General features: G+C 47.1%; 6 protein-coding genes across 6 annotated transcripts in view; 5 read left to right on the forward strand and 1 right to left on the reverse strand.

Annotated features, from left to right (window-relative positions):
- Positions 1–31083: 31083 nt before the first annotated feature.
- Positions 31084–38237, forward strand: LOC123409796 (nucleolar protein 10). The gene is made up of 16 exons (XM_045102668.1): positions 31084–31372; positions 31490–31588; positions 32171–32262; positions 32410–32510; positions 32855–32945; positions 33176–33234; positions 33322–33442; positions 33542–33610; positions 34138–34190; positions 34621–34729; positions 34834–35004; positions 35113–35271; positions 35537–35629; positions 35732–35914; positions 36911–37101; positions 37415–38237. The coding sequence occupies exons 1-16, from the start codon at positions 31225–31227 to the stop codon at positions 37971–37973; spliced, it is 2298 nt and encodes a 765-aa protein (XP_044958603.1). The 5' UTR covers positions 31084–31224; the 3' UTR covers positions 37974–38237.
- A 2766-nt stretch (positions 38238–41003) lies between these two features.
- Positions 41004–43427, forward strand: LOC123409797 (39S ribosomal protein L47, mitochondrial). Its single transcript, XM_045102669.1, has 3 exons — positions 41004–41291; positions 41677–41834; positions 43039–43427. The coding sequence occupies exons 1-3, from the start codon at positions 41126–41128 to the stop codon at positions 43144–43146; spliced, it is 432 nt and encodes a 143-aa protein (XP_044958604.1). The 5' UTR covers positions 41004–41125; the 3' UTR covers positions 43147–43427.
- Positions 43428–49099: 5672 nt separating this feature from the next.
- LOC123409798 (probable E3 ubiquitin-protein ligase XBOS36) lies at positions 49100–55780 on the forward strand. Its single transcript, XM_045102670.1, has 5 exons — positions 49100–49615; positions 52739–52798; positions 54214–54285; positions 54393–55026; positions 55142–55780. Exons 1-5 carry the CDS (start codon positions 49436–49438, stop codon positions 55513–55515), a joined length of 1320 nt encoding a protein of 439 aa, XP_044958605.1. The 5' UTR covers positions 49100–49435; the 3' UTR covers positions 55516–55780.
- A 5198-nt stretch (positions 55781–60978) lies between these two features.
- On the reverse strand, positions 60979–62702 carry LOC123409799. The gene has a single exon (XM_045102671.1). It carries the CDS (start codon positions 62115–62117, stop codon positions 61482–61484), a length of 636 nt encoding a protein of 211 aa, XP_044958606.1. The 5' UTR covers positions 62118–62702; the 3' UTR covers positions 60979–61481.
- Positions 62703–66193: 3491 nt separating this feature from the next.
- On the forward strand, positions 66194–69150 carry LOC123409800 (V-type proton ATPase subunit e1-like). The gene is made up of 3 exons (XM_045102672.1): positions 66194–66384; positions 67141–67188; positions 68867–69150. The coding sequence occupies exons 1-3, from the start codon at positions 66287–66289 to the stop codon at positions 68928–68930; spliced, it is 210 nt and encodes a 69-aa protein (XP_044958607.1). The 5' UTR covers positions 66194–66286; the 3' UTR covers positions 68931–69150.
- A 490-nt stretch (positions 69151–69640) lies between these two features.
- Positions 69641–70314, forward strand: part of LOC123407702 — a 1580-nt gene continuing 906 nt past the window's right edge. The window contains exon 1 of the mRNA XM_045100891.1: positions 69641–70314. This exon is cut by the window's right edge and continues 906 nt beyond it. Coding sequence (XP_044956826.1) covers positions 69684–70314 — 631 coding nt within the window. The 5' untranslated portion in view covers positions 69641–69683.

Consider the following 70314-nt stretch of genomic DNA (forward strand, 5'->3'; position numbering starts at 1 on the left):
CGGGACTGATGCCTGCCGAGGCCCGGCCAACGTCCTGGCCTCACGAACCGGGACTAATGCACCCATTAGTTTTGGTTCATGACACGAGCGGGACTAATGCATCCATTATTCACACCCATTTTGCTGGGTCTGCTCGATCGTTGCTCACGTCGGCTCGCAAAAGCGTTTTTCTGCAAATTGCAAATGATTTTTGCGGTTCGCTTTTGTACGGAATGTGCTAGAGATCTGGATTATGGATAACCGTCGATCGTGTTGCTGGCGGTAGGAGCGAGCTGCCGCCCATGTGAATTTTCTTCCCCACTAATCTCCCATCCGTCACACAAGAGCAGGTATTTATTTTGGTGACAGACAACAGGGAGCAGTTAAGCAGAGCACTATATTATTTGTTTCCTCTTAGGAGGAGGAGGAAGATGGAATGTGCAATGCTCCTTGTCCGTTTCAGAGGACAGCGGCGGGCATAAAAAAGATGCAAGTGCAATGGTGGCAGATAGAGATAGGATCGGACCGGGCAGCTACGGCTCCTTCCACAAGACAAAACACGGTCATGAAAACTTGTCGCCTCTGTGTCTGTTACCGAAACAAAACACGGTCGTCTCTGCTTTTCCATTCCTGATGATTTGCCTCCTGAGAATTACAGGGCATATCCAACTACGTACCATGCCCTGCACGTGTTCCAACCCTTCCAGAAGCTAGCTGCCTGAATGTGGATTTCAGGAAGCCAGAGAGCTTCCGAACGGGCACGCCAAGGGTGTATTTGGTTGGAGGGATAGTTTAGGGTAGTTGTGGAAGAAGAAGAAGAAGAAGACCCAACCAGGTGGCTGGGGCCTCGGGATAGCTTTTTTTTGTTTGATTGAGAGGGTGGGGTTATCTCATTTTTTGTTTGGTTGAGAGGGTGGGATCCAGCCGCGCCGGCCTGGAATCCAGCCCTGCGCCGCGCCGGCCCGGCCTCCTGCTACCGCGCCGACCTCCCTAGCCTCCTGCCGCCGCGGCAGCATCCACGAGATACCGAGCCAGCCACCAACCAACCATGTGCATCAAATATCCATCCTTGTTTTCATTTTTTCCACTAGTATATATCATAAGCAGTTCTTCAAGTGGTCGAAACATTTAAATGCGACAATAGTTCAAATATAAATATTTCAAACGTTAAGTTTTCAAATGAAATATGACAACATTTTAAAAGAAAAAAGTTCAAACTTGAATTCAAGTTATATGGTACATCTATGTTATGAGCATCTTTAAGCTACCTTTCTCTGTTTGTGATGACCTAACTAAAATGATGCGACAGTACTGGTGGGGAATGGAGAATGGGAAGAAGAAAATGGCTTGGGTTGCTTGGGAGCGCATGACACTTCCTAAAGCCCAAGGAGGTATTGGTTTCCGAGATATGCATGCCTATAACCAGGCATTGCTAGCAAAGCAGGCTTGGAGACTTTTAACATCACCAGATTCGCTGTGCGCTCGACTCCTCCGAGCAAAGTATTTTCCTAATGGCAGTCTTATGGATACAGTTTTCCCGGGTAACAGCTCAGCAGTTTGGAAGGGCATTGAGCACGGGCTGCAATTAGTTAAACGTGGAATGATTTGGCGGGTTGGCAATGGGGCAAGTATTCGAGTTTGGAGGGATCCTTGGATCCCTAGGGGTCTTCCATTTACTCCTATTCTACCTAAACGGAATTGCCGTCTTAACAGGGTCCAGAACTTCCTTGATGAGCGGGGGAATTGGCAGCTAAACCTGCTCCACCAACACTTTTGCCAACCAGACATCGAAGCTATCCTGAAGATACGCACCTCCTCTAACCAGCAGGACGACTTTATCTCCTGGCCTTGGGATAAATCTGGGAATGTTACTGTCCGTAGTGCCTACCACTTTGCTATGTCATCAGTAAGGGACCAGGTTAATCCCGGTTCTGCAAGCGATGCACCCACGGGCGATCGCCCGATCTGGAAGTTGGTGTGGAGTGCTGATGCTCCCCCCAAGATGAGGCATTTTGCATGGCAGGTTATCTCAGGCTCTCAACCCACAAATGCAGAAAAGTTCAAACGTCACATTGGGAATTCCGGCCACTGCAGTATCTGTGATAGAGAGGAGGAATCGTCATTTCATGCTTTGTTGGTCTGCCCTAATGCCACTCTAATGTGGGACGCAATGCAGCTCTCGTGGCCACTACCTAATCGGGTGGATATTCCTTGCACTAGATCAGAATGGCTACTGCATTTGCTTGCTGACTCACATGAAGACATAAGAAGCAGGATTATTATGGTACTTTGGCGAATATGGCATCTTCGGAATGAGCTGGTGCATGGCAAAACCATCCCCCGGTGGATACATCCCGGTCCTTTCTCTCTAACTATTATAATACGTACAAACATATCTCGTTAAGTGTCGACGAGATCCTAAAAGGAAAGACTCTAGTGTTCGATATGGGGCATCAGCCAGTTCACCAAGATGTTCCTAAGTGCAAACTGGTTTGGCCACACCCAGCAGAACATGAGGTAGCACTGTCAGTTGATGGATCATTCCAGGCTGTGGATGGATCGGCTGGTTCGGGCATTGTCGTGGTTTTGTCACGGCAGATGTCCTCGTGAAAGGACTTAGTACTGGAGCCATCGCACCTTGGTGGCGACTGAAAGGGGTTAAGCGGGAGAGACACGGCGATTTACCCAGGTTCGGCCCCTCGAGAAAAGGTAATAGCCTACGTCCTGCTTTGTGCGTATTGATGTGGATTCGATTACAAGGAAGGCGTAACTCGCCCTAACCTAGCACTCGATGATTTCTAACCTGTCTCTCCCCCTCCAGACTCGCCTTTATATATAGGTCGAAGCCTTAGGGTTTACAAGAATCCCTTCCTTTTTACAAATCGTGACCACCGCGGTCTCTAAGTCGCCGTCTTGTCGAACCCAGAGTCCTTCCATAAATCATAACCATCCTGCGACTTTGAACCGCCCGGACAGAGGTCCAACTAGCCTTAAAGGATGAATCGCCTTAACAGTAAACCGGCCCATATTTGGCGGGTCACAACTGCACGCAATATCCCCAACATTAGGCCCCAAATTGACTGGAATCTTCATGCCAATGCCTCCATCTTAGTCGAAGGCGATTCACTCTTCTGTGTTCCTCCTTGCACCAGAAATCTTAACTCGCCAATTGGTGCCGGAAAAAGTCTCTGAGCCGCCAACGCATTTCCCATCAGTACTCTCCTTAGCCCTCGATTTTCGGGAACTCCAACACAATCTCAACGGATCTTTTGGGCGCATCATTATCCCAAAATTTTCGGAGGTCATCATGGCGAATCTTTTCTTTCTCAACGGTTCCCGCTCACGGCGCCTCGATCCCCGCGCCCATCCTGATAAATAGGCGGAAGGGACAGGGCTGACACCGTCCACCTACCAGTCCCGTCGATTTCTCCACCATCATCACAGCGAGAAAAGACGCTCCGCATCCCTAAGGCTCCGCCGCCGGCCGCAATCTCTGCCTCCATCCGAAGAACTCCGGTGCTGCCCGCAGGCTGTTGCCGTCCGAGAAGCTCCGGCGCCGCCCGCAAACCGTCGCCGTTCGAGGAGCTCCGGCGCCACCCGCAAGCCGCTGCCGTTCGAAGAGCTCCGGCGCCGCCTGCAAGCCGCTGCCGTTCGAAGAGCTCCGGCGCCGTTCGAGGGACTCCAGCGCCGCCCGCACGTCGTCGCCGTCGCCAGGCTCCATCGTCACCAACCTTCTTTGACCCAGATCTTCAGGTTAGGCCACTGCTTCCTTCTTTAAGGGTAGATTTAGTTCTTGTTCTTGCCGCCGCCATTGCCATAGCTTCGAAGCTCTATGTTCGCCACCATCTTAACTGTTGAACTGATTAGTCCGAGCGCCATTAGGGCACCTAGTGTTTCGGACAATGCTATCCATCTGTGCCCTTGCGAATTTTCGCAACAGACTAGTCTTTTTGAACATGAGGCACCATCCTGATCACACACCGCTCATGTTTTAGCCACGTCCGTAAGCTTTTATAGCTGTTGGATAGATCCATTCCTCTTTCACTGTTTGCAAAAAACTGTTTGGAAACCTCGTTCTTCCCTTAGTGTTTCGGAAAGAATAAATGTTACCACCCATAGTAGCATCGCTTCTGAAAATAGCCCTGCTCCGATAGGTCGCCACATCAGTCCAACCCGGCCTCCCAATCCGGCGGGTTAAGCAGAAGCTAGTCCCGACTCATATAATAAATGCTCGAGACACGTAATACCATTTTCTTGCCTATTTGTAGCATGGGTGCCGTTTTCAAGAGCGATTGGCTCCCCACCAAAGTTGACGACGCTGTTTTGGCGAATTACATGAAAGCGGGCTGCTTGGATCCTCAAGACGTCATTGGATGGCGCACCGGGTTAGGAGAAGACCTACCCAACCCTAAGGAAGGAGAGATAGTAGTTTTTGTGGAACACTTAGAACGGGGTTTTAAACCGCCCGGATCTAAATTCCTTAGAGACGCCCTGAATTTTATGAACGTCCGACTCCAGGATCTGGGACCCAATTCCATAAGCAACCTGAGTCAATTCCAAGTCCTTTGCGAAGCTTATTTACGGATCGAGCCTTCCGTCCCTCTGTTTTGGTACTTCTTCCACTTGAATCGCCAGACGGAATTCCACAATGGCCCTAGTTTGGAACTCGGCGGGGTCAACGTCCAGCGTCGCAGGGACAGTCCGTTCCCTGCACTCACTATGCCTAGCCATCCCAAAGGCTGGGGTGAATCTTGGTTCTACTGCAAGGAAACATCCCCTGCCGGCGAAAACAAACTTCAGGGTTACAGGCCAAGCCGCCTCCCAGTCAACTTCAAGCTCCGTGACAAGCTCACCGAGGAAGAAGAGTCGGAATTCGTCCCAATTCTGTCCGAACTGAGATCCTTGACGAACAACGGGCTCACCGGGGTTGACTTGATTCGCTGCTGGGTCGAATGGCAGATCCTTCCTCTGAGCCGCCGAGACGGCCTGATGTGCGATTTCGACGGTACTCTGGATCATCCCCAATGCTACTTCCACACAGCATTAACGGAAAAAGACATAGTCACCATCATCAGGAAGCTGACCGGCGAACCTGCAGCGAAATGCGGCCAAATCGGCCTTAAGCCCTTCTGCAAGATTAACCCGGCACCCAAGGTAACCAAAGCTAACTCGCCAACAACTTTTATTTCATCTGGTTTACTGTCATCATGACTTCATGCCATATCCCTTTCCAGAAAGGCGACAAGTTCTGGTCTAGGAGACCTAAGAAACAAGCCATGAAAAGTGCTAAGCCGCCTTCCAAGAAAAACAAAGGCAAAGGCAAATCGGCTGCGGCCGAGCCATCTGAAGTCGACGAATCTCAAGCTGGCGACGCACTCTCAGAGGTACCAATCCGTCCTCATTTTCACTCGCCACTCATCACCTTTTTAACTTTACTTATCTCTTGCTCCTTTTATAACAGAATGAAGATAACGAGAGCCAGGAAGACTCTGTCGAGGTAATATCCGTCTCTTCCGATTCATCTCCTTCTCCACCTAAGCCGGCCCGGCGAATATGTGGGAAAGTACCTCTCTCACATCCAAATGCCCATTTGGACCCAAATTTCTTACTGAAGAAAACGCAGCACGCTTGTAAACGGAAAACACGAAGTCATTCTAGCGACCTGACACCTGGCTTGCCAACAAGGAACAAAAGAAAACCAAGCGAGGTACCTCCTTTTCTTATTTGAGCAACCATTGTTCGTGCTGCTTTGGATCAGAGTCCTAACCCGCCAGTATTATCGATGTGTCAATTCTGCAGGATTCTCCCCCCACTTCTGGCGACTCAGTGATGTCGACCCTTCCACCAATGATCTGAGTCCCGGGGTAAGTTCCGTGTCCTGATCCTTGAGAATAATACTCTTTTTAATATATATATATTTTAATACGCCTGTCTCTGATTTATTAGGGCGCAAGCCAAAAAGAGGAAGACCAGTGGATCAAACCCTGACGCCACTCCTGAACCTCCCAGGAAAGCTACTCCGACTCAAGAGGATCCGAGTCAAAACGAGCCGATAACTCAAGCAAACCCTCCTGAGTCGCCCAAAGGATCAACGGATGTCCCTAGATCACCAGTCGTAATGGCGACAACTGATGACCCAGATGCTGTGGTCATTACTGGTTTTGGTTTCTCCAAGCCGGCAGATACAATCCTTTCCAAGCATACAGCATCCCCTTCTCCATCAATTCTCGAGTCTGGGCCTTCCAAGGCGAAACTTTCTGACTATGCAGGTCTAGAGTTTAAAGAACTCTGTTCTGGCTTCGCAAGTCGCCTGGAAGCGAGTTACGAGATGGAAAAGAATCTACTGAAGATGTTAAATAACAAACATGAGGTAAAATTTCATACTCTATATTATTCTCAGCAGCCCCCAAGGGCCGGGTCATCAGTAAAATGATGAGCCGGGTCTTTTAAAAGCTTTGCGACCAGTAACCCCCAAGGGCCGGGTCATCAGTAAAATGATGAGCCGGGTCTTGATTTCTGTATAATTTCCCTTAAGAAATTATACATTAGCCCCCAAGTGTCAGGGGTATTGCCTTGCAATAATTCTGAGACTTGTCTCTGTTTTTAAATTTTGAACAGGAAAGCCTTACCCAGACCGAACTGGTCCTGGGCGACTTAAGGAAAAACTTGGCTGACCAACAAGATGCCCGAGCTCAGTCGGAAGACAAATATAAGCTGGCTCTGGCTGAACTAGAAAAGCTCAAAGTCGAGTTAGGAAGAACTCAGGCTGACCACAGCGCGGTTTTGACGAGAGCCGAAAAAGCAGAAGCAAAGTTGGCAACTGTGCAGCAGGAGCTATCCGGCTTAAAGCGCCATATTTCCAACATGACACAAGCCATCTTTGGTAAACTTTACCTAACTCGCCAATCCTATCCTCTTCCTTGGAGGAATTCCTTAATGTTTAACTTACTGGTCATTTGATCACAGGCTCGAGAGTCGCCAATCTGCAAGACGACAGCGTGTTGATGCTGAAGGCGATCTATACACTGACGGAACAACTGTACACAGGCAGTGTGCTGACCGTCAAAGCTGTGATCGGTGCAAAGGAGCCCATAACTTCTATCAAAAAGGTGCTTGGATATCTATCCACACTGCCTCCCCAGATCGGCGAGTTAACCCGATCAGCCGCCCGGAAGGGTGTCCTGACGGCTCTGAGTCGCTGCCTAGCGTATGCTCCAGAAATTAATTTGGAAGAAGTAGCTGCCGGCTTCCCTCAGCTTAAAGATGACGGCTCGGAGTTCGTGGAAGAAGACTACCAGAAGGTTGTCAAGGATTCTCGACTGGCCGCGACTCAACTCGCCGCCAGCCTCGACTTGACAAAATATCAGGCGGCTTACGATGAAAAGAACAAGAAAATCAACCCGCCAACCTTCGTGGTGACCAACCTTATCCCTCGGCGACCCAAGAATCCCTTTGACTGGGAAACAGACCTGGCATCAATCTTGACCGATGAAGACGATTTCGCCTCTTTGTCCACATGCAATTGGGTCTTGGGCGATTTACAAATCGAAGCTGGTCAGAGCTCACGCCAGAACTTAGCGGAATAGGTTTTCCTTGAATTTGGCCCAAGAGCCATGTAATAGTCAGTACTATCTTTTGATGACATCTTCTGCAAAAAAAACCTTATGCCGTTTTTGAGGCGGTTTAAAATATTTGGTTAACCTTTATCAGAATCGCCTAAAATGCTCAACCCGCCAAGGATGAAAACCTTGAGCACATTATCTGTGAAAATAAAAGAATCACAAACAGTTTCAACGAGTAAGCAGTGAGGAAAAAATTGCCAAAGTCAAATCATAACACGAGCAATTTTGTAGGCTCATATGATCGCGACAGGGAGGGGGGCGAGTCAAAAAGCTCGCGCACCCACCCTTAATGCAGGTTTCGTCGGCTCATAAGGTTGCGACAGGGGGAGGCGAGTCACAAAGCTCGTGCACCCACCCTTAATGCAGGTTTCGTCGGCTCATAAGGTCGCGACAGGGGGAGGCGAGTCAGAAAGCTCGTGCACCCACCCTTAATGCAGGTTTCGTCGGCTCATAAGGTCGCGACAGGGGGAGGCGAGTCAGAAAGCTCGTGCACCCACCCTTAATGCAGGTTTCGTCGGCTCATAAGGTCGCGACAGGGGGAGGCGAGTCAGAAAGCTCGTGCACCCACCCTTAATGCAGGTTTCGTCGGCTCATAAGGTCGCGACAGGGGGAGGCGAGTCAGAAAGCTCGTGCACCCACCCTTAATGCAGGTTTCGTCGGCTCATAAGGTCGCGACAGGGGGAGGCGAGTCAGAAAGCTCGTGCACCCACCCTTAATGCAGGTTTCGTCGGCTCATAAGGTCGCGACAGGGGGAGGCGAGTCAAAAAGCTCGTGCAGCCACCCTTAATGCAGGTTTCGTCGGCTCATAAGGTCGCGACAGGGGGAGGCGAGTCAGAAAGCTCGTGCACCCACCCTTAATGCAGGTTTCGTCGGCTCATAAGGTCGCGACAGGGGGAGGCGAGTCAGAAATCTCGTGCACCCACCCTTAATGCAGGTTTCGTCGGCTCATAAGGTCGCAACAGGATGTCATGAAATTGCTCTTTCTTTTTCTTAAAGAAGAAGCCCCCCGAATCGGGGAAACATTATATTATTTCATAATAAAAACTGAAAAACTTACAAAGCATGGAGTTTTAAGAACTCAAGTGTAATAAGGCCGCAAATGGGCAATATTCCAAGGGCGAGTTGACTCAGCCCCCGTAATCGGTCGATCAGACCGAAGATCCATCAAGTAGTAAGAACCATTGCGGAGGTTCTTGCTGACAACGAAAGGTCCCTCCCAAGGGGGCGAAAGCTTGTGCATGCCTGCCCGATCTTGTATCAGTCGAAGCACCAAATCGCCTTCCTGGAAGGTCCGACTCTTCACCCGGCGACTATGATAACGCCGCAGATCTTGCTGATAGATCGCCGAACGAGCCGCTGCTAAGTCACGTGCCTCTTCCAAGGCGTCCAAAGAGTCCTGACGCGCCAGCTCGTTGTCCTGCTCCACATATGCGGTGACTCTAACAGAGTCATGCCTTATGTCAGTAGGGAGGACGGCCTCTGCACCATAGACCAAGAAGAAAGGGGTGAACCCCGTGGAGCGATTCGGGGTGGTTCGGATGCTCCATAATACCGAAGGTAACTCCTCCACCCAACATCCTGGAGTTCTTTCCAGCGGAATTATGAGCCGAGGTTTGATCCCTCGCAAAACTTCCTGATTCGCCCGCTCGGCCTGTCCGTTTGACTGCGGGTGAGAAACCGCAGAGATATCAAGCCGGATATGTTCACGGCGACAGAAATCCAGCATCGCTCCTTGGGACAAGTTAGTACCATTGTCTGTGATGATACTGTGCGGATATCCAAAACGGAAAATCAGCTTCTTCAGAAATTTTACCGCAGTTTCCGCGTCGCAAGCCCCAACTGGCTCCGCCTCAATCCACTTAGTGAATTTATCAACCGCCACCAATAAGTGAGTTTTCTTGTTGGAGGACATCTTAAAGGGGCCGACCATGTCCAGCCCCCAGACCGCGAAAGGCCAAGTAATGGGGATCATCCTCAATTCTTGAGCCGGCACATGAGCCTGTCTCCCGTATCGTTGGCACCCCTCGCATCGCCGTACTATATCTTCTACATCTGCGTGAGCCGTCAACCAGAAGAAACCGTGTCGAAAGGCTTTTGATACCAAAGAACGTGACCCGGCGTGATGTCCGCAGTCTCCAGAATGGATGTCATTAAGGATCGTGCATCCTTCCTTGGAGGAGACGCACCGCTGAAAGACCCCTGAAGCACTTCGTTTATATAGCTCGCCATTAATGATGACCATGGACTTGCTACGCCGAACAATCTGGCGAGCCAAAACTTCGTCAGTGGGTAACTCGCCACGGGCAAGGTAAGCTATATAAGGAAGAGCCCAATCCGGAGCGATATGGAGAGCCGCCACAAGCTGAGACTCGGGATCTGGTATCGCCAATTCCTCCTCCGTGGGTATAGTCACGGACGGTTTGTGCAAGATATCCAAGAAGACATTAGGGGGGACAGGTTTTCTCTATGAGCCGAGTCGCGAGAGGGCATCAGCTGCTTCGTTGAGTCGCTGATCAACGTGATCAACATGGTATCCATGAAAATAGCCCGCCACGTCGGATACGGCTCGCCTATAAGCCGCCATCATAGGATCTCGAGAGTCCCAGGTGCCCGAAACCTGTTGCGCCACCAGATCTGAGTCCCCAAAACATCTGACTCGGGTTAGGTGTTGGAATTATGCCCTAGAGGCAATAATAAATGTATAGTTATTATTATAATTCCTGTATCAAGATAATAGTTTATTATCCATGCTATAATTGTATTGAATGAAGACTCATTTACATGTGTGGATGCATAGACAAAACACCGTCCCTAGTATGCCTCTAGTTGGCTAGCCAGTTGATCGATGATAGTCAGTGTCTTCTGATTATGAACAAGGTGTTGTTGCTTGATAACTGGATCACGTCATTGGGAGAATCACGTGATGGACTAGACCCAAACTAATAGACGTAGCATGTTGATCGTGTCATTTTGTTGCTACTGTTTTCTGCGTGTCAAGTATTTATTCCTATGACCATGAGATCATATAACTCACTGACACCGGAGGAATGCTTTGTGTGTATCAAACGTCGCAACGTAACTGGGTGACTATAAAGATGCTCTACAGGTATCTCCGAAGGTGTTAGTTGAGTTAGTATGGATCAAGACTGGGATTTGTCACTCCGTGTGACGGAGAGGTATCTCGGGGCCCACTCGGTAATACAACATCACACACAAGCCTTGCAAGCAATGTAACTTAGTGTAAGTTGCGGGATCTTGTATTACGGAACGAGTAAAGAGACTTGCCGGTAAACGAGATTGAAATAGGTATGCGGATACTGACGATCGAATCTCGGGCAAGTAACATACCGAAGGACAAAGGGAATGACATACGGGATTATACGAATCCTTGGCACTGAGGTTCAAACGATAAGATCTTCATAGAATATGTAGGATCCAATATGGGCATCCAGGTCCCGCTATTGGATATTGACCGAGGAGTCTCTCGGGTCATGTCTACATAGTTCTCGAACCCGCAGGGTCTGCACACTTAAGGTTCGACGTTGTTTTATGCGTATTTGAGTTATATGGTTGGTTACCGAATGTTGTTCGGAGTCCCGGATGAGATCACAGACGTCACGAGGGTTTCCGGAATGGTCCGGAAACGAAGATTGATATATAGGATGACCTCATTTGATTACCAGAAGGTTTTCGGAGTTACCGGGAATGTACCGGGAATGACGAATGGGTTCCGGGAGTTCACCGGGGGGGGGGGGCAACCCACCCCGGGGAAGCCCATAGGCTTTGGGGAGACACACCAGCCCTTAGTGGGCTGGTGGGACAGCCCCAAGGAGGCCTATGCGCCAAGAAAAGAAAATCAAAGGAAAAGAAAAAAAAAGAGGGAAGAAGTGGGAAGGGAGGGGGACTCCTCCCACCAAACCAAGTCCAACTCGGTTTGGGGGGGGGAGTCCTCCCCCCCTTGGCTCGGCCGACCCCTTGGGAGTCCCTTGGACCCCAAGGCAAGGTCCCCCTCCCTCCTCCTATATATATGGGGCTTTTAGGGCAGATTTGAGACGACTTTCTCACGGCTGCCCGACCACATACCTCCATAGTTTTTCCTCTAGATCGTGTTTCTGCGGAGCTCGGGCGGAGCCCTGCTGAGACAAGATCATCACCAACCTCCGGAGCGCCGTCACGCTGCCGGAGAACTCTTCTACCTCTCCGTCTCTCTTGCTGGATCAAGAAGGCCGAGATCATCGTCGAGCTGTACGTGTGCTGAACGCGGAGGTGCCGTCCGTTCGGTACTAGATCGTGGGACTGATCGCGGGATTGTTCGCGGGGCGGATCGAGGGACGTGAGGACGTTCCACTACATCAACCGCGTTCTCTAACGCTTCTGTTGTACGATCTACAAGGGTACGTAGATCGCTCATCCCCTCTCGTATATGGACATCACCATGATAGGTCTTCGTGCGCGTAGGAAAATTTTTGTTTCCCATGCGATGTTCCCCAACAGTGGCATCATGAGCTAGGTTCATGCGTAGATGTCTTCTTGAGTAGAACACAAAAGGTTTTGTGGGCGGTGATGTGTGTTTTGCTGCCCTCCTTAGTCTTTTCTTGATTCCGCGGTATTGTTGGATTGAAGCGGCTTGGACCGACATTACTCGTACGCTTACGAGAGACTGGTTTCATCGTTACGAGTAACCCCCTTTGCTCAAAGATGACTGGCAAGTGACGGTTTCTCCAACTTTAGTTGAATCGGATTTGACCGAGGAGGTCCTTGGATGAGGTTAAATAGCAACTCATATATCTCCGTTGTGGTGTTTGCGTAAGTAAGATGCGATCCTACTAGATACCCTTGGTCACCACGTAAAACATGCAACAACAAAATTAGAGGACGTCTAACTTGTTTTTGCAGGGTATGATTGTGATGTGATATGGCCGACGATGTGATGTGATATATTGGATGTATGAGATGATCATGTTGTAATAGAAATATCGACTTGCACGTCGATGGTACGGCAACCGGCAGGAGCCATAGGGTTGTCTTTATACTAACATATGTGCTTGCAGATGCGTTTACTAATTTGCTAGGATGTAGCTCTAGTAGTAATAGCATAAGTAGCACGACAACCCCGATGGCAACACGTTGATGGATGATCATGGTGTGGCGCCGGTGACAAGAAGATCATGCCGGTGCTTTGGTGATGGAGATCAAGAAGCACGCGATGATGGCCATATCATGTCACTTATGAATTGCATGTGATGTTAATCCTTTTATGCACCTTATTTTGCTTAGAACGACGGTAGCATTATGAGGTGATCTCTCACTAAAATTTCAAGACGAAATTGTGTTCTCCCTGACTGTGCACCGTTGCTACAGTTCGTCGTTTCGAGACACCACGTGATGATCGGGTGTGATAGACTCCACGTTCACATACAACGGGTGCAAAATAGTTGCGCACGCGGAACACTCGGGTTAAGCTTGACGAGCCTAGCATGTGCAGACATGGCCTCGGAACACATGAGACCGAAAGGTCGATCATGAATCATATAGTTGATATGATTAGCATAGGGATGCTTACCACTGAAACTACTCTCGACTCACGTGATGATCGGACTTGGGATAGTGTAAGTGGATCATGAACCACTCAAATGACTAGAGAGATGTACTTTTTGAGTGGGAGTTTAGCATATAATTTGATTAAGTTGAACTCTAATTATCTTGAACATAGTCTAAGTCCACTTTGAATATATTTGTGTTGTAGATCATGGCTCACGCAAGTGTCATCCTGAATTTTAATACGTTCCTAGAGAAAGCTAAGTTGAAAGATGATGGAAGCAACTTTGTAGACTGGGCTCGTAATCTTAAGCTAATCTTACAAGCTGGGAAGAAGGATTATGTCCTTAATGCTGCGCTAGGAGATGAACCACCCGCTACGGCTGATCAGGATGTTAAGAACGCTTGGTTAGCGCGTAAGGAGGACTACTCAATAGTTCAATGTGCAGTCTTGTATGGCTTGGAACCGGGACTTCAACGTCGCTTTGAGCGTCATGGAGCATTTGAGATGTTCCAGGAGTTGAAGTTTATCTTTCAGAAGAACGCCCGGATTGAGAGGTATGAGACCTCCGATAAATTCTATGCTTGCAAGATGGAGGAAAACTCGTCTGTCAGTGAACATGTGCTCAAAATGTCTGGGTACTCAAACCGTCTGGCTGAACTGGGGATTGAACTCCCGCAAGAAGCCATCACTGACAGAATCCTTCAATCACTGCCGCCAAGCTATAAAGGCTTTGTGTTGAACTACAACATGCAAGGGATGAACAAGTCTCCCGGCGAGTTGTTTGCGATGCTGAAAGTCGCAGAGTCTGAACTCCGTAAAGAGCATCAAGTGTTGATGGTGAGCAAGACCACTAGTTTCAAGAGAAACGGCAAAGGCAAGAAGGGCAATTCGAAGAAGAGCGGCAAGCCTGTTGCCAATCCGCCGAAGAAACCCAAAGCTGGACCTAAGCCTGAAACAGAGTGCTTCTATTGCAAGGGTATGGGTCACTGGAAGCGCAATTGCCCCAAGTATCTGGCAGATAAGAAGGCGGGCAAAGAAAAATCAGGTATATTTGATATACATGTTATTGATGTGTACTTAACCGGCTCTCGTAGTAGTGCCTGGGTATTTGATACCGGTTCTGTTGCTCACATTTGCAACTCGAAACAGGAACTGCGGAATAGACGAAGGCTGGCGAAAGACGAAGTGACGATGCGCGTAGGAAACGGTTCCAAGGTTGATGCAATCGTCGTCGGCACAGTGTCACTTCAACTACCATCGGGATTAGTGATGAACTTAAATCATTGTTATTTAGTGCCTGCGTTGAGCATGAACATTATATCTGGATCTTGTTTATTGCGAGACGGTTACTCTTTTAAGTCTGAGAATAATGGTTGTTCTATTTCTATGAGTAACATCTTTTATGGTCATGCACCGAATGTGAGAGGATTGTTCATATTGAATCTTGATAGCGATACGCATATACATAACATTGAGACCAAAAGAGTTAGAGTAAACAATGATAGCGCCATATTTTTGTGGCATTGCCGCTTAGGTCATATTGGTGTAAAGCGCATGAAGAAACTCCATGCTGATGGACTTTTGGAGTCACTTGACTTTGATTCACTTGACACGTGCGAACCATGCCTCATGGGCAAGATGACTAAGACTCCGTTCTCCGGAACAATGGAGCGTGCAAGTGACTTGTTGGAAATCATACATACCGATGTGTGTGGTCCAATGAGCGTGGAGGCGCGCGGCGAATATCGTTATTTCCTCACCTTCACTGACGATTTAAGTAGATATGGTTATGTCTACTTGATGAAGCACAAGTCTGAAACATTTGAAAAGTTCAAGCAATTTCAGAGTGAAGTGGAAAATCATCGTAACAAGAAGATCAAGTTCCTACGGTCTGATCGTGGGGGTGAATATCTGAGTTTCGGTTTTGGTGCTCACTTAAGACAATGTGGAGTTGTTTCACAGTTAACACCGCCTGGAACACCACAGCGTAATGGTGTGTCCGAACGTCGTAATCGTACTTTGTTAGAGATGGTGCGATCTATGATGTCTCTTACTGATTTGCCGTTATCATTTTGGGGTTATGCATTAGAAACAGCTGCATTCACTTTAAACAGGGCACCATCAAAATCCGTTGAGACGACACCATACGAACAGTGGTATGGCAAAAGGCCAAAGTTGTCATTTCATAAAGTTTGGGGATGTGATGCTTATGTCAAAAAGCTTCAGCCTGAAAAGCTGGAACCCAAAGCGGAAAAATGCGTCTTCATAGGCTATCCAAAAGAGACAGTTGGGTACACCTTCTATCTCAAATCCGAGGGCAAAGTGTTTGTTGCTAAGAACGGAACTTTTCTCGAGAAGGAGTTTCTCTCGAGAGAATTGAGTGGGAGGAAGATAGAACTTACCGAGGTTGTCGAACCTCTCATCCCTCTGGATGGTGGCGCAGGGCAAGGGGAAACCTCTGTCATTGCGACGCCGGTTGAGGAGGAAGTTAATGATGATGATCATGAAACTCCAGTTCAAGTTTCTGTTGAACCACGCAGGTCGACGAGATCACGCACTGCTCCAGAGTGGTACGGTAATCCCGTCTTATCAATCATGTTGTTAGACAACAATGAACCTGCAAATTATGAAGAAGCAATGGTGGGCCCAGATTCCAACAAATGGCTAGAAGCCATGAAATCCGAGATAGGATCCATGTATGAGAACAAAGTGTGGACTTTGGAGATACTACCTGAGGGCCGCAAGGCTATTCAGAACAAATGGATCTTTAAGAAGAAGACGGACGCTGACGGTAATGTGACAGTTTATAAAGCTCGACTTGTGGCAAAGGGTTTTTCACAAGTTCCAGGAATTGACTACGATGAGACTTTCTCTCCCGTAGCGATGCTTAAGTCCGTCAGAATCATGTTAGCAATAGCTGCATTTTTCGATTATGAAATCTGGCAGATGGATGTCAAAACGGCGTTCCTTAACGGTTTCCTTAAGGAAGAGATGTATATGATGCAACCCGAAGGTTTTGTCGATCCTAAAAATGCTGACAAGGTGTGCAAGCTCCAGCGATCCATTTATGGACTGGTGCAAGCATCTCGGAGTTGGAACAAACGCTTTGATGAGGTGATCAAAGCATTTGGGTTTATACAAGTGGTTGGAGAATCTTGTATTTACAAGAAAGTGAGTGGGAGCTCTGTGGCGTTTCTAATATTATATGTGGATGACATATTACTGATTGAAAACAACGTGGAGCTTTTGGAGAGCATAAAAGGTTACTTGAATAGAAGTTTCTCTATGAAGGACCTAGGAGAAGCTGCTTACATTCTAGGCATTAAGATCTATAGGGATAGATCAAAACGCCTGATAGGACTTTCACAAAGCACATACCTTGATAAAGTTTTGAAAAGGTTCAAAATGGAACAGTCCAAGAAAGGGTTCTTGCCAGTGTTACAAGGTACGAGATTGAGTAAGACTCAGTGCCCAGCAACTGATGAAGATAGAGAGCATATGCGCTCCGTCCCCTATGCTTCAGCCATAGGTTCTATCATGTATGCGATGCTGTGCACTAGACCGGATGTTAGCGTGGCCATAAGTATGGCAGGTAGGTTCCAGAGTAATCCAGGAGTGGATCACTGGAGAGCGGTCAAGAATATCCTGAAGTACCTGAAAAGGACTAAGGAGATGTTTCTCGTGTATGGAGGTGACGAAGAGCTCGCGGTAAAGGGTTACGTTGATGCAAGCTTTGACACAGATCCGGACGACTCTAAGTCGCAAACCGGATACGTATTTATTCTTAATGGGGGTGCAGTAAGCTGGTGCAGTTCCAAGCAAAGCGTCGTAGCAGATTCTACATGTGAAGCAGAGTACATGGCTGCCTCGGAGGCGGCTAAGGAGGGTGTCTAGATGAAGCAGTTCATGACGGATCTTGGAGTGGTGCCAAGTGCACTGGATCCAATAACCTTGTTCTGTGACAACACTGGTGCCATTGTCTTAGCAAAGGAACCAAGGTTTCACAAGAAGACCAGACACATCAAGCGACGCTTCAACCTCATCCGCGACTATGTCGAGGAGGAGGACGTAAATATATGCAAAGTGCACACGGATCTGAATGTAGCAGACCCGCTGACTAAACCTCTTCCACGGCCAAAACATGATCGACACCAGAACTGTGTGGGTGTTAGATTTATTACAATGTAATTCACATGGTGATGTGAGGGCTAGATTATTGACTCTAGTGCAAGTGGGAGACTGTTGGAATTATGCCCTAGAGGCAATAATAAATGTATAGTTATTATTATAATTCCTGTATCAAGATAATAGTTTATTATCTATGCTATAATTGTATTGAATGAAGACTCATTTACATGTGTGGATGCATAGACAAAACACCGTCCCTAGCATGCCTCTAGTTGGCTAGCCAGTTGATCGATGATAGTCAGTGTCTTCTGATTATGAACAAGGTGTTGTTGCTTGATAACTGGATCACGTCATTGGGAGAATCACGTGATGGACTAGACCCAAACTAATAGACGTAGCATGTTGATCGTGTCATTTTGTTGCTACTGTTTTCTGCGTGTCAAGTATTTATTCCTATGACCATGAGATCATATAACTCACTGACACCGGAGGAATGCTTTGTGTGTATCAAACGTCGCAACGTAACTGGGTGACTATAAAGATGCTCTACATGTATCTCCGAAGGTGTTAGTTGAGTTAGTATGGATCAAGACTGGGATTTGTCACTCCGTGTGACGGAGAGGTATCTCGGGGCCCACTCGGTAATACAACATCACACACAAGCCTTGCAAGCAATGTAACTTAGTGTAAGTTGCGGGATCTTGTATTACGGAACGAGTAAAGAGACTTGCCGGTAAACGAGATTGAAATAGGTATGCGGATACTGACGATCGAATCTCGGGCAAGTAACATACCGAAGGACAAAGGGAATGACATACGGGATTATACGAATCCTTGGCACTGAGGTTCAAACGATAAGATCTTCATAGAATATGTAGGATCCAATATGGGCATCCAGGTCCCGCTATTGGATATTGACCGAGGAGTCTCTCGGGTCATGTCTACATAGTTCTCGAACCCGCAGGGTCTGCACACTTAAGGTTCGACGTTGTTTTATGCGTATTTGAGTTATATGGTTGGTTACCGAATGTTGTTCGGAGTCCCGGATGAGATCACGGACGTCACGAGGGTTTCCGGAATGGTCCGGAAACAAAGATTGATATATAGGATGACCTCATTTGATTACCGGAAGGTTTTCGGAGTTACCGGGAATGTACCGGGAATGACGAATGGGTTCCGGGAGTTCACCGGAGGGGGGGGGGCAACCCACCCCGGGGAAGCCCATAGGCTTTGGGGAGACACACCAGCCCTTAGTGGGATGGTGGGACAGCCCCAAGGAGGCCTATGCGCCAAGAAAAGAAAATCAAAGGAAAAGAAAAAAAAAAGAGGGAAGAAGTGGGAAGGGAGGGGGACTCCTCCCACCAAACCAAATCCAACTCGGTTTGGGGGGGGAGTCCTCCCCCCCTTGGCTCGGCTGACCCCTTGGGAGTCCCTTGGACCCCAAGGCAAGGTCCCCCTCCCTCCTCCTATATATATGGGGCTTTTAGGGCAGATTTGAGACGACTTTCTCACGGCTGCCCGACCACATACCTCCATAGTTTTTCCTCTAGATCGTGTTTCTGCGGAGCTCGGGCGGAGCCCTGCTGAGACAAGATCATCACCAACCTCCGGAGCGCCGTCACGCTGTCGGAGAACTCTTCTACCTCTCCGTCTCTCTTACTGGATCAAGAAGGCCGAGATCATCGTCGAGCTGTACGTGTGCTGAACGCGGAGGTGCCGTCCGTTCGGTACTAGATCGTGGGACTGATCGCGGGATTGTTCGCGGGGCGGATCGAGGGACGTGAGGACGTTCCACTACATCAATCGCATTCTCTAACGCTTCTGCTGTACGATCTACAAGGGTACGTAGATCGCTCATCCCCTCTCGTAGATGGACATCACCATGATAGGTCTTCGTGCGCGTAGGAAATTTTTTGTTTCCCATGCGATGTTCCCCAACATTAGGTTCATCTCTTTTGCTAGTCGCAAACCGTGGAGCAGAGCTTCATACTCTGCCGCATTATTTGTACAAGGGAACATGAGCCGGAGGACGTAGCAGAACTTATCTCCTTGAGGGGATATCAACACCACACCAGCCCCCGAGCCCTCCAACTGCGTGGATCCATCAAAATAAATAGTCCAATTGGTAAGGTCAGGGCGATCTTTCGGAGCCTGAAGCTCCGTCCAATCATTGACGAAATCAACTAGTGCCTGGGATTTGATGGCCGTGCGGGGGGTATACTGAATGTGATGTGACCCAAGTTCTATCGCCCATTTGGCGATTCGCCCTGTTGCCTCGCGGTTTTGGATGACGTCGCCGAGGGGCGCGGAACTGACCATGGTGGTTGGGTGTTCTTGGAAATAATGTTTAAGCTTCCGACTCGCCATGAACACCCCATAGACCAGTTTTTGCCAATGGGGGTATCGTTGTTTGGAGAGAGTTAACACCTCACTGATAAAGTACACTGGGCGTTGTACCGGGTATTCCTTTCCTTCCTCCTTTCTTTCGACGACCACGGCCACGCTGACCGCTTTGGAATTCGCGGCGATATACAGGAGCATGGGCTCCTTTTCAGTCGGAGCCGCCAGGACCGGCGGGTTAACCAGCTGATGTTTCAAGGCCTGAAGTGCCTCGTCGGCTTCCTCTATCCACACGAATCGGTCAGACTTCCTCAACAATTGATAGAGCGGAATCGCCTTTTCTCCGAGGCGGCTTACAAAACGACTGAGAGCCGCGATACGACCCGCCAATCACTGGACTTGGTTAACGTTCGTCGGCTTGCCGAGGGAGGCAACCGCTTCAATTTTGTCCGGGTTAGCCTCGATGCCGCGCTCCGATACCAAGAAACCCAGTAGTTTTCCCGCGGGTACGCCGAAAACGCACTTGGTAGGATTTAGCTTCATCTGATATACCCGTAAATTATCAAAGGTTTCCTTAAGGTCTTCCAGAAGTGTCTTCTCCCGGCGGGTCTTGATGACAATGTCGTCAACATAAGCATGGACGTTGCGGCCAATTTGGCTGTGGAGACAATTCTGGATGCAACGTTGGTAAGTCGCCCCTGCGCTCTTGAGCCCGAACGGCATGGACACATAGCAAAAGGCCCAGAAGGGGGTTATGAAAGCAGTCTTTTCTTGATCTTCCACAGCCATTTTGATCTGATGATAACCTGAGTAAGCGTCCAAAAAGCACAATCGTTCGCATCCCTCCACCGAGTCAATGATTTGGTCGATGCGGGGAAGAGCGAAAGGATCCTTGGGGCAAGCCCTGTTGAGGTCCGTATAGTCAATGCACATACGGAAGGTGCCATTCTTCTTGAGTACTAACACCGGGTTAGCTAGCCATTTGGGGTGAAAGACTTCCACGATGAACCCGGCGGCTAAAAGACGGGCGACTTCCTCTCCAATCGCTTTCCGTCGCTCCTCGTTAAACCGGCGGAGGTATTGTTGGACAGCTTTGCATTTTGGGTCAATGTTAAGATGGTGCTCAACGAATTCTCTCGGTACACCCGGCATGTCAGAGGGTTTCCATGCGAAGATGTCCCGATTCTCACGGATGAATTCGATGAGCGCGCTTTCCTATTTGGGGTCCAGACCCGTTCCAATGGTAAACTGCTTGGATGAATCGCCAGGGACGAAGTCGACTGTCTTCGTGTCATCCGTTGGTTTGAACTTGAGGGGCGACTCGGAATCTGTAGTCGGTTTCTTGAGTGGTGTCATGTCCGCCGGGTCAACATTGGCCCGGTGGTTTTTGAGCTCTTCCGCCGCGCAGGCGACTTCCGCGTAGGCCGCGTCTCCTTCCTCACACTCCTTTGCAATCCTTCTATCTCCGTCGACCGTGATGGGCCCTTTAGGACCAGGAATTTTGAGCTTGAGGTAGACGTAGCATGGGCGGGCCATGAAGCGAGCGTAAGCCGGTCGTCCGAACAGCGCATGGTACGGGCTTTTTAATTTGACCACCTCGAAGACCAGAGACTCCGACCTGTAGTTCTGTGCAGTTCCAAACGCTACTGAGAGCCTAACCCGGCCAATCGGATAAGCGGATTTGCCCGGGACGATGCCGTGGAGAAACTGTGGTTGAAGGCATCAAGTCTTTCTCTAATAGATTCATCCTCCAGAAGGTGTCGAAGTATAGGATATTAATGCTGCTGCCGCCATCCATTAGTACTTTCGATAGAGTGTAGCCCGCCACTTGGGGAGCCACGACCAAGGCCAGGTCGCCCGGGTTATCTATTCTCGGTGGGTGATCCTCTCTGCTCCATGTTATGGTCTGTTCGGACCAGTGGAGATATCTGGGAACTGCCGGCTCAATTACCCTATACGCCCGGTGATTTACCTTTTTATCACGTCTCCAGGCATTAGTGGTGAAAACGTGGTATTGCCCATTACTTAGTTGTTTAGGATTGTTGCGGAAGCCCCCATGGTCATCCTGGTCCTGCGGAGCCCCCTGCGGGGGCGGCTGCTGGAAGACTCCTGGCGGGTTGTACCGCCGGTGGTGGTGCACAGGGTATTGGCCGCCACCTGGCTGTGGCACCCCCTGAGCCTCTTGTTCGGGAAAACCGCCGAAGGGGTTGTGCCTTTGGTTGGGCGCGGGGAGTTGGTCTTGGCGACGGTTCGGGTCTTCGCTCTGGCTCTTCTTGATCGCCTCGGCCCGAAATTCCCGCATCACGAAGCAGTTCTCCCAGGAATGGCCCGCCGGGCCGTCGGCCGTGGCGTGGTGCGGGCAAGGGCCTTTGAGCAGCTCTTCGTAGTTACGCGGTCTTTTCCCGCTGAAGCCTCGATTCTTCTTTTTGCCGTCATTGGCGTTGGTGTTGGCAACCAGATCCGAGGGCTCCTCATGTGGCCTACGCTTGCCGTTGGTCCCCTGGTTATGACGGTTGCGGCCTTGGAGGCGGGTATGCTTATTCGTTGAATCGCCCTTCTTGGGCGAGTTACCCTTACCATCCTCGCCGGGATCCTTGGTATCATCGGCTTCGGCATACCTAGTGAGGGTGTCCATCAGCTCGCCCATATCCTGAACTTTCCGTTTGAGTCGCCCCAGCTTCTGGACCAGGGGTTCGTAGTGGCAGTTGTGCTTGAGGATAAGCACAGCTTGCGCTGCCGTGATGTCATCCGATGAATGGATAATTTCCGCGACTCGCCGCGACCAATGATGCGCCGACTCGTCCGGGCGTTGCACGCAGTGTTGTAAGTCGACGATTGTCATCGGTCGTTTGCAGGTTCCCCGGAAGTTTTTGATGAAACGTTCCTTTAACTCGGCCCAGGACTGGATAGAATTGGGGGGTAAATTCTTCAACCAAGTGCGTGCCGATCCCTCGAGCATCATGGTGAAGTATATGGCGCAAACCGCCTCGTTTACGTCGAGCATGTCCATGGCGATCTCATAGCCCTCGATCCAAGATGTTGGTTCTAGGTCTGGTGTGTAATTAGGCACCTTTCTTGGTCCTTTGAAGTCCTTGGGCATTCTTTCGTTTCGAAGGGCCAGGGACAAGCAGGGCACCCCAACTCGTCCCCCGGTCCCCGCGGGAGGAGTCTGAGCCTCTTGAGTGTTGGGTGGACCTCCGCCCGGCGGGTCCTGCTCGGGCGGGTTGTCCCACGGGAGGTGACGCGGGGCGCTGTTTACGGCTGGCTGATCCTCCGGCCAACCCCTGGTATAGCTCGCCTGGGGGGTGGAGTGTAGCCGTTCGGGGCTGTGCGAGAACTGCGCGTTTTGGACCACCGCCGTCTTCAACATCTCAATGGCGTTCCTTGCTTCGATCTCAGCTGGGGTGTTGCCGTGGATCGGGAGGGACTCCAGATGGCGAGTTGTCCATTGCAATGATGCCCTCGAAGCTGAGCTGCATGCAATCAAAGAAGGGCTCCAGCTAGCTACAGAGCATTCTCAAGCTACACTTATCCTTCAATCTGACTGTGCAGAGGCAATCAAGATGATTGCCGATGCTTCCCCCAACAGATCAGCTTATGGACACTTGGTGGCGGATATCAGGGAGTATATGAACATTAGGGCTTTTGTTCCTGTCAAAATTCTCCGAGAACAGAATAGGGTTGCACATTGTTTAGCGAACTTTGGTAGATGTGGTGATAGCACAGCCTGCTGGTTGGGGCGTCCACCTTCATGTACCCGTAGTTTAGTCGTTGATGATTGTAACACTATCAATATGGAATAAAATCCCTATGTTGTCTCGCAAAAAAAAAAGTTATATGGTACAACACCGGCTAGCTCTTAGCCCGTGGACATGTTTAAAGCATTGGTCGCCTTAGCCCGTGGACAGCTTCATGGCTTTGTGAGAAGACGAGTGTAGCATCTGATGCATCCAAGTAGGATACATGCAAAACTCTTGATGCAAAGGAAGTTTTATAGCTTTTATTTTTCTGCATCTTGGCCAAATTTAATTATTTCATGGAAAATGGTGGTAATGTGGGTGTCCTTGTAGTTCAAATTTAATTGCACGGTTTTCCGACGCGTGTCCACCGAAAAAAATAGTTTGACAAATTCAAATATCTTGATTTGTCCTTCTGAAATATATTATCTTAACAACACGTGAGTTAAAATATATTATCTCTTGATTTGTCCTCCTAAAATACACTATCTTCAAAACAAATGAGTTAAAATATATTATCTTTAAAACAGGTGAGTTCGTCATACTCTAGAGCCCGAAGGATTCGATTTTTCTTGTTTTTTTTGACTTTTTAATGCCCCATGATTTTCTGACGTGTGTCATCCAAAAGAAAAACAGTTTGACAAGTTAAAATATCTTGATTTGTCCTTTTAAAATATATTATCTTTACAATATGACAGTTAAAATATATTATCTCTTGATTTATCTTTCTAAAATATATTATCTTCAAAATAGACGAGTTCAAATATATTATCTTTAAAACCTATGAATTCGTCGTGTATTTGTCATCTTAATATATATTATGTTAACACTTTCATATTATTTTCTTCTTCTAAAATACATTACCTCCAAACATATGAGTAAGATGTATTTGCCTCTTTCTTGTCTCCACCTGTCCCATCTCTCGAAGGCCCGTCGAATCCTCATTGTTACAGCGTTTACATGTCCATGCACCACCGTCGTATGCCCCAAAAAAATCTGATCATCTACCTCTTTCGCGAAGACTCCATGCCAATCCAGTGTTGTCGCTTCGCCACGGTGCATGCCAATAAAAGGGCTTCATCACTGCTCTGGTTTCTTCCACACCATAGCCTGCTTCTTCCCCGATTGTGCGGGTACCGTACCGTCGCCCTCAACATCCTTGCATCATGGTGTCACGGCCATCTCCATCGCCAGCCCTAGCATCATGCATGTTGCCACCACCTGTAGGGTTCTGCACGCCTCCCGCATCTACTATCCAACGTCGTCCAAGTCCCCACGCGCCATTGTCAGGCCCCCTCTATGTGCCGACGCATCCATCGTTGACCTCCCACACACGGGTTGATGCTCCACTGTGCATGTCCCTATGAGGACGACCAGTTGGTTGGCATGGTTAGCAACGACAAACAACCCATCCCCGTTGTGTGCTCGGCACCGACGTTGGCGGTGGACGTATCCAACTTGTACACGGTGTAGGAGACAACCAACGGTGGCTAGAGTCGAAGGCATGGAAAATAATAAACCACAAAGGAGACGGGGAAGAGCAACGCGAGGTCGATAGGTCACCAAAAAGTATAAACAAGCAGAACATAGATTTCGATCAGTTCGGCTGTTGTTCTTTTCTTTACATTATTGTGGCCCTATACATAGTTCATGAATTAGGCTATAAGGATTTACCCTATAATATTTTGAAACCAAACACCTCCACATTTATTCTTTACGCATATACTCCCTTGATAAGTAGAATTTCGTATACTCCCTTTATAAGTAGGAAGTTTGTACAAATTATGAAACCATACTCTAGAGCCCGAAGAGTTCAAACTTTCTGGGTTTTGGACTTTTTATGTCCCATGATTTTCCGACGCATGTCCTCCAAAAGAAAAACAGGTTTGCAAATTAAAATATCTTGACTTGCCCTCCTAAATATTATCTTGAGAACAGGTGAGCTAAAATATATTATTTCAAGATGGCCAAACCTAGCGGGCCCAAGCCTCGGAAAGCTTTGCCTCGGATGAGGATCGTTGTTCCAGTCGCCTCAGCGTATGTGTCTTGCTCTCCCATCATCTTTCAGTATCTGATTGAACTCATGCTTATCTGTCGAGTGGATTTCACTCAACAGAGTTGCTACCTCCGCCGCCTCTCTGCCGCACCAAGACGATGATCCCATGGACACGGATAACGCTGCCACATCCCAGCAAGGTACGTTGTCACGACTCTGAGAGTTTGTATTTATTGTTTCGCGAGTGCTGCCTTTAATCTTGCCCTTTTTCTGTAATTTCATGTTGTCCAGTCGGGCTTCCTTCGGAGGTGATTCATTTGGAGGACGACGACCAAAGGGGGTCAGGGCCAGCTTTGGCGCCTGTCCTTGAGGTTGTCCCATCTGCTGCTGCTCCCACCGCGAATGTGCCGCCGACCGAGACAATGTCGCCCACTGAGACGGTGCTCCTCGCGGCGGAACCGACTGGAGCGGAGCTTGGGATGCCCAAGGAGTCTTCTGCCGCGCCGGGTCCGTCAACCGTTCAGTATGACGCCCGACATCTCCCGGAAGACCAGGTGGGGGCTGCCAAGGACGTCATGGTGCAGGTGGAGTTGATGGTGGGTAATGCCAAGGGAGCGTACGACTCCATCGCGTCTTTGTACAAGAGAAGCTTGGAGCTCCGGGACGATATCCGAGTAAGTGCGCTAGTGAGTGTTTACTTTCCTCTTGTCACCCATTGGGGGTTTCAGTGATAGACTCGGATACAATAGGATGACTTTGCAGTGGGTTCACTCGGAGTGAACCCACGGTGGGCGCCAACTGTCGTGGGTATAAGTCTGACAGTAGATGTGTAGGGTACGAAAGGATGGGCAGAGCCTTAGCTACGGCGAGGTTGTATGAGTTCAGGCCCCTCTACTGTGGAGGTAAAAGCCCTACGTCTGAGTGCTCTTGGGAGCTTAGTGTCGAGTGGAATATAGGATTACAGTAAAAGCCAACCCCTGCACCAGTGGGGAAGGGCGGCTTATATAGAGTGCGCTGCCCTCCACAACGACCCGGTGGACAGGGGTGGAATAGTGGCGAATAAATGCCTATGTTACAGGTAACGTATGCCTTAAATGCTAGTAATGGTGTATGAAAACGTATGACTGTTGCCCTCCTGGAAGGTTACGATGTACAGAGTGGAATTCAGTCGGTACGTTAAATACGCTCCGAATGCTCGTCACCGACTGGATGATGGGGGAGTCCTTAGTTCAGTCGGAACTGCCTAAGGGCCTTGTCCTCTATGAAGGGTAGTCATTGGGTAGGACCTATAGGGCAGGCGTATGACCCTACCCTGGGACTATAACCCCATCATTAGTCCCCGAATGGATCGGGGTTGGAACGACGAAGTGATGCCTCGAGTACGGATCCGACTGGTATGGATGTGACTTTGGCATTGTTTGCCTCGATCCATTTTATCCTTTCGACCAGTGATCCGAGTGAATATACCAGTGAAACGAACCGTCAGGGACCGAGTGCTTCCGCGAAATCTTTCGATGTGACCGGTCCAACTGACAGCGGCGGATTTTCCGGGATCCTCAAATTTCGGTTGCCGCGTGCTCACCGTGGATGACGACATCGCCATCGAGTAGTTTCTGCCGCCTCGATTACCGCGTCGTTATCTTCTCCACTAACATCGCAGCAGCCGGTCGGGGGGATAAGATTTCGGGGCCACCTGTTAGCGACTCAGTCGGAAGCTTATTTAAGCCCTTCCGGCGGGGATCTCTTGTTGCGCTGCTCTTCTTCCTCGCATTAACCTCGCTCCTCCCGCAGCTTCCTGCGCGCCCCAAGCCTCCTCCTTCCTCTCCTCCTCTGCGGATCTGTTGCCTTCACCATGACGAAGGGGCAGACCAGCAAACTCGAAGCGCAGAAGAAGAAGAAGAAGGGGGCGGCCCCTGCTCAGCGGCGACAGCGGGCACTGCCGGCGGGTTGGATCCAGGGGGATTTCCTCCCCTCCACGGTGACGGCGGACGACTTGCTGGAGCTAGTGGAGCACGACATGATCGCCAACAAGTCGTGCAGGCTGCCGGCGGAGGGCGAGACGGAGCCGGTGCCGAAGGAGGGGGAGCGCGTCCTGCTGCTCAGCCACGTGTTCAGGGGTTTCTCCTTGCCTCCCCACCCCTTCTTCAGAGGTATTATGAATCACTTCGGGGCGCAGCTCCATCATTTTCCTCCGAACGCGATAGCCCACCTTGCCGCATTCGTCACCCTTTGTGAGTGCTTTATTGGATGTCCCCCCCCATTGGGGGGCTCTTTAAGTATGTCTTCTCCGCTAGGTCTCAAACTGTAAAAAAGCTTAGCCAGTCGGACAATAAGACCCATCTCCTCCAACTCTGCGGGGGCTTAGGCTTCCAGAAGAAAACAAAAAGTAGCTACCCCCCTCTCCAGTTGTCCGAGTCAGTTAGGAACTGGCAGTCGACCTGGTTCTATTGCCAGGACATCGCCTGTCCGAATGCTGCGACTGGCTGCCACCTTTTAGCCTAGACCGTCTGGCCCCTCCCAGGCAGCTTGCACTCTCAAAGGTGGAAAAGGTCCAGATCCAGCCTCTGGTCGACGCGTTGATAGCCGTCGTCCGCAAGGGAGTCACCGACACGGACTTGCTGGAGACTTTTCTGGGTCGGCGCATCCAGCCGCTGCAAGCCCGACACCACGCCATGTGGCACTATGTGGGGCCTGAGGATTCCACTCGGACTCATCCAGAGTGCGTGACCGCGGAGACTGTGACAGCGTGGGTCTGCGGCATCACAGGCGCATGCGATAACCCCCAAGGAGCCCGGCGAGTGAGGCCCTTCCGCGCCGACAATCCTCCTCCGAATGAGGTGAGCGCATCTTGTTGAGTGCTTTCAATCTTCTTAGTTTTATCGCTTTTCTTGTACCGTCGCCTGGCGTCTGACGTTGCCGACTGTGTCTTGTGCAGGAGTGGACTAACTGGCATTCTGCCGTCTCGAACGGGAATCCAGCTGAGGAAGAAGAGGGCAGCCAGGAGGGCAGCATGGACAGCGCCGAGTACGTCTCTGACAGTGGGGAGACGGAGGAGGAGACCAAAGAGGAGGAGGGAGGAGGTTGGGGAGCAGAGCTCGCCACCTCCACCATCAGAACATCGAACTAAGCGCCGTCACGATCCCGCGACTCCGTCGGCTCCTCCAGCGGCCCCGAGTGCTCCGCCAACCCCTCCCGTAGCTCCGAGTGCTCAGAGTGTGAAGAGGACTAGGGACGCTGCCGCCGAGCCCACGGACCAGCCGTCCAAGATGTCCAAACCTAGCGGGCCCAAGCCTCGGAAAACTTTGCCTCGGATGAGGATCGTTGTTCCAGTCGCCTCAGCGTATGTGTCTTGCTCTCCCATCATCTTTCAGTATCTGATTGAACTCATGCTTATCTGTCGAGTGGATTTCACTCAACAGAGTTGCTACCTCCGCCGCCTCTCTGCCGCACCAAGACGATGATCCCATGGACACGGATAACGCTGCCACATCCCAGCAAGGTACGTTGTCACGACTCTGAGAGTTTGTATTTATTGTTTCGCGAGTGCTGCCTTTAATCTTGCCCTTTTTCTGTAATTTCATGTTGTCCAGTCGGGCTTTCTTCGGAGGTGATTCATTTGGAGGACGACGACCAAAGGGGGGCAGGGCCAGCTTTGGCGCCTGTCCTTGAGGTTGTCCCATCTGATGCTGCTCCCACCGTGAACGTGCCGCCGACCGATGACAATGTCGCCGACTGAGACGGTGCTCCTCGCGGCGGAACCGACTGGAGCGGAGCTTGGGATGCCCAAGGAGTCTTCTGCCGCGCCGGGTCCGTCAACCGTTCAGTATGACGCCCGACATCTCCCGGAAGACCAGGTGGGGGCCGCCAAGGATGCCATGGTGCAGGTGGAGTTGATGGTGGGTAATGCCAAGGGAGCGTACGACTCCATCGCGTCTTTGTACAAGAGAAGCTTGGAGCTCCGGGACGATATCCGAGTAAGTGCGCTAGTGAGTGTTTACTTTCCTCTTGTCACCCATTAGGGGTTTCAGTGATAGACTCGGATACAATAGGATGACTTTGCAGTGGGTTCACTCGGAGTGAACCCACGGTGGGCGCCAACTGTCGTGGGTATAAGTCTGACAGTAGATGTGTAGGGTACGAAAGGATGGGCAGAGCCTTAGCTACGGCGAGGTTGTATGAGTTCAGGCCCCTCTACGGTGGAGGTAAAAGCCCTACGTCTGAGTGCTCTTGGGAGCTTAGTGTCGAGTGGAATATAGGATTACAGTAAAAGCCAACCCCTGCACCAGTGGGGAAGGGCGGCTTATATAGAGTGCGCTGCCCTCCACAACGGCCCGGTGGACAGGGGTGGAATAGTGGCGAATAAATGCCCACGTTACAGGTAACGTATGTCTTAAATGCTAATAATGGTGTATGAAAACGTATGACCGTTGCCCTCCTGGGAGGTTACGATGTACAGAGTGGAATTCAGTCGGTACGTTAAATACGCTCCGAATGCTCGTCACCGACTGGATGATGGGGGAGTCCTTAGTTCAGTCGGAACTGTCTAAGTGCCTTTTCCTTTATGAAGGGTAGTCCTTGGATAGGACCTATAGGGCAGGCCTATGACCCTATCCTGGGACTATAACCCCATCATTCTGTTTACACATCCATCCACTACCGCCATATGTGCCAAAAAAATCTGATCGTCTAGCTCTCTCGTGAAGACTCCATGCCAATCCAGTTATGTCGCTTCACCATGGTGCGTGCCTATAAAAGGGCTTCACAGCTGCCCCGCTTTCTTTCACACTGTACATGGACAGGTGTTGGCAGAATGCGTGCACCACGGGTAACACAAGGGGTTCTGAGCGTTGCTCGCACCTCCCACATCTGCTATCCAATGTCGTCCAAGTCCCCACGCACCATTGTGAGCCCCCTCCATGCATCGTCGCATCCATCGCTGCCCTCCCGCACACGGGGTGCTGCTTCCACCGTGCATGTCCCTATGAGGACGACTGGATGGATGCCGACGACAAACAATCCATCCTTGATGTGTGCCTGGCGTCGACGTCGACGGTAGACGCATCCAACTGGTAGGCGGTGCGGGAGACATCCAGCAGTGGCCGGAATCGAAGGCAAGGAAAAGAAAAACCCACAGACGAGACGGGGAAGAGCAGCATGAGGTGTACATGTCACCAAAAAGAAGAAAGAAGGCGAACATAGATTTCGATCAATTCGGGTGATGTTCTGTCCTTTACATTTTCGTGGTTCTGTACATTGTTCAAGAATTAGGCTACATATATTTACTCCGGTACAATATTTTGAAACCAAACACCTCCACAATTATTCTTTAGGCATATACTTCCTTGGTAAGTAGAAATTCATACACTCCCTTGATAAGTAGAAAGTTCCTACAAAATATTGAAACCATTAAACAAATAAATTAGCAAATGTGCCCACGAGATGTAATTGCATTCTTTTGTGTTTCCGCACGAACAAGCGCACATCTATTATCTCGGCGCTGCGAAATTCTTTCGTGCATATGAAGTTATAAACGCATGATGAATTCTTGAAAACTCAAAACAAACAAGCCTTAAACCAATCACTAAAGCGCGGTATGACTACTCCATAGTCTCTTCCCTAAGCTCTAAAGCAAGGCAAGCACGTCACACGTGCGCTAAACTGGTGGGTGGGCCGGCCCACAATGCGCCGCTGTACTGTAGGCAGGCGGCGGCGTGTATCGTAAAGAAGCGATTAGGCTAGAAGCGGCCCAGACCGAACCCTAAACCCACCCCGCATCGCACCCGACCTCCTCACAGCGGCGGCGGCGGCGGCGGCGCTCACCGTCCGGCCGTGACCCTCCCCCACCCGATTCTTCTCCTTGCTGCTGGGCAATCCCCGGGCATGGCCGCGAAGGGCGGCAGCGGCGGCGGGGCGGGGACGCTCAAGTCCACCTCCATCAACGGCGTCAAGCTCTACTCCGTCACCGGCAAGAACTACGTCGCCCCGTGGGTCCTCGCCAAGAAGAAGCGCTCCCTCCGCAAGGACGCAGGCAAGCCACCGCCCCGACGCCCCCCTTCACTCGCTCGCTGGCCTGCCTGCCTGCCTTTTGTTGATTCATTCATTCATTCATGGTGCCGTTGCTTGCCGCCTGCTTGACTTCTCACAGAGTACCAGCGGCGGCTGGAGCTGATACACGACCTCAGGTTCGAGACTGCCACCACCAGGATCAAGGTCACCCCCGACGGCCAGTATGTCATCGCCTCAGGTACATACATATACACAACCAATCGTTCCTTGTTTCCAGTCCGTCCGCTGGCGTTTATACGAATGATGAAGAAGAAAAGGAGACGCTGAAGCATTGTAGCTCTAAACCAAGGCAGCGCGCGTTGATCGATAAAAAATAGAGGGCAGTGTTAGTCTACCAAACGTCGTAAGAATTTAGTCTGCCAACTCAACATAGGTTGTGTCTCTAGTGTAGGCATCTTTATTTATGCGACATGCCTTCAGCACCCGACCCACATCTGCAATTGCGCTTTGCTCCTCTCTTCACCCGGAGGGGTAAGTTAGCCGAGCAGACCGAACCGAGGTTTAAAGATGGGACTTGTTGGTGTGGGTCGCACGAGTTAAATTTGTTTGCTTCTCAGAAAGCAAGGCCATTCCAGCTCTGGATAGTCGTGCTGATCACAAGGTGTTAATGAAGTGATCAACATGTAATTCACCCTTTGCAACTTGTAGCTTTAGAAACTTACCGCCTGGTTCTTGTTCATCTTCTGTTTGGAGTTTCAGTGTTAGCCACATCTTCTATGTACTATAAGGTGTTTGTATTCTCACGCCTCGTATTTGCCAGGTATTTACCCCCCACAAATGAAAGTCTTTGAGTTGAAAGAATTGTCGATGAAGTTTGAGAGGCACATGATCTCAGAAATTATCGATTTCGAGGTACTTTTAGTTTAATATAGTGAACCACATGTCTCCTCTGCTACTGGGCAGTCTTCTTTAACATTCCATTCTGGAAAACACAGGGCACACGTTGTTGAGCTGCTTTAATGTTTTCGACCTGACAAACTAGATTGTATCCTTCTTTAGGTCCTTGGTGATGACTACTCAAAACTCGCCTTTTTGTGTGCCGATCGTTCTGTATGCTTGCATGCAAAGTACGGAAGCCATTATAGCGTCAGAATTCCAAGGTTAGTTTGTCCTGTCATCTAATATTTCTTTGGTTTTCATTTCATTGCTTTTCTGACATATATATAGTTTGTCCTGTTATGTATCATTTCTAGTTACAACATATTGTTTGATGTATACTACTACTAGTACTCCCTCTGTTTGTAAGTTTTTGCCTGTTGTCTTTGGCTTGAGCTCGTCAAGGTTTATCCACCAATAGTTTTGGAACTATGTGTTGTTTGGTATAAACAGAGAAGTTCTGTGCTGGATGATAACAGACGGTGATACCATGGCAATGAGGAGTTTGTATATAGTCCTTGCCTGTCCTAATATTAAATTTACATATTGATGTTATCCATATTGACAGAATGGGAAGGGACTTGGCCTATGATTGCTGGTCTTGCGACTTGCTATGTGCTGCTTCGTCATCAGATCTTTATAGAATCAACTTAGAGCAGGTCAGATTTGAGTCCTTGATTATTCATGAATATAGAGTTATTTGGTTATCCACAGCCTCTCATATAATTCACGTGACACTGCTAGTACACAACTAATATTAAATAAGTATGAGCATGTTACTTTTAATTGAAAGCCACTGCGCATAGAGCCACAATTATGCCTTTTCTTGTCACGCTTCCAGTCTTTCTAGAATAAACATGCACACATTTTAAAATTATAAATTTTGCAGGGAAGGTTCCTCGCTTCTCTTACTTCCCAATCTCCAGCAATAAATGTGGTTACACGGAGGTAGTTCTTTTTATGGACTCGTGTCTTTGGAGTGGCATTCTTATTGAGTATTTATTAACCTATCATTGTCTTTGGTGGTACTCCCAGTATGATCCATGGGCTTGTTGCTTGTGGTGGTGAGGATGGTGCAGTTGAATGCTTTGACATGAGGAGGAAGTCTTCTGTTGGCAGAATTAATACAACTTCTTCTTCTGAAGATGTTGATCAGGTATCTTATTGTACCTTGTCAGCACCTTGCTAGTAATAATACACTAACACTGCAATTTCTTGACATTATTTTGTTGGTTCTTATGCTTCACAACTGCAGGAGGTCACGTCTTTGCAGTTCGATGAAAATCAAGGGTACCTTCTGGCTGTAGGGAGCAGCATAGGAAAGGTTCGATTCATCATCTGTTATGTTATTTGATTTTAACTGCTAATTTATAAAACATTTGAATTTTTTATTATTCCATCGAACATTATCCTGTCAGAACTAACAAACAGGAATCTCACTGTTTTGCAATGCATACTAAATTTGGCGTTATCTCTGTTGCTAGAATGATTCATGTAGTTTTACTTCATTTAGGTCTCAAGTTTCTGTGCTAAACATTTGTAACAGTTGTTCAAATTGTACACTTGATTCTGATGTCTACTTGGCACCTCTTTTTACTACTCCTAAAAATAATGATCTGCCATCGATTATCTTACTGCTAGTTTACAGGTAATTTTGCTTGGTAGCCTCTTTTTTCGTCCGGAAGTCATGTGATGATTGCTGAGTTTGTTGTGTATTCATTGGCTGGATGAAAGGATCATCCTGTCTTAACAAACTGATAATGTTGATAATCTAATTTCTACAAATTATGATATTTAATTTGTTTTAAGCTTATTATTCATATACTTCAGCTGTGTTTGGATTTTCTACAGGTATCGATATATGACATACGCATGTCTTCGCCTCTGCGAGTCAAGGATCACATGTAAGATCTGTATCTTTTTATTACGGGAAGAGATTTTTCGCTTGTTATGCATGAACAGTTTCGACCATTATTTTCTTTATATTCCATTAGGAATGTATATCGAATTTAAGGAAACAAAAGATCCATTCTCACTACATGTTTGGTTTCTGACGAGATTCCCATCGGATCCTTCATTCCAAATGGGACCTTATATTTCTGATAGCATGTTATCCCGGTCATACAGAACAGTACCACTTGGAGCTGTTCTAAAAGTGTATTCTGTATTCATTGGAATCTTGCAACTCCAGATCAGAATAAGCTTTATACAGAGGGATATGAAGCTTGACTAAATCGTAAAAAAAATGGCTGTGATCATTCTTGTGTTAGATATGATACTTTCCACTAAGCATGTGCATGTAAGTATGTAACGGGTGTTCTTTATTTATCGCAGGTATGGCAGTCCAATTTTGAATATCAAGTGGCACCAGACACTTAATTCTACCGAACCTAAACTGATAACTGCTGATAAGCATATAGTGAGAGTTTGGGATCCTAATACAGTGAGTTCCATCCTTCTCTGAAAGTGCTAAACCTCATTTTTTCGTGAGTGACGTTGATTTCTTTGTTAGATGACGATGACCTCATCTCACTATTTCATATTTAGGGAAACAACATGACCAGCATTGAACCTGATAATGGCTCTATCAATGATGTTTGCATCTTTCCGAATAGTGGTTTAATGCTATTAGCCCTGGACAACAGCCAGATACCCGCCCACTTTATTCCTGCACTTGGCCCTGCTCCAAAGTGGTGCTCACATCTTGATAACCTAACTGTGAGTCCCCCCCCCCCCCCCCCCCCCCCCCCCCCCAAAAAAAATGGTTTTGTACCTAGTTTAGTAAACCTTGCCTTGACATTTCCTTGTGTCAATTCCTCAAAACAGGAGGAGATGGAAGAGAAACAAGAAAACACATTATATGATGATTACAAATTTTTGACTGAAGAAGAGATGGAGCGATTGGGTCTCTCTGAGTACAAAAACAGTGATGCTGTCAGAGCACATTTACATGGATATGTTATACACTATGATCTATATAAGAAGGTAATTATTTTTCTGTTCATCTATTCAAAGTACTGCAATTTACTTGAAAGTTGAGGTAGGATTGCTGTCACCTACCACCTGAATTTCCAACATGAAGACATTTTATTCTGTACAGTTTGTCTTTGTAAAAATATTTCTTTGTATTAGTCTGACAACATGGTTGAACATAAATGTGGACTTCCTATGTCTATATGTCATTTGTGGATGGTTTGATAAAAAGAACGCTTCATACATTCTATTTATGAGGATCTGTATTTCTTTTCAGCAACGGGCTAAACTTCATATTGCTGATTATGAGACTATTCAAAAGGAGATGAAGGCAAAGAAAATAGCAGCACTAAGGACATCTCGTATAACGGTAATGTTTGCTCATCTCTTCCTTATATGTATTAACATCTACATATGTCAATATGTGTGACTGTTATCCTAATGAGTGCCAGTATTTGCTTTATTTATGCAGCAAGTTGTCAAAATACCAAAGGCTAACCGGCAACTTTTGGAGAAGATACAAACCGAGGAAGAGGAATTGGATGCTGGTGTGGAGAATGTTAGTAAATCAAGCATCAGGAAGAAGAAAATAAAACTAGAAATGTATAAGTCATTATTGACTGATCCACGTTTCGAAGAGATGTTTAATAATAAGGTATGCATTTCAGTTTCAGACTTAATTTTTGAATTAACTTCTCAAACCCACATGTTCTCTTTCAAAACCATGACAGAATCACATGTTTTGTTGTTCCAAAACTACTACCTCCGTCACAGTTTATAAGGCACACACGTGTATCTAGGTCGTCAATTTGACATATATAAAATGTATTGTTTTATATAAAAATTATATCATTAGAAAATAGAACATCTAAATTTTTTAATGATATATTTTTTGTAATATATGATTATCATTAAGTTGGTCAAATTGACGACCTAAGTATACGTGCCGGACTTATAAACTGAGATGGAGGGAGTACCATTTTCTTACAAGCGTGTCAAAGAGCCTAAATCCAGTCAGATCTAGTCGTTCTGGCAATGATAGCCACTCTGCAAGATTCACAAATGCAATCTCATCCCATCCTATTTAGCTAACGTGGAATGCAGGAGTATGACTTTCTGCAGTCCTTGCAAAAAAATGTGTAATTCTGCAGAACAAATTCTTAAATGTGTGGTTATGAAACAGTTTTCACAAAGTATCTATAGCAAGAAATTACTATTTTCTTAGGCAATGTAGATGTCAACATTTTGTTGCTGCTTCATCCTTTCGGGGTACCCTGATGATGTGATGTTAATTGTAGTAGTTCTAATATGTGGAAATTTTTATTATCAGGTCAACTCTGTTATGCATTTCATGTTTGTACCTTGATGTTTTCCTGATCTTGTACTGTCTTGATACTTGTTCAGCCATGTTGCTGTTTCATTTTGAATGGAAAGCTTATATAGCCGCATGGTGCACACATGCTAGTGTTGTTTGTAACCTAATTTCCTTTGATTTGTGTGTGTTGGATGTGATCCGGCAATTAATACATTATCGTAACTTCACTTTACAGTAGTTGCTGCTGTGCCTTTTAACTACAAGTAACTTTTTAAGCTAATTGTTCCTAAATTGGTAATCGTGTGTGATTTTCTAATTCATCGATCTTATGGGCAGGACTATGAAATTGATGAAAATTCAAGAGAATATGAAGCACTCCATCCTCAAGTGGCCACAAAGGAACCTCATTTAATCGAGGAACATTTCGAGAGTGTTAGTGAAGATGAAGACGAACAAGATGCTGGTTCGTCTGATGCGTCAGCAGAGTCTGACAGTGACACTGGCATGCATAACTCAAAGCGTATAAGGTGAGATCTTGTTTTATTTTGGTTAGGGTGAACTGCATATTTGCAACTGGTGTTTTTCTGTCATGCTTGTGCAGATGTGTGTTTTATGTTAGCTATTTCCAGTCTTAAGCAACATCAGCACGTTGAAATATTTAATAATTTAATTTTCCAAAGCTGCATTTCTCGTATGTATAGACGCACACAAGCACATGTGTCTTACCTTCTGAATCCACCCAATCTGTTTCTAAAAATGGCTGTACTGTATGTCATATGCTCTCATTTGCTGAACTCTTCTGGTTCACCAGAAACGTGCTAATACCTTTTCACCTTACAGGTTGTATGAAGTGAAGGATGGACGCCATGCCGAGGCGTTTTTGAACAGTGTCTCCCTCGGCAACCAGGAAGCTGTGCCCATTGGGGACAGGGTAGCCGCACTGGAAAGGAAGCAGAACTCACGTGCGCTCGACAAGGTGAAGTACGGGCCTGGTGGCTCGCGGGAAATCTCCTTCAACCCTAGGAGCTCAAGAAGGCGCACCGAAGAAGATGAGCACAGCGAAGAAGAGCAGAAAGACTACAAGAGGAGAAGCGTGCAGTCCCTGGGGCTGAAGCAAAACAAAGCTGAGTTCTATTTGTTCGGCGGACGGGGAGGCAGAGGAGGTGGCGGGGGTGGTCGAAGCAGGGGAGGTGGAGGAGGAGATCGTGGTAGGAGAGGCGGGGGCGGGCGTGGCAGAGGCGGCGGAGGCAGAGGTGGAGGTGGTGGCGATTTCGGGGGCGGCGGGTTTGGGGGCGGAAGTGAATTTGGAGGCAGAGGTGGTGGCAGAGGCAGGGGCAGGGGCAGGGGTATGAGCAGGGGTAGGGGAGGGGGCAGGAGCAGGGGAAGGGGAAGGGACTGAGCACACACCCTCTGTTTACATGACCCACTCGAATGTCGCGGGGACATTTCGTCTGGCGAAAACGACTAAGATGGTGCGAGATCTTGAATCCTCACGCATTAATGTAAAACTGTATCCCGCTTTACGCTAGAGTTAGGATAGCGCGGACAAATGCTTCCAAAATTTTGGCAGCGATAAATTTTGACTGATGCTCCATTATATGGTTTGTTTGGAACTCTGGGTGTCTTTTCAACAAGAACAACTGTGAGGCAGAATATCCTGTTATCTGCCTGTGTTGTATTCCCTCTGATTCTAAATATAAGTCTTTTAGAGATTTCACTATTGTATCACATACAGAACAAAATGAAAGAAATTACACTCTAAAATATGTCTATATATATAAGTATGTAGAATCTTTAAAAGGATATATATTTAAGAACGGAGAGAGTATGTCCTATAAGGCTATAATGCTAATACCATCTCCAGCCGGTTGGTCCCCTAGCGTAACCTTTCAGCTTGTAGGGGCGCATGTTTTCATAGCGTAACCTTTCAGCTTGTAGGGGCGCATGTTTTCAGCCATCCCCCGGGTTTCAGCCGCAAACATACTTAAATTCAAAGTTCTCTTTCTCGCTACCAAAAGCTCGACATAGTTTCGGCAGTCACCATGCCACAGGTGGGCGATCATCATGTCACAGGTAGGTGATCGAACATAGCTAAAGTCCGGTGATCAAAATGATAGGAATCATAGATATGAAACTCAAACGACAAGCTCCTCTCCTGCAGGGTGTGGGAGAGCTCGGCGTAGGCGCGGTGCTCGGTGTTGGCGTGGACGCTGTTGCAGTGCTCGGTGTTGGCGTGGGTGCTGTTGGTGTTGGCGTGGACGCTGTTGCAGTGCTCGGTGTTGGCGTGGGTGCTGCTGGTGTTGGCGTTGTGGGCGTCGTTGCAGTGCTCGGCATTGGCATGGGTGCCATTGGCGTTGGCGTTGTGGGCGCAGTTGCAATGCTCGGCGTTGGCGTGGGCGGGGTTGTGGTCGCCATCGGTCCTGTCATGAGGTTCAAGATGAGGTGGCGCTCTGCCATGTACCACGCCTTCATCCGCGGGTCCATTGTCGCCATGTCTCCTCCCATCAGGGAAGGGGAAGGGGCTAAGCACCCTCTGTTTGCATGACCCACTCCAATGTCGCGGGGACATTTCGTCTGGTAAAAGCACGCATGACGGTGTGAGATCTTGAAACATCTTCACGCGTTGTACTGTATCCGGCTTTATGCTGGAGTTAGGATAGCACAAACATATAGTGGTGGAGCCAGGATTAAAACAAGCCCCAGTCCTAAGAAAAAAGAATTGTCGCGAAGGAAAAACTTAATGTCCATAAAGCTTTTAATTACCTCAGAAGATACCTCGTACTATCAAATATGGTCCAGTTGCATGAAAAATTTAGAATTTACAATCAATGCTTAACGATACAACAAAATAGATAAAACATGAAAAAACCCTACAAAGAAAAGTGTATGATAAGAAAACCCTAACCAATGGTTTGCTTCATCAATGCCTCGCATAAAACGGTGGAATAAGAGCCAACAACTTGAAGATATAAAAAAGCAAAATTTCATAAAAGAGGGCATAAACATCAAGGGTCTGTTTGGTTCATGACTAATTTTTACACAACTAACCTTAGGCAAAGTGTGGCTGTCAAAAAAAGTATGGCTAACAAAATGAACACCATAAATGTGACAAGATTTGACAAAAAAATTAAGTGTATGACATATGGACCATATACCTATAAAAGTGTGGCAAGATACAAGTGTGGTAATGAACCAAACACATGCCTAAAGTATTATGGCATGACTAAGGTTAGGCGTGGCAACCCTAGGCTGTGAACCAAGCAGGCCCAAAGTGACACAATTTCCATTGATGCAAATCACTTCATCTTCTATTTCCACTAACAAAAATGCTACACTTACGTAAAACTTCTATGTAATGCTACTTAGGCCCTATTTGGAACCATAATAGATTATGATAATCTGGATTATGAAGATAGATTATATAATCTGGTTTATAAAAATAATCTAGGTGACCATGTTTGGAGGCCAGATTATATAAACTGTAATCCAGGTTGTACATTGCATAATGACCTGTCTGCCCTCTGTTTTTTTTTAAAAGAGGAGGGTGGCGGTGGTAGGAATGTAATTATCTCCAACTTTACAAGGGTAATGGGTCATTAGCAATCCATAATCTGATTTTAGCTGGTATAGAGTAGATTATGAGTTTTTAATAATCTATCCATCTAGTTTTTATAATCTACACCATAAGCTGTCCTGTTTGAAGACAAAATAGATTATAAAAACTGAATTATATAATCTGGATGGTTTCAAACAGGGCCTTAACTTTCTTAAATAATCTCTCCTCCCCCTCCAGATTTCAAGTGGGTGGGGCCCTTTCCTAATTAACCCAATTAAAAGAGGACACCTAAACAGCTACGTTAGTTTAGGTGCAGTATTGTTGTTCCACTAATCCTAGCCTAATTAATTACCTTCACATCATCTATTACGTAAAATCATCACGTAAGGGCGCGTTCGGTAACCCTCCGCTCCATGGCTCGCTCCAGGAGCGGACGGAGCTGCAGTTAAACTTTTTGGAGTGAGCAAACAGACGCTCCGCAGATTCTGTAATTGGGAGAAGCTAGTGGACTGCCGAACAGGTCCTAAGTTTTAGTATGTGTAGCATTGCTTATTCATGGGGTTTTGAGCGAACTACAGCTGTGTGGTTGCGTTCGGTTCCACCTTGTATTGATGGTTTATGGCCTCTCGACTGTAACACTATGACATCTTAATAAACTTCCTTTATCCCGCAAAAAAAAAAGAGGGCATCTTGGGCACAGGAGCGAAACAAATTCTTACGGGCATGATTCCACTTTTTTTTCTTTTTGATGTGAATTCGATAGGTTGTACTGCTGGCATGATTCGACTGAAAGCGCGGGGCTGCTTTGCAAAAACAAAAAAGCCCTGAATCGGCCCGACTCGTTACCATCCTGGTCCAAATCCGGCCCAGAACCCATTTGTTTTGGGTCTAAACCCTTGTTTCCGTTCCCGTGGATCGGTCCCAGCCGCCGCCGCCGCCCCGCCCGCCGGCATCTCCTCTTCCCCCGACGAGACCCGTCCCGCTTCAGGTCCGCCATGCTTTCCCTGTCGAGGACGCTCGCGAGGCGGCTCTTCTCCACCGCGCCCGAGGGCGCCTCCGCCGCCGCATCGACGTCGGTGGCGAGGAAGGCGCAGAACCCGCTCGAGGAGTTCTTCGAGGTCGAGCGGAGCACCGCGGACGACCAGCCCGCGCCCCACTACGGTACCAACATCACTCCCCGCTCCCATCCCATCCCATCCCATCCCATCCCATGTACTCTACGAGGGTGTTGGCGGATTTTCGACGGATAGGCCGTCGTGACACATCCGGTTCATGGATCATGCGACGCCACCAATCTCATGCCAGTACTACTATGTTATTGCTTCCATATACTTACTCTCCGGTACTTTGCGATGATCCTGAATTTTGTCACGGTGGTGCGTAAGGTCACGCCGTAGGTCGTAGCAGTAGGTAGGATCTTACATTTCCCATGTCTCAAGCCTGCTTTTGCTACGAACGGTACGAGCAAATGTAGTTACACATCATTCTTGTCAGGAAAGCTAATGAGTGTTGTTGCCTTTTGCTTGCCCTTAATTGATATTGATAGGTCGTGGCTGGAAGGCCTCTGAACTGCGCCTGAAATCCTGGGACGACCTTCATAAGCTATGGTATGTGCTGCTAAAGGAGAAGAACATGCTCATGTCCCAGCGCCAGATGCTAGCTTCAGAGAGTATGGGTTTCCCAAACCCGGAGCGCATTTCCAAGGTATATCCACTAGGCGCCACAACCTGACGCCGTTCCTCGAGCAATTAACTGCATGTTTTGGTTCCACGTGCAACAGATCTTGATTTCATCCAATAATTGCATCCTGCTTATTGTAACATGTTTGCTCACTCCACCTGTGGATGCCAAGCTATGCCCAGTACAAGTCAAAAATGTTGCATCTCTGAACCCCTGCCATCTCTACCCAATCATATATTTATGATACTTGTGTCTTCTTTTTCTTTTTTTGCTACCTAATACAACTGCAATTCGGTAGCTCTAGTTTCATGATGGATTCAAAATCAGAGGTGACATCGGGTATTCTACTGCTCCTGTGAAGGTACTGCATGGAAGTGACCAAAATAAGCCGCTGTCTTCATGAATATTCATTAAAGCTTACTGTCCTTGAATATCCTTGGTTCGGACAGGCAAACTGTGTGGTCAGAGATATTGTGGAGTATGCAATGGTGCTCAGAAACGATGGCCTTCTTAATAAACTGAACCCCAGAACGCGTTCCTTTTCGACAAACAACACACTACTAATTCTCCTGCTTTCGCATGTTATGCAGCATGGACATGCTGGAAAACAGTTTCTTTATGCACAGTTAGAGAGAAATTTATGAAACCATGTCTGTCTTGGGGACAGTAACTTTTTTTGTTTTGTTTTCTAAAATGATAATTTATTGGTGGTGTTCAACATTGGTGCAAATTTGGCCACTTTTCAATGCTGTTTTTTTTTCAGCCCTGGGTACTTTTGCTTTTCAAGAAATAATGAATGAATAGTTAGTCAACAATATGTTGTTGATGAACTTTTCAATCTGGAGATATGCCCTGCTTTATAGGACATCATTCCTTCCATTTGGTTCTTCTCAAGTGTCTACGTGACTCAATATTTCTTTTCATCAGCGTATTTTTTTCCAAGGCGCGTTCTCTGTTCAAGACACAGTTTAGTGCTGGGTACTTGCTCTCCAGGAAATAATGAGTGAACAGTTGGTCAACAATATATTGTTGGTGAACTTTTCAATCTAGAGATATGAACTGCTTTATTATAGGATACCATGTCCTCTGTTTGGTTCATGCTAAGCGTCAACGTGAATTGAAAAGCTTGTTACTAGTGTGAAGCATCAGTTTTTTTTTCTTTGCCAATTCATCTTCTCTGTTCCTTAGGCGGCACTTGACTCGCCCTGCTATTGTTTGTTTCTTCCAGGTGAAGAGATCGATGTGCCGGATCAAGCACGTGCTGACGGAGCGGGCCATAGCGGACCCTGACCCGAGGAGGACCGCGGAGATGAAGCGGATGATCAACGCCATGTGATCGACCCACGCCACGCCGCGCTTCAACTGTCCGTAAGCAGCAGCCGTAGCAGCATTAGCATCTATTTACTGAAAAGAAAGAATTTGCTTGGTTCCCTTCTTGTGTTTTATGCCTGCCCCTGTAAGATGCATAAGACCGGCAATCCTTGAGTCACCCGTGTAACGCCATCCGCCCCCCGACAGCTCCACGGATGAACGTCAACGGACTTGTGTTCGAATAATCATGACTACCACCCGCAGCTGTGTGTTTGCACAATGTGATATGCATGTCCACTGGTTTCATTTCTGGCTCTGCGTAGCCAGAGCTTAGTCTTCAGGCGGCCTTGAGGGTGAGAGCGGCTCCATTTGGTGTCGTTCATCCATTCATTTAGTCAATGTTCTTCTATCATGTCAATGCAGGAATTCATTTAGTCGATGTTCTTTTATCATGTCAATGCAGGACAGGATAGGCGTCCTTGTGTCCTGCGATGCCGTCGCAAGGATTAGTACACCATGCACAGTAGGTGTGAGTTTTTTGTGGAATATTATTAATACTACCTTGTACTGTGGGATGCCCTAAAACGAGGCAAAAAATAATAATAACACATAATGACTATTCACAATTCTGGGGCTAAACCGAAGTAGCTGCGCTAGTAAGCTCTCTGATCAACCAACATCATGAGCATAAGGAAATTCAGACAGGAGCTAACTACTGTATTACATAAGCATCAACATCAGCTGGAATGGTACCTCAGATAGAAGCCATGTTGATCAAATTCACTCTTTTCCTTGAAAACACAAATCATTTGGCGATCTCCATAAGCTCTAGATGGATGCAATGCATGCCATACCAATAGCAGACTTTTGTCATTTCTGTTCCATAGATCACATAATTCAGATATATTAGTAGGGGAAATAAACTGAAAAACTTCAGCAATGACTCTCCACCTTTTTTTTTTTTGCAACAATGCATCATGCCGAGGTTCTACGGAAATATGGTGCAGTATGGAAAACATGAATACGATGATGCCATGTCCCAATATATCGACACCTGCCTCCAAGAGAAGAAATGGCACCAACCAATACAATGACATCGGTATAAACATGAATCTCATAATAGAGGGATTGATCATCACATTCTGCTTTGTTATGAAAGAAGGATAACCTAGATAGATAAAGGTGGAATGATCTACGTGTGAGGTAATGAACTGTTGTGTGATCATGTGCAAGATGGTCGTGGAGGATGAGGGTGAGGATGATGCCGCAGGTCTTAAATTTGAGGACATGAGTGGTCAAATCAAACTCTCCAATCAAAATCCGACCATATTTGAAGAGATTGTTCGAATGCATAACAAAATCGGGATCAAGCAACTCACGAGTAACAGAATGAAAATCCGATTGAGCGTATGCGGGCGGTGAAGGGGGACAACAATGTTGGATTGTAATATTTTAAAAAAAATTTAGAACTACCGCTGTATTTGGACATTTGAACTATTTTAGATTATATATGCAGCTATTTGAACGTGCAAAAAATAAAAAAATTGAGGTCAGATGTATGCGTGTAGCGTTGGATGGGCGGCCCGTGTCTGCGGATTGGTTCCCCTGTCCATAAACAGATGTCGGAGCATATTTATGGGTCAACATTGGAAATCCCCTCGTGGAGTCAAGGGATGCTATATTTTATGACGGATGATTCATTTTATTTTAATTTAACTTATTTTATTTTATTTTTTATAGTATATATATCATTTGGTTTCCAAATAATAGTGTGTTTATATATGTATCCTACTATCAGGGGTGCAGTTACATCCATGCCTCATATACTACCATATGACAGTATATATACTAATTTATTATTTTTAGTATGTTCATATAATGTATCTAAGATACTCTAAAGTGAGTTCTATGAAAAAATTGTAAGTGAACCATAGTTTATATATAAACGTATATTAATACTATTCGTCACTTGGGAACCATACTTTATATATAAATGTATATATAACGCATTTGAAAATTATTCATAATTCCAAATATATTCCCGAGTTTAATAAATGTTCATGATTTAAAAAATTATTCACAATTTGAAAATGAGAGTGATGGTGTTTCTCGATGATGCAACCAAATGTGATCATGACCATTCAAGATTATAAATTGTTTTTTCTTTTGCTGCAGCGCACAGGACATTTTGCCAGTTAAATCTGAAATCAAAGTTTGGGACAAAATACAAAGATAACCACTAAACCAGGACGGAGGTAGTATTTTGTTTGCCACTGTATTACAAGAATAATTTCATGCACACTATTTTTGTTAATGCCAAGCACCACCCCACTTCCTTTGCCCCTCACCGCCGATGGAGAGTAAAGACCACACAACGTCGACATCAACATGGTTCCTTATCAACATCTGGCTAGGAACACGAGCGGCCTAGGGGTGGCTCATTTAAGTGAAGGTCCGTGACTCGTCGAGGTGGCGCTGGGCCCATGCGGATGACAAGAGCGACATAGTACCGCAGATGTGCGACGTCGGAGGTGGGCCGTAGTTCTGGCCTGGCTAGCTAGGCGTGCAGACGTGTCTAAGGCTTCTCAGCGGTGGATGGTAGCACACTGGTGTGATCTATAACCTAGCAGGACTGCGGGCGGACACGACGATGGCGTGGTTCCATCTCAGTCGGCATGGCGCAGGACGGATTTTGTCCGGCTGCGACGAGATCATGGTCGATAGTTGTGCTCGGATATTTCTGAGGATGGCGATGGTGACTCCTTTTGGCACCAATAGATGTTGTTTTCGCGTACCTACGTGTTGCTCCAAGGGAAACCTAGGTCAGGATGACTCCGATTGGTAGTTGATGTCAATGGTGTCGTTTATCTCTCTTGGGAGCATCATTTTGGAGTTGCATTGGTTAGCGGGGGGACGGGACGGGGAGGGGCTAGTGGATGATAACATGTTCGTGCTGCACATGCCGCTCCATGTCTTATCAGTGCCCTTTTTGGGGTAGCTGAGGCATTGAGACCAAGCATGGTAGCGGCGATCCTACGTTGCAATGTCGTATCATGAACATGGTGTGTGGCAATTTGCTGAGGATTATCACGGCCTTGCCAGTACAATGACAACTCGTGGTGTATTGTCTCGGGGTGCAATGGTTTAGCACTTACGGACGAAAGCCTGGGATTGTCGAATCTTTTTTAGGTTGTGTTTTTGGTGGTGTGTCTTTTCTCCCACCGCGGTGTGTGTGTGTGTGTGTGTGTGTGTTGTGTGACGTTGAAGGTGTGTATAAGTGTGCGGAGGCCCGGTTTATAGTTATTGTGTTTGTATATCCCTTTGATGATTTATTATGAATTCATAAAGAAAGCATCCATTGTTGAAATTTAAAATAAAGTGCAAGAGAACCTTCATAAATATTCGTATGCTCTCCCTCCGTCCCATAATTCTTGTGGTGGTTTCCACAAATCCTTCGAATCAAAGATATACTGAAGCAATCGTTGAAATTCATATTAAAAAATTCTCCGAATCAAAGATACCCGGGGAGTTATTATAAGACAAGGGATCGCAATTAGTTTTGAAAAAAACTGTCTTCTATTAAACCCTATCCGCGTAGAAGGTCAAGTTGACACGGAAATGCAACCGGGTGATTGGTGAGCAAAGGTTGGCGTGGACGAAGCAACTGGAGATTCTCTTTCCTTGCAAGAATCCACCACCTCCAGAGAGATTCCCACGAGCAAGATACTCTTCCCTTGGACTACTCCACAACGGATCAAAAACACTCACGAGTGCTGACACAAGTTGCCGCTCTTTATTCCTGACATTAAAAATAAATAATCAGCACTTTCTTAATTCTTCTGATCACTAATTAGCCATTTCTGCCCTGAAGATTAGATGATGACCCGTTCAGTGGTGTGCTACTACTTTGCGACCCTGCCCTCTGCAAATTTATCATTTTGAAACATGCCCTTGAATTTGTACGCTTCATAACTATACGTGACACGCACCAGTCTCCACTGTTTGGTCAATGAAATAACGCCGGTAGGTAGGTAGGACATTATGTGATACGACATGAAATTCATGCTGATATGCTTCCTCTTTTCAAAGTCTGCAAGTCGTACGTGTACAGAGGGCTGTAGGAAATGATTTTGTAGTACATTCTTCAGAAGTGAGAACAGTAGTATGCTCCACCTTATCTTCTAATGAATCTAATGATAGTGCAGCTGTTCAAGTGTATGAGGCTCACAGATCATGGACGACGCATTTTATCTTATTTTCTATTTGCTCTTGAGTGTTTTTTTTAATAATATTTGGGTTTTCAACTACTGTATATATATATATATATCTCATTTGGTTTTCCAACTAATAGTATGTATTATATATATGTTATGAATAAGATGGTGGCATACAAGCACTTTGTTTGCTTAACGCCTACCCAACTGCTTGGCCACCAAACAAGTCCCTTTTCGTAATGAAATTTGAGAAAGGTATCATCATTGATTGCTCTATGTGTCCATTGGATGCCTTGCTTTTCTCTCGGCAAGTCTCACTCAAGGCCGCTGCCCTCTTGTGACTATATTGATTAATTAATAAAAAAATCTTGTCTATCTCTCTTGACAGTGTGTCCATTCATTCCATATCTTGCTAAATGAGGTCAGGAACCTTCTAACAAAGTTGCTGATAACTATCTCCCCCCCCCCCCCCCCCCCCCCCCCAAAAAAAAGTTTCCTAAACACTGGTATATATGAAGTGGGTTGTGGTTGAATGAAATCAGAGCACACCAGTGAACAGTATATGCATTGATGCACTTCTGGTTGACTGAATGGCTTGTCTCTCTCTGCAAGACATTGGGACCCAACATGTTATCTTGCGATTTTTTTTCTTGTTTTGCAAGAAAATTGAAACCCGGTTGAATTGGTTGAGGCATGTCTTTCAATGCACAAGTTTTCTAACAAAATATCAGGAGAAACAAGTAATTCCACGAAAGACACTGAAAATGATCGTATAGACTTGACTAATTATTAACCTGAAAATAAACTTTTAACAAAATTGTGATTACAATGAAGATGATAAAACCATAATAGGGTTTCCTTTCGGTCAATAGACATGAAATGCAAGTGGCAGAAAGTGAAGGAAACTGATGCTACCAAGTGGAGAAATTTGATCCACCAGCTATCTAAATTAGCTGCACCCGTGAGTTAGTGCTAAGTGGGGTTGGCAGGTAGTTACATCGATTGATCATACCACCATACATGTATGAATATATCTTGCACGGTCTCTTTGGCCGCGGATGATTTAGACACGCGGTGAAGCTAGCAAGATTTTTTCCATGCCAACTTATTAGCACCACACAATCAAGTGTGCCATAGGTCGACTGACTCTTATAGCTAGCACTAGGGTTGACTCTTTGTAATTTTCCATTTAACGGTAAGGGCCGTTTTACATGATCAACAATGAATTGACCCACAGCGTTTTCAATACAATTTTATGTGTGCATCACTTTCACTTCCTCGGGACATGCTTCGACCATAGGATGCAATCGAGGACGATACCATGCTGATAAGCGACACTCTGTTGATAAGAGCTTTGGAGATTTGTCGTCTCGTATATTTTCTCTAGGAGATCAACACTTCACCCGTTATCGACGTCGTTTCGAAATGAGACTCTCAAATCACTTGTATCGTTCAACCAGGTAGTCTACATGTAGCGGTAACATGTCGCGCCAAAAGAAGCACGCGCTGAATTAAGTCAAAATGACATTTATAGGGGGAGGGGGTGCGTCCAACTCAAAAGAAGAAGAAAAAAAAAAGGCGGAAGGGGTGTGCGACGGTTATCCCTAAGGCCTAGTGGGCGTGAAAGTGAATCTACACGTGTAGAGGGGTTAGTATGCAAAAGCGGCCATGCACAACTAATCAATACACTGGTGCCTCGTGTACTCACAGCAAGATATCATATCAATATCAGCCAGAGAAGACGAAGGAAAAAAGAATTCTCTCATGTGTCATGATCACACTAACCAAGCCAGAGCTAGCTTGAAGAGTGCACATATAAAACTATCTAGACCAGCCAGCAGGCAGAGAAATGCACGAGAGATTGGCAGAAATCGATCTCAGATATTTAGATATATATGGTGGCCTAGCTAGTGTTAGGCTCACAGCGCGCACCTTAGCTCACCAGATTCAACCTCCTTTGCCAACAACGACCGGAGAAGTCCCGTGAGCTTAGCTCGATCTCCTGCTAACGACGGGGCGCGCGCCGGCCGGCCGCTGGTGCGGAGCGCGGACGGACGGAGGCGGACGAGGCATCATCGTCGATCGATCGATCCTATACGCATGGGGAACGCGCTGGGGTGCGCGGGGCTGGGCGAGCGGCTGGCGGCGGCGGCGAGGGACGGCGACGCGGCGGAGGTGCGGCGGCTGCTGGCGGCGGATCCGGGGCTCGCGCGGTGCACGGCCACCTTCGGCAACCTCAGCTCGCCGCTCCACCTCGCCGCCACCAAGGGCCACCACGAGGTACGTACGCACGTGCACCTGCCCTCGCACGCGCGCGCTCCGGTCGGCCGGACGGCGAGATGGCCCGACGACCCGCTCGCTCTCGACGCCGGCGGTGGCCGCGTGCGCGCGCGCGCCTCCTCCTGCATGCATGCGAATTTTGTTTCCGTTCTGCATGCATGGGCTAGTTCAGCGGGTGCAATTCAAATTCGAAACCATGCAAATAAGGCGCGTACATAGTTCAACATGTTTTGTTTTTATCTTACAAGTTCATTACGGCGCGCGAAAAAAAAAACCTTGCAATGATTTTCCCCCTGGAAATAAAAACGCAATTGTGAAACACAGATTGTGTGTTGTCTTGGAGCGTCCGTTTAAATTCAAAAGTTTTGTCGAATAACCATGCACGCAAGCTCACGTCACGGGGATCAGAACATGCACGAAAGAGATGAAATAATTTACTTCTCCCGTTTCAAAATTCTTATCTTAGATTTGTCTACATATGAATGCATCTAGTCACATTTTAGTATTTAGATACATTCAATTTTTAAACAAATCTAAGATAAGAACTTTGAGACGGAGGAAGTACAACGAAACAAAATGTTGAAAAACATGCGGTCCGGATTAATTAGCCAGATCCCACATACTGATCCCTGCTAGTAGTAATGTCTCGAAAGGTACTAACATATCCGATTTGTTCCCTTGATTAATTATTAGTATGGACACCTACGTAGCATAACCACCATAGCTTTTACTTAACCAGAGACAAACCACCGATGATAAAATAGAATAGATTGACGAGTCGACATGAAAACCTACCTAATCCACCATATCGGATTTGGTTTGAGGCGCATGCGTGCGTCCTCCGGCTATATATGGTTTCCCATTTTTCCTTGCTAGAAAATGACTTGTTGGTTGTGTGGCCAAAAGTTGACGGCAGTGGCGAGTCACCATTGCAGCGATGCATTCTTTGGCACGCAAGTTGGCACCACTAGTTAATTGGTAGGATATTTTTCAGGCCGGGTTACTGTCATGCCGATGTGTAATAAGGTAGATCGATCAAAACGTTTGATTGACTTGTTGATTTTCCCACGTCACCCAAGTTGATGGTATACTACAGGCAGCCAGGTAGGTGCATTCACTGTATCGGACAGTGACACGCAGATTTTTCAAGTAAAATTGTAGGGAAATCCAACAAGTTGGAGTTGTCTGGTTTTTTTGGGCAAGTTGATCCTTTAGCCGCCTGGTGTGTATCCAACGGATGTTGTGTTTTCTTCTTCCTCGAGCCAACAACTTCTCCTCCTTCCTCCTAACTTGTTCGGTAAGCGCCGGCCAAACCACCTATTGCCATCATGCACGACTGACGACGCTCTTCTCCATGCCTTCTCGCCTCGATCGGTATATCTTTTTTTTTTTGAGATAACAAGCCAAAATATTCGCCTCATTCGTTAATATGGAAGGAGGAGTTTATAGCACATAACAACGGCTCCACGACGTAGCCCGTTAAAGAGAAATTACATATGAAATTAATCTCGTGGCATGATCTTACTCAAATGTTAGGTCCGGCGATAACCCAAAGTTTGGCCTCTTCTTGAACAAGCTTTAAGATGTAGAAAGGCGGCATCGATTTTTTTTCTCTAAAAACTCAAGCATTCCTCTCATTTCAGATGGTCCAACCGACAAGCATTGTGTAGCCATCGCCTCGATCGGTATATCATCCCCTCTTCACCCAGCCATCTCTCTAAGCCCCCCTACTACCCTTCTTTTTCAGAGGAGACAACCCACCTCGAAACATCAAACCCCCGACTCCCTTCACCGACGACACCGCTACCTTCGTACCAGCCTCCGGGTCAACCACAATTCGGCATCGGAGCTCCACCCTGCCTCCATTCCTTCTTCCGGGAAACCGACTTACCGGTTCGATCCTCGCAAATGCGAAAAATCTAAATATGACGTGAAGAGTATTTACCAGGAACGAGTAAGGCAAAATGTGTACGCCTCGAGTGGTACGTATGTGATTAAGATAGAATCCGTGGAATGTAGGGTGCATTTTTAGGGCATCGTACAAAAAAACTACTAAATGCCTCGTGCAATCGAAGTACACATGTGCGCTACAGTACATTGATTTTTGCAGCACAAACGTGTCGTCCCTGTCGACGCATTATTAGTCAATGTATTTTTGCAAAGGCTAATCGGTCCCATGTTTTTTTAAAGGCCATCGCGTCAGGACGCCATCACCAAAGTCACAAGAAATTAATTAGACGCAGCGTCCTGTCGATCGTCCGGCTGGCTAGCTTTGACGATTTTGTCGAAAAGTATATATATATGCTCAGCCAGTGTTTATGTACATGAGTTGATGCATGATGGGTAGCTAGTGAGCGAGCGAGCCAGCTGGTTAACTGTTCCCATCTGCAGTCGTACATACGCTAACTATCAAATCACATGTCCCCCCGACCTAACACACAACGCTTCTACATATACGTAGTCTAGTACAACCGACTTCATATTTTTTTTGACAAAGTACTGACCCAAGTGATCATATACACACGCATACATTCACATCAACTTAATACTTATGTGCTACTTTCGTATCAAAATTTAAGACTTTTTTTTAGTCTAAACAAGCTGAAAAATGTCTTATATTTTGATATGTACTCCTTCTGTTCCTAAATATATATCTTTTTAAATATTTTGCTATGTACTATATATGTATGTACATAGACATAATTTAGAATATAGATTCATCCATTTTACTTTGTATGTACTCTATAATTGAATCTTTAAAAATACCAATATTCAGGAACAGAAGGAGCAGGTAATATGTACATACATCCGATTTAATTTAATTTCCGCACAACAAAAAAACTAACCTGGTAGGCACGTTGTTGGTAAAAGTTAAAAAAAATATTCTAGACATACAAAGAGTTACATAAGGTTAAATGCTGACTAAGATTCTTTCTTTCTAACTAACCACTCCCTTCCCCTTGATTTTTAAGGGGGTGAGGCCCTCATCCCCCTTAATCTCTAATCAAAATACATCTGTTTGTAAAGCTCATAAAAAGTTATGTATGTGTAGCATTGCTGAAAATTAAATTGCCAGCTTATTTCTTACCGAGCTAATTCTGAATGTGTTTGGCATACGTGCAGATCGCGGCGGTGCTGCTGGAGAAGGGAGCCGACGCGAACGCGAGGAACGTGTACGGACAGGTACGTATGTATCAATGTAGGAGCATGTCTGCGTGAGGTGAAGAGTTCTGGCTTGTGTTTATTGCCCATCTCAAGTTCTCAACCAACTCATCGTGTCTGTCTCCGATCGAGCAGTAGAGTTCTCAGTCCATCGATCCATCCATCGTCAATGCAACTCAGCGTGTTGTTGTATTTTTCTTCATACTAGGAAGAAACTGTGTATGGTATTATTAGTCATTTAGGGCTCTTTTGATACAAAGGAATTTCATTGAATTTTTAGAGGATTTGGATCCTTAGGATTTTTTCCTACGATGGTCATTTGATTCATAGGATTGAAATCCTTTGGAATTTTTCCATAGGATTCGTTTATACTACATTTTGAAGGAAAATTTTCATCCACTCAAACCTCTTTGTAGAATTCCTTTGTTTTTTCTGTGCTATCAAACACACTTCCAAATCCTGTAGTGTAGAAAATGACATGCCACTCTATTCCTACGTTTTTCCTAATCCTGCATTTTGAGAATCCTACGAATCAAAAAGGCCCTTAGTTGGTTGGTTGCAACAACGTCAATCGAGGAACTTAATTATTGGTCTCTCAGAAAGTAGAACCCTCAGTCATCGTACTCCTGGCCTGGCCAGCGCCAAAGAATTGACACAAGTCAACAAAATACGGGAGGTGGATAATAATGCCTTTCTTGTGTTTCGAAAACCGGACTATTATGAAGAAAAGTGGACAAGTAAAGATTTGGAATACAAATGGTAGTTCCATCATCCATCCATGAAACTAAAAGTTCATCGGAGAAAGATATTTTCCTGGTCCTGAATCCTCGCCAGAATAACGAAAAATACAGTTATTGATTTTCCTTTTGAATATCACATTTTTAAAACATAGAACGATTTTCTGTTAGCATTTTTTGATGGTACCTTACGAAGCTGACCGCTTGGTATGGAACAACTTTCTGAAAAAAATGTTGTAATAAATAGGGTTCCTGCATGGAGAAACATATGTGGCATGAATTTTTTTGAACCCGATTCAGACGCAGATGCTCATACACTCAGTTATGCATATGAATATCTCCTTTCACTAAACGCACATCAGCGTACGCCTGGACTAGATCAAGAAAAAATGCAAGCACTAGTGTTAAGTATAAAATTTAAGCTATAGTGGCCTGCAGATACCACTATCTTTCTAACCATACAAACACAGATTGGTTCGCCCAAAAAATTGTTTTTATTTAGAAACATCATGAAAAACAATATTCTCAAAATAAAAATATTATGTTGAAAATTGCATTCTTTCATATATATATATATATATATATATTTTGTCTCTGCTGTAATCCCATCAGATAATTTTGCACTTTTCGTTTTTACCAGTGGAAAATAATCTGACCTGTTATTTTTGACATGCTGATTGGTGGACAATTGGATTGCAGACGCCGTTGATGCAAGCCTGCCGCTCAGGGCACTGGGAGGTGGTTCAGACGTTGCTCGCCTTCAGATGCAACGTACGCTACCACTAACTGGACCAAAGATTCAATTTGATCATGTTGTGTTCCTGCAGATCAATCCAATTTGATCGCGATCTTTGCTTGTGTATGGATGGATGGATCAGGTGTGGAAGGCGGACGGGCTGAGCGGGCGCACGGCGCTGCACGCGGCGGCGGCGGGCGGGCACGTCCGGTGCGTGCGGCTGCTGCTGGCGGACGCGGCCGGCGCAGGCGAGGGCGCCAGTGCCCGGTACGCGAACCGGGGGGCCGGCGGCGGCGTCACGGCGCTGCACCTGGCGGCGCTGCACGGGCACGTGGACTGCGTGCACCTGCTGGTCGACGAGCAGGCGTCCCTGCACGCGCAGACGCTGCCCTGCGCCGCGGCCCCCATGGCGGCCATCGGCGCCGGGAGCACGCCGCTGCACTACGCGGCGTCCGGCGGCGAGGTCCGCTGCTGCCAGGTGCTCGTGTCCCGCGGCGCCGACCGCATGGCCGCCAACTGCAACGGCTGGCTGGCCCTGGACGTGGCCCGGATGTGGAAGTGCAACTGGCTGGAGCACGTGCTGGCGCCCAAGTCGCAGCTCCCCATCCCCAAGTTCCCGCCCTCGCCCCACCTCTCCCTCCCGCTCCCCTCCCTCCTCGCCGTCGCCAGGGACTACGCCGCCGCCTCGCCGGACCCCTTCGCCGCCCTCGCCGGCAACGACGACGACGACGCCTGCTCTGTCTGCCTCGAGAGACCCTGCAACGTCGCAGCCGAAGGTAGGTGCCATGCCATGCTCTGCTCTTTCGTCACGCGCAACTTTCTTCTTCTCCTCCTTCGAAATTTCCGGCGAACTGACGTCGGTCGTCTCCGACTGGACCGGCGTGCATGCAGTGTGCGGGCACGAGCTGTGCCTCAAGTGCGCGATGGACCTGTGCACGGTGATGAAGGCGTACGAGGTGCCGGGGCTCGCCGGAGCCGTCCCGTGCCCGCTCTGCCGGAGCGGCATCGCCTCCTTCAGGAAGGCCGTGGTCGCGGCCGCCGCGCCGAACGAGGACGACCACCGCCTCAGCAAGAGCAGCAGCAGCAGCCTCCCCTGCGGGTGCGGCCGCTGCCAGGACCGCCACGGCAGCCCGGAGGAGGACGAGGAGGAGGAGGAGAAGAGCACATGCCGGAGCTACGGCCGAGGCGGGTTGGGCGGCCCGGAGGCCGCCATAGCTCCCCTGTACTGCGCCCCGTTCACCGGCCCCTCTGCCATCTTGTCCTGAGCACCGACGGTCATGGCCGGACCATCAGAGTATGCACGTACAAAAAGTTTGACAGGAGTAGAATACATTATACGTACATACGGACATGCCATACGTAGAAGCTGGCATACCATTTGATTTGCTGTGTTTGTGGTGTGAAATGCTGTAGATACCGTTACGGTGGTGGTGGTGGGATGACTGGCATGCAGTGGACGTTCACAGAAATTCTTTCTTGTAAATTATACTCCGTAGTCACTTGATCCTATGAAGTTGCGATTCTTTTCAATCCATGTTGCTTGTCGCTGCTTCAGTACAACTTCACATCATTTATCGTTGTTTATCATGGAAGGTTCCAGAATATACCCAAAACACGAAAGAGAGTCTCCTAAAAAAGTCTATTTGGGTCGGCCCGCATATATGCATTAACCCTAAGCCTATTGCTAATTTTCTTTAACCCTAAGCCTAAATTTACACACACACACACACACACACACCTCTTTTTCAACCATAGTAGGCGTCGCAAGCACTCGTGCACCCAATCTTTTCTTGAAAATTCAAGGTCAATTTTTGAGTCCCAAAATCCAACTGCACGAATTTTTTTTTGGATTTAATTCCAGTAAAATCATGTTGAATTCGGTGATAATTTTAGTTGAAGTTCTACCTAAAATAGACAGAAGGTTTGACAGAAACTTGATGGTTTAGTATTAGTTTTGAAGAGAGGGAAACAAGGAAACGAGCTGGGAAACTCCTTTCCCCCCTCCTCCCTCGTCGCTCCCGTGCGGCGACGGGAGGAACCCTAGTCGCAGGTGCCCAGTTCCTCCTCCTCCGTCCTCTCCCTCCCTCGTCGCCGCCTCGAGTCGCCGTTGGGCGAAGCCAGGCCGGCGTGGGCGGCGGCGGGGTCTCTCCTTCCCCTCCTCGCGGACCCCCTGGTCGGTGCGACTGGCCGCCGGAGCCGCTAGGCTATGGCGGGGGCTCGGCGGCGCAGATCCGAGCGCTCCGGATGGCGGCGGCCCATCGGATCCGGGAGTTCTTGTGGCGGCGTGGTGGCTGCCATGGTGAGGCGCACGTGGCGCGGATCGTGGTCGACCGACGGTCGGATCTGGCTCCTGGCGGCGCGGGCTACGGGCAGCGTAGGCGACTGCTATGGTCCGGCTTTGGGATCGACGGCTGCAGGAGGTCGTCCCGTCGCGGGTGCGCGACGGCTCTTCCTCGGGCGACGCTGCTCCGAATGATGAGGAGGTAGTGGTGCAGCCACTTGGCGGTGGGCTGGCACGGTGGTTGGCCGCTACGTTCTCTCGACCCAGATCTGGTTCTGGGCGGGCCTGGCTCGGCTACGCCTACGCCAGCTCCGGTGGTCGGAGAGAGTGGCTCATGCGAGGGGTTGCGGAGACGGCGGTACGTCCACTCCAAGGGGAGCTTCACGAGCCGTTAAGGACTCGAGCGGGCCTACGTGTCTGGTGTGCTCCCCTGCTGCGTTCGGTCGGTGACCGTCGAGGGCGGCGGAGGTTGTCCCCTCTTGTGTGGCTACTGACTCTGCCACTCCTCGTTCCCGGTTGTTCCCTCTAGGGTTCGTCGGTCCCGCTTTTCGCTCTCCATGGTGAGACGGCGGTGGTTTTTCCTAGATCGTGGTAGCGCATGTTGGTGGGCGGCACGTTTGGTGGAGCGTGACAGACCGGTCGGGGTGGGGGTTTGTGTTGAACGGGAGAAATCCTTGTCGGCGTGCCTGGCACCGACGCGGCGACGCCCGTCGTTCCTTCCTGAAGGGTGTTGGGTATCCCACTCACAAACGCCCCTCCGCATACGGGGGAAACCCAAGGATCAATCTGGGCAGCAGTGTCGTCACCGTCACATTCCTTTTTAAAGGTGCTGCTTATTATGCGATGGTCCGAAGTGCTAGGAGCATGGTTGATTTCTTTGGAGGGCGCAGCGGTTTGGGTTCAGCCTCGTTTTCATCGAGCCGATTCTGTTGTCATTCTTTTTTTTTAATTTCTCTTTTCTTCTGTTTGGGCATTCTTCTGCTGCCTCTCCGAGCATTAGGATCTTTGATGTATCAGATGGTTGCTATATCTATATAGCGGGGCGAAAGCCTATTTCGAGAGAAGGAAACAAGATGATGTGGTGGATATGATAGAAAATGTGTGACATGACACTGTTGATTATCACAAAAGCGGAGTCAAATAAGCCAAAATTCGTTTAATCATAACTGGTGTGCTCATGGGGGCTTCAGTTCTGGTGTCTATTGGTGTTACAGACCTAGCAAGCATGGAAGCGATGGCCTGCCGTGAGGCATTACGTCTAGCCAGGGATATCAACCTGCAGAATGGAGTAATCACAATAGGCTGTGCAGAAGTAGAACAATCCATTCATGAAGGAAACACAGGATTGAATTCCATGATTATTCAAGAGATATGAAGTGCTATGAAACTTTTAGTATGACATATGAAAGAAGGAAGGATAACGTGGATGCTAACTGCTCACAACATCGAGCAAGCTTCCTTAGCATTAGCACCAACCCGACATTGTTGGCTTTTGGAGCTCCCGGGCCCGGGCTATGTAAAACTCACTATTACGTATGGATAAAATGAGATCGGGGGTTTTCCCTCAAAAGAAATCTAAGGCCTCGTTTGGTTAATGGGGGATTGGGGAGGTTTTGAAAGGAAAATTCCCGGGAGGGCCAGAAACCCCACAGATCCTAGGACGTCCATTTGGTAGGAGGGGTTTGCTTAGCCCAATCCCCTCCGTTCCCCTTCAATCCCTTCCTATTCATGTGTTTCAAAACCCTCCTCGGAAGACTAGTGGAAGCAAAGCCCCGGGAATTTGAGAGGATTGGGTGGAACAAAGGGATTCACCCAATCCCCTGAAATCACTCCCTCTCAAAACCTCCTCAATCCCCCTTAACAAAGCAAGGCCTAAGGGAGGTCCTATTCCCCTACCAATGCGGGGAATCGAGCTAACACACACCCATGCTCCCCTGGGGGATGTATCTGGTACACCAGAGAAAGTGGTGTTACTGGTGCACTCGTCCCCCGTTGCACATTCAAAAACGTTTCAAAAATCCGGAACAAAATTAGTGTATTGGTACAATATTAATGTTTGCTTTTACAAAAAATCAAATCAAAATTTGAAACATTGCTCGACATACAAAAATAACAAATTTGCCACTGAATAGTACATAACACAAGTTGGGCCTCAGTTTTGACCCATTAACACATTGATGTAAATTTTGTTTTCGTATGCTGAACAATGTTTTGTATTTTGACTTGAATTTTTGTGACATACATCAATGTTGTGTCAATGCACTAAATTGTTTCTGAGTTTTTTTGAAACATTTTTGAATGTGCAACGGAGTCCGATGCCCCGGTGGTACCAATTGGTCCGGTGCACCAGATACGTTTCCATTCTCGCCCACACACTAAGTTGGAACCAGATGTTCATAAAAAAATTAAAGTACTAATTCTTTTTAAAAATCTATTTTTAAATTTTTTCATGAATTTGACTAAATGTTTACAAAATTAAATCAAGGTTTTGAAAGGTTTTTCATTAAAATAAATCCCCAGGAATTTGGAAATGATTTCCAATTTAAGAATTTTTTTGCATATTTGCAAAAAATGTTCTAACAATAGAAAAATATACAGGATCAAGCAAATGATCTGGGCTTTGAAAACAAAATCATAATTTTGAAAAAAAAACTTGGATTTTAAAACTATTCACAAATTTGTACAAGCAAACATAAATTTTTCAAAAGATCATAAATTTGAAAAAAAATCCTTAATTTAAAGAAAATGTTACGGAATCCCAAAATATAATGATTTGAAAAATATTGTAAATTTTAAAAAGTGTTCACCTATTTTAATTCACCTATTTTAATATTGTTCCTAGGTTTCAAAAAATATTCAGAAATTTTGAAAAGTATGAAAAATTAGAAAGAAAAGAAAAATAAAATCCAATTAATATAATAATATAAAAACAAAAACACCAACAAAAAAATATGAAAACAGTCATAACAAAGAATTTCTTCAAACCGGAAAGGGAATCTCCGTGAAAAATATACTTGGGCTGGCGCATATATTCACGTGCCAGTCCGCTGAGGGTGAGAGTTTGCTCCACAAATGTTGACCTCTATGGCGAAAGGGTTCCAGCCCATCTAACCTTAAGCCCATCGTTAAAAAAACTAACCCTAGGCCTAAATTTACAAGCACAAGTGTTTCTCAATCTTTTCTTAAAAATTCAATTTCAATTTTTGGGTCTAAAAATCCTACAATAATATATTTTTTGGCGGTGAAATCATGTTGAATCTTGTGGCATTTTAGTTGAAGCCTAAAATAAATAAGGTTTGATAGAAACTTGATGGTTTAGTATTAGTTTTGAAGAGAGAGAAACGATATGATGTGGTGATATGAGAGGAAATATGTGAAATGTCACAAATGATTATCACAAAAAGCGGAGTAAAATAAGCCAAAACCCGTTTATTCATAATGAGGGTTGTAAAATGAAATATTTCTAGATTTTAGGTATATGAAGGCCATGAATGGCTCCCTTCACATAAGTTAGGCATTGTGTCATGAAGGTTGTACCTCTACCATTCCTTCCAAAAGCTTTAACCATTGGACCGACACTTCATGGAAAATCTCACTCAGAGCATCATGGTATTCCATGTGTTTTATAAGTGTGGCGGTCGATAAGTGAGATGTGTGAGCCGAGTCCATAGGTACATGTGGTCACATTCCGATCGCAGTATCGGGAGCATGTAGGCAAAACATACAAGAGATTCCATGGCACATCACCTCATAGCCAACATGTGTTGTCTTTGAACGGGTACTCCACATTGCTAGTCCATGTCCAATGGATGCCCTCAACGGTATCAGGCGTTATCCAAGGAAGCAAGGCCAAATAGAATCTACAACTACAAGTTGAGGGGTGCGGATAACTTTAGATCCTGGCATTGATCAAGTAGTCAGCTCCTTGGTGGCGTAAAAGACAGAAACTTTACTTGTCTATGAGTTTTCAACCGTGGTGGACCTAGGACTCTATCAATGCCTAGATAAGATTCATGGCGAGGGGGGCCCAATAGCGATACATGACCTGGGAGCAGGAGATACGAGAACATCAGTTCGAAAGGGTCTAAAAAAGATCAATTCGAAAGGGACAATTGAAGCAAGAGCCCATTTTGACCATGGTATTAAGAAATGTATTCTAAATTGACCATTAACATTTTGATAAAGTGTAAAGTTACTCATAGCATAAGTCTCACTGGCGTGTAAGGTTTGTAAAGGAGTGGGCCTACGTTGAGGTGACTTCAAAATTGTAGTAATATATGCTTGTGTTTTTTGAAAATATGTTTAAATTATTTGACTTTTTGAAGAATATGCCCTCACTCCGTCACTGGGTTTGTAGCCGGGAAGGCTGAAGAGGGACGGTAGCTAGATCCACCGCCGTCTCACATGTTCGGATCAAAGGAGAGCAACTAATCCACTAAAATAAAAGTTGCATCCAAAGTTGTCTAGTTCGCACTAAAAACTTCACTTCAGCCTTTGTACATACTCCAGTATTTACTGAATTTACACTTTTTTTTTGAACAACTGAATTTACACTTGGAACGACAGAGATGCGCATGCCCTCACACATAACCTCCATCACTAGCAAGGAACCTTCCCTAGACGATGACGTGTGTATATATGTACACCGGCACGTTCGGCCGTATTCCACTCGTCGGGGTCAAGCACCGCCGCCGCCGACGGCCGGCCAGCCGGCAGCGGAGCGCGTCCAATCAGACACTGTCACGTACGTCCGTGCGCAGCTGCGAGGAATCAGCCCGGCAGCTAGCTTTGAGCTTTGACTAATCAGCCGTCGCTTTCGTCTCCGCGTCCGGCGGCTACGTACGTACGTGCGTGCTCCGGCCTCCGGGCAGTGATTAGTCAAACCCAAGAACCGGTCGCCGCGCCCGCGCGCGCAAGTTCCACCGTTCTTCCACGGCTAGTCGCGAGCAGTCATCGCGACGCCTGGCTCCACGCCCACGGCGACGGCGTGCCGACGACGGCCGCGGCGGAGGCGCCGGAGACCGGGATGCCCATGGCGACGCGGCACCAGCCGGGCTGCGCGGGCGGGGCCGGGTCTGGGCGGGCGACGTGGACGTCGCCGAGGACGCGCACGGCGAGGTGGACGACGCCGTGTCCGGGGCCGCCGCGGCGCGGGCAGCGGAGCGTGTAGCTGAGCCTGCGGAGCGAGCGCGGCGGGCGGAGGCCGTCGAGCACGTCGGCGGCCGGCACGCGGCACCAGCCGAGCGGCGTGTCGCCGACGAGCCGCGCGCAGCCCGACTCCGAGATCACCGCCACGCGCACGTCGTCGCGGCCCTCCAGAAACCCCGCGCCCACGGGCACCACCAGGCGCGCGTCCTCCCACGAGTGCTCCCCGGCGCCCGACGACGCGCGCGCCACGCCCGTGCTGCAGCCGGCGGAGGAGGACGAGGAGGAGGAGGACACCGCCACGTAGGGCCGCAGGCGGCGCGGGAGCGGGGAGTAGGTGGGCGGCAGGCGCAGCGACTCGGCCGACAGCACGGTGACCTCCAGCGCGACCCCGCCGCCGCCCCACTCGCCGTCCTTGCGCACGAGCCTGGACGACGGCATCGCGAGCGCGCGCTCTCTCTCCAGCTAGCTTAGCTCGCGGGCGGCAGACAGACAGATAGCTGGTCTCCCTCGGCCGGCGGCGTACGGTGCGGTGGCGAATGGGGCTGGGGTGGTCGCCCTCGCCCGCCGGTTTATACCCATGGGAGGGTTTGAAGGGTTCCTCGATCTGGACGAGGAGGCAGCTTCTGGCATGGAGCGCGGGAAACCGCAGAGAAGGTTGGCGCGAACCAAGGAAGGAGCGAAGCCTATTGCTTTCGGACAGACGTAGCACACGCACACACAGGCTTTCTGGGCGCCTTCGCGCTGCCCACTTGGAAGGAAGAAGCAGGTCGAGTCCAGGTCAGTTTTTGTAACAAAAGTACGGGATATTTAAATCGAACCGGGAACTCTCGTGGAATTCGTTCGGAAAGGGGTGCGAGACTTTATTTTGCTTGTTATTTCTCCGGCAATTTTAGGACTACATACGTGTAGACGTGACGGGTCAGAACTAGCTACTAGCTTAATTTCCATGTCTTCGTAACTTCTCCTTGTATCTATCCTCGAGAATTTATCTTGCAGGTCAGGGAAATGGTTCTACGCACAAATATGGCAGAAAGCATTGGAAGGAGCCAGGTGAAAACCCTAGTCCTCAAAGGCGTAGCGGACCGGACTCTAGCGTCACCGGGATTTCCTCGCCGTCGCCGGATGAAAATGGAGAAAAACCCTAGACATTGTTCCATATGCGGTCAGTAGTTTGTGTCTTATTTCCTAATACGAGTCATTTTATTGGTTTTAATAAGGGATTACATACGAAACAAAATCTTACCTTACCTACTAATAAAGCAAATAGTGCTTCTTCCGTACGTCATCCAAATTATCCTTAAAGTTGACTAAAATTCTTCACAAATGCCACATATAACTCATAAAAAAACGTTTCAAACAGGAAAATCTCTGGACTGGACCGGTCCATGTAGGCACCTCCTATATTACGCTCTGGGCGTTGGAAAAATATGCAACACGCCTGTTTGGACCGGCCCATGCGTGGGCGCCTGTTTTTTGTTTAGTTTTTTATTTTTATTTTCAGTTCCATTTTGCTTTTCTACTTTAAATAATTTAGAACTTCAAACAACTTTTCTTAATTTTAAGAAACTGAGAATTTCGAAATAAAATATCCAAAAAAACATATTTATTTGAGAATTCAAAAACTACTAAGGAGTTTAGAAAAATGTTTGCATATAAAAAATGTTTAAACTTTGAGAAAATGTCCATAAAATAAAATAGTCAACGATTTTAAACAAAAGTCCGTGTAAAAATCTTAAAAACAGTTCGTGCCTCTGTTTTTAGTCTCATTTTTATTTTTATTTTTCTGTTCCATTTTTTATTTTAAATAATTTAGAACTTTGAAAAACTTTTGCAATTTATAAAACTTGGAATTTTGAAATAAAAGTGTGAATAAAATATAAAATGTTTGTGAATTCAAAAAATGCTCAGGATTTTTGTAAAATTTTTCGCATATTCAGAAAAATGTTCATAATTTTGACAACAATGTTGATGAAAACAATAAAAGTCCATGATTTTGAAAAAACAATTGTGTGTTATTTTTTGAGTGCAATTGCAAAAAAAATTTTTGCTAATTCAAAAAATGTTCATGCATTTTAAGAAATGTCCTAAAATTTTAAAGACATAATATGATCAGCACCATTGGAGATTATAATTGTTTTTCTCCCGTTGCAACGTACGGGTCCTTTTGCTAGTAATAACTTATGTGATTTCGGTTCCTCCGAATTGTTCCATTGCGTTAGTACGTGTCTTAATTAGATCTTTGGTTGTACCATGTTATCAGTCAAGGCGTTTTCCTCTTTGCAATAGTGATCCATTTCTTCTTTTTAGGACTAGGCATGTTTTTGGTTAATAACCAACCCTGTAATTAAATTTCACAAAATCAAAAATACAATATGCAAGCATACATTATCCATTTACGGGGGCGAGTCTCAGATAACATGAGGATGTCAAAAATTCAAATCCCAAATGTACATTTTGCACACTTCACAACCAACATATGAAGCATAGAGTACTGAAAACGAAAAGATAAGTATGTTTTGATGTGATGATTCTACTCATCTCGCTTTTCCAGTAGATATCCTTGTAAGTATTCTATGATGTGCACAAAATATGCACATTAGAGAGGTGCATGTTGGAGGAACCAATGTTTTGTCCTTTTGTGCAATGCCACTAAAATGTAACCTGTTTCAAAACAATTCCACAAGCAAATTATGATTTACAACAAAAAATGAGTAGGATTGAATTGAATGAAGCAAATTCTATTAAATGACCCCATCATACCTGCCCCTAGATTTACTAGATGAGTAGGATTGAATTGAATGGAACAAAAAATGGCCCCATCATACCTGCCCCTAGTTAAGAAATTAATTGAACAAATTCAAAAGATAATAGTGCACAACCCACATCTATATTGAAGGTGCATGTCATGAAGGCAATTTTATGATTTTTTTTAGACAAAACCCATCTTCTAGGATAGCTTTCCAGAAATTGTTGTGCAATGCAGCTATAACATAATGTCGGTCACCGCATTGACGCTTTCGTGACACAGTACAAAGCACTCCGTTTGAAATCGTTTTCTTATACAACGAGCCAAAATTTTCAACGATTACGATAAGACCAGTACATGTCCCTTCTGATATCTTTGTGAATAGAAAAAAGTCTAGCGGCGACATGCCAGAAACCACCTAGGTGATGAATCGACCCCACACCGCCAATAATTAGTGATGGCATGGACTAGTTAGCTCTCTCTCTCTCAAATTGCATGTAGAGTAAGTAGGGATATATATATTTTTTCCCTAGAAATCGTGTGTAAACTAGAATAGCGGAATCAAATGCCATGAACTTTAATCCAGTAAGTTGGGCCAAACTCGACAGAAAGATTCATAAGCAAATCTACTTTGTCTGAATCAAACATATCCTGCCTACAAACAATCATCTTTCTATTTTGTTGCATTCTTTCCTTTTAAGCCGGTGGCTTTGGTAGTAGCATATTGCAATTCAAAGAAACCGAGTAGATGTCATGTTAGTTTAATTTGGTTGGGTTGTGGGTTACAAGGGTGATTTTTCCAATCCGCGCTTCCACATCGTGGCGACCCAATCCGGTTTTTGAGTTGCATGTAACTATCCATAGCGCCGTGGGCCGACGTGTGTAAATTAACACAAGGAAAATTGAGGATGCTTGAGGGACGTGTCTCGTTTAAGGCAGATTATTCCTTTAGCGGGGAGAGGTGTTGCTAACTTTGTCGATACTCATGTTCCTGACTCGGACGCTTACTCAGCAGACATCATGTTAGCGCATGCTGTTTTGTTGTGATCGGTGCTTCTTAAATTAGGATAGCACAAGGCCGTGGAAAAAATTGTTCGAAAGATCAAGCTAAGTGGGCCGTCGATGTGGGATGCCCACCTCTCGCAGTATATCTGGCCAAACGGGCCGGGTCAAACAGACCGACATGCGGCCACGCCGGCACGACCCGTCATGGGCGAGGCACGACACGACTTAAACAGACCGGGCCTGAAGGGTGGGTATGCGGACCAGCACAACACGGTCCGTTTATTTTTTATATATATTTTCAATTTTTTAAATATACATACACATAATATACAATTCAATAGCCCTAAAAATGAGGCCACGAGCCTAAAAACATACTCCCTCCGTACCTAAATATAAATCTTTTAAGATATTTTAATAGGTGTCTATATACGGAACAAAATAAATGAATCTATACCCTAAAATATACATCCATATGTAGTTCATTAATGAAACTCTTAGAAAGAATTATATTTAGGAACGGACGGAGTACGACTCAATATACTAAACATGTCAACATGCCGTTTAGTAACGGATCATGGCTGGACCTGGCAGAGCACGACCCGATTACTAATTGCCTATGCAGGCCGTGCTCGTGCCGGGGCCGGGCCGGGCCGGGCCACCCGTTTGGCCAGTATGTGGTCTACTCGCAGCGGTCCGCGGCCCGCCTGCAGTCCAGATCCGATCCGCGTCCACGACGAGCGCGCACGTCACGTGGCAACCCCATCACCACCACCACCACCACCGCCTGCTCCTCCTTCCCCTCGTCTCCTCCTCCTCCTCCAACCCCGACGAGACCGACCCGGCGACCGATCCGGCGATGGGGTTCCTGGTGACCTCCGCCATCTTCTTCTTGGCCGGCTTCATCGCCTGCATGTTCTCGCTCCTCTGCTGCAACCGCGGCGCCTCCACCAACATGTACGTCAAACCCTCTCTCTCCCCCCCCCCCCCCCTTCCTCCTCCGATCCCGCTCCATCCGGTCCGTCTCGCCGCCGTTCAAGTCCCTGGATGGCGCCGGGGGCTTCGGATCTGGCGGAGGCGGGGTTCGACCGGCCCTCCCCTCCCCTTCCCGCCGGATCGCGGCGCGCGATGGAGAGCGGGCTCGATCTAGGGTTAGGCTGGGCCGTCAGGTCTGGTAGAGCTTGCCCGCCTGAGATCCGCGGGCCGGTGGATGCCTGCTCGGCGTCGCGTGATCTCCGGCCGGGCTCTTGGTAGAGTGGCTGGATCGTTGGGTTGGTGCTGTGGGCTATGTGGAAGCCGCAGCTATGCGCTGAAAATCCTGTCCAATGCTTCGAGCCATTGCCGGGTTTGGGTCTAGTAGAGCCTCTGCAAGACGAATTCAGACACAATTGGGGGAAAATAGCAGCTTTGCAATGTTGTGCTGCTTCTGCACATACAGCAAGTTCGCCTAAGTTAGTGCTGGTTAATTGCATATAAATTGACACCAACCGAGTAGACATGCTACATAGCAACGATTTTATATGGTTTGCACTATGCGTCGATGCATTCTTCAATTTAAGTCAATTATTGTTGGGCAAAGACGAATCTGTGCATGCCTGGAAAACCTTGGGCTCACTGTTACATTCTCTGATGCGTCTACCTCTGCACTCATTTATATGCATCCATTAATTTTGTATAGCCTGTTAGCTAATGGTCTTCGCTCTTGCTATGCAGATTCCATTTGACTCTGGTTATTACCGCTACAGTTTGTTGTTGGATGATGTAAGTTCTGATCCATTTTACCCACACGCACATTTGGTTTCTCCTTTCTTCTTACACTAAGATTGCCCCCATCAACTGTTGACGTCCTGCTCATATCATTTAAAAAAATAATGCTCATATCAAAATTTATGTTACAGACGTGCAATTGTGACATGAAAATTTGTGGCCATTTAACTTGCACTCTACTTGACATCATGTGGCATAAAGTATCTGTTGGCTTGCACTAGTTATTCTTTTAGTGCCAAGATGTCTGTCAGTTATTCTTTTAGTGCCAAGATGTCTGTCAGTTGTCCAATATAAATAATGATCAATAAATCTGGTATACAACAAATGGTATTATTTATAGCAGTGCAATAAAAGATTGCCTAGATTTGCCTAGGAGCTGGGCGACCACGGAATGCCTAGCGCTTAATCATGTTTGGCTTGTGCCTATGTGTTCCTAGCCATGCACGTACACGAGATATGCGCTATGAAGTGGCAAAACACACACTTGGTGCTTCTTTTTTCCTTGATTTGTAGTACAACTCATACGTACATATTTCTCTCAACTTGTTCTTGTAATATCTAATATGCATGTTGTTCAATGTTAGTTCACATTTGATATATGTAGCATAAGCCATAATATTTCTAGTTTGGTACTCAGAGTAAATAACTTGATCAAGTGAAAGGGGTTATCTACTGATTTTTTTTGGTTTCCGTAGAAATCAAATGTTAGTTCTGTGACCCTCCATCCAGGCATAATATAACACCAAGATGTCTGTCAGATTTGGGCCAATATAAATGATGACCAATATATCTGGTATACAACGAATGGTATTATTTGTAGCAGTGTAAAAAGAAAAAGCTCGCCTAGGCCTGCGCTGAAGTGTGCCTAGGTGTTGCATGACAACAGCATGCCTAGCACTTAATCATGATTGGATAGGCGCTATGAAGTGGCAAAATGCAAACTTATGGCTTTATTTCCTTGATTTGTAGCTCAACTCGCCCATACATATTTCACTCAACTTGTTCTTGTAATATGCATATGCGTGCTGTTCAATGTTAATTCACATAGGATAAACCAGAATATTTCTAGTTCAGCACCCAGAGTATATAATTTGATCAATTGAAAGAGGTTATGTACCTTTTTTTTTGTTTCCGTAAAAGTCAATACTGTTACTTCTGTGATCCTCCAGGCACAATACACTAAATTAGACGCCTGTGTTCCAATTAGTTTGATAGGCTACCTGGGAATCCAAACCCAGTATTTAAGCCTTGTGAAAATTGTATTTTTCTTTGTCGTGCAATATATTTCGTACTAATTAGTTTGAAGGTTTTGGTTCTAAGATTTTTTCTGATTAAAATTAGTCATGAGAATTCTCTTACCCATGCAGCTTGCTTATTAGAATCATTCCTGCCGCTGTTTTCCTAATTTTTGCTACAAAATTAGAGCACAAATAGTTCTTGGAACCTGAAGAAAGAAGTGACTCAAATCTTACTTTTCTTACTTGTGGTGCCATTATTTTCTGTGCACACCAGTTTTTCCTACTTCTCTTAACTTTCCTGTTGCAAATTTTCGTATATTCATAAGAATTGACTGAGCTCATCCTTGCATTCACGAGCCTCTTCTTGGTATGGTTATTACATGCTGCTTGTCTCATCTCTTCTTTGTTCACAATTCATTAATCTTTCTCTGCAGGTGGGCAATCGTGTACCTCGCGCAGATGAAGCCTTTGATCAACCCCATCCTGAGCGGCGAGTGAGCCCTGCCCCGAAGATAATTTAAGATCCGCTCACAATGTATCATTATTCGGTTGAGAACCTCTATTCATTTTGTTGCCATGACTGGAATAAAGAACCTGCTGTGAGATTTTGCTACTCGTCCGTCCTCCGAAGACACTTCCGAGGAGGCACGCTGTGATTAGTGTATGCAAATTGTATTATATACACAATAATAATAATGATGACGATTCTGTTTATCCATCCCGCCGCCCCTCTGCTCTTTGGTTGGATCTCTTGAACCGCTTGTCGTGCCGCCATATTTGCTCCGATTTGCAAATTTGTGTGGGATAGCTACCTTTTCAGTTGGAACAAAATGTGCTGCCTGAAACTGTTTTTGGTAGCGCAGCCTGGTTTTACAGAGCGATGTCTGATTTAGCATGTAGTGTGATCTTAGTTTCAAGGATGCGAGAATTCGTTCATAAAGAAAAAATCAGGATCCTTGTCATCAAACACATAATTTTCCTTTTCAAAAAGAAGCTCTTCAAGTTTTTATGTAGAGTATAAAAAGTTAATGACCACTATTCTTTTGAGAATCTACTAATAAAGTTCGAATGCTCAGCACATGGGCCAAGCTAGCGTCCAAAACGAGCCCAGATCTAGGCCCGTAGAGCCCGGCCCATTTACAACTCAGTCCTCCCCTGGTCTCTGGTAACTCCGTCACACTCCCCACCCACCCAGATCTCCACTGCGCCGATCGATCCACCCACCCTCCCTCCCAGCTCCGGCCGCCGGCGATGGCCGTCGACGACCTCCTCCCCTTCCCCGTCCCGCCGTACGCGCCGCAGGTCGCGGCGTCGCTGGCCCTCGCGGCCGCCGCCCACTTCCTCCACGTCCCGTCCCTCCTCCTCTACGCCGTCCACACCTACATCCACCCGGACGCCGTCCCCTCCACGGGGCCGCGCGCCGTCCTCCGCCCGCCGGGCTCCGCCGCGCCCTCCGGCAAGCGCGGGGGCGGGGCCGCCCCGGCCTCCGACGGCTCGGCGCAGCTCTACCGCCTGCGCCTCTCCCACGCCACGCTCGCCTCCCGCCCGCACTTCGCCGGCTTCCACCTCTCCCTGCTCCTCCCGCTCGCGCTCCTGCCCCCGGCGCTCCTCCTCCCGCCGCCCCGCTCCCCGGCCGCCCCGCTCGCGCCGCTCCTCCCGCTCGCCTTCCTCTTCGTCGCGCTCCTCCGCCAGGTCGCGCTCGCCTCGCCGCCGCGCCCGGCGCACCTCGTCGCCTCGCTCGCCGCGCTGCTCGCCGCCACCGTGCTCTCCTCCAGCCCCTTCGCCGGCTCCGTCGCCTCGCTCGCCGCGCTCCCCGCATGGCGCTTCGCGCGCGCCTTCTGGCTCGGCACCGACCAGCCCCGCACCGGGCTCGCCGTCCTCG

The sequence above is a fragment of the Hordeum vulgare genome, chromosome 7H, assembly GCF_904849725.1.
Source record: "Hordeum vulgare subsp. vulgare chromosome 7H, MorexV3_pseudomolecules_assembly, whole genome shotgun sequence".
In the NCBI taxonomy this organism is placed as follows: Eukaryota; Viridiplantae; Streptophyta; class Magnoliopsida; order Poales; family Poaceae; genus Hordeum; species Hordeum vulgare.

Coding starts and splice junctions, on each gene's coding strand:
- LOC123409796 (XM_045102668.1), top strand. CDS start 31,225: ATGGCCGCGAAGGGCGGCAGCGGCGGCGGGGCGGGGACGCTCAAGTCC. Junction 35,272..35,536: donor ACTATGATCTATATAAGAAG/GTAATTATTTTT, acceptor ATTTCTTTTCAG/CAACGGGCTAAACTTCATAT. Junction 35,915..36,910: donor AAGAGATGTTTAATAATAAG/GTATGCATTTCA, acceptor TCTTATGGGCAG/GACTATGAAATTGATGAAAA.
- LOC123409797 (XM_045102669.1), top strand. CDS start 41,126: ATGCTTTCCCTGTCGAGGACGCTCGCGAGGCGGCTCTTCTCCACCGCG. Junction 41,292..41,676: donor CCAGCCCGCGCCCCACTACG/GTACCAACATCA, acceptor TGATATTGATAG/GTCGTGGCTGGAAGGCCTCT. Junction 41,835..43,038: donor ACCCGGAGCGCATTTCCAAG/GTATATCCACTA, acceptor TGTTTCTTCCAG/GTGAAGAGATCGATGTGCCG.
- LOC123409798 (XM_045102670.1), top strand. CDS start 49,436: ATGGGGAACGCGCTGGGGTGCGCGGGGCTGGGCGAGCGGCTGGCGGCG. Junction 49,616..52,738: donor CCACCAAGGGCCACCACGAG/GTACGTACGCAC, acceptor GCATACGTGCAG/ATCGCGGCGGTGCTGCTGGA. Junction 55,027..55,141: donor CTGCAACGTCGCAGCCGAAG/GTAGGTGCCATG, acceptor GCGTGCATGCAG/TGTGCGGGCACGAGCTGTGC.
- LOC123409799 (XM_045102671.1), bottom strand. CDS start 62,117: ATGCCGTCGTCCAGGCTCGTGCGCAAGGACGGCGAGTGGGGCGGCGGC.
- LOC123409800 (XM_045102672.1), top strand. CDS start 66,287: ATGGGGTTCCTGGTGACCTCCGCCATCTTCTTCTTGGCCGGCTTCATC. Junction 66,385..67,140: donor CGCGGCGCCTCCACCAACAT/GTACGTCAAACC, acceptor CTTGCTATGCAG/ATTCCATTTGACTCTGGTTA. Junction 67,189..68,866: donor ACAGTTTGTTGTTGGATGAT/GTAAGTTCTGAT, acceptor CTTTCTCTGCAG/GTGGGCAATCGTGTACCTCG.